Genomic DNA, 72089 nt, shown 5'->3' with positions numbered 1-72089 from the left:
TCATTCTAGATGGATGCATGCGTGTGTGTGTGTGTGCATTACATCAAATGTGACTCAATAAACAATAGAGATTGCATATTTGTAAATAGACAAAGTCTTCAATCAAAAGTCTTCAATTCTTCAATACTTTAAGCTTCTAAACATGTCTTTGACTTCCAAGCTTCAATCTTCTTTGAAAGTGATTTTTTAACACTTGTATATGCTCCCCTCACTTGATGCTATGCTTTGACTCTAAAACACTTAGAACGTAATCATTAGTCCAAGTCTTATTTGTTATCATCAAAACATCATCATAGAGATGACTTGGAGGAAGTAGATTGTAGGACCATTTTCCTAACACACATGTGTATCAACTATTGTAGGTTGGGTTTAAAATTATATTTGAGACATAACAACTGATATGGATAATACGATGAGTTTACCAGTTGAAGTCTGTAGTGAAGATAACATTGTTCATTATAAGCCTTGAAAGGGGATGACATTCAGTACCGAGGTTGAGGCATATAATTTTTACAACCGATATGGAGGAATGGTTGATTTTAGTATTAGGAGAGATTATGCACATTGGTGTAAGACTGATAAGATTATCATAATACAGAGGAGATTTGTGTGTAATAAACAGGGACATAAGAAGAAGGACAAGAGAGATGCTAACAAGACTACACTTCGATCAGAAACCAGAATCGATTGTGATGCAAGAATGGGGATTTCTAGGTTGGGTAATGGATTGTATGAAGTTTGTGATTTTTTTGATGATCACAACCATACACTTCATACACCAGAAACTACTTATTTGATACGCTTTCAGCTTAAAATCATAAATGTAGATGCCCATCAAATAGATTTGACTGACAATTCTGGTATAAGGCCCAAGGCTACTTTTGATTTGATGGGTATGCATGCAGGGGGAAGAGAAAACATTGGTTACACCAATGTTGATCTTAAAAATTATCTTCGAACCAAGCGTCAGCGTGACTTGGAATATGGTGAAGCTAGTAGTATGTTAGCATATTTTGAAAACCAAACAAGGTTCAATCCATCTTTCACATATTCTTTGCAGTTGGATAACAGAGAGTAGATAGCTAATATTTTTTTGGCAGATCCAAGGATGATAATTGATTATTCAATTTTTGGTGATGTTGTTATCTTTGACACTACATTTTGCACAAACAAAGAGAACAGGACGTTTGGTGTTTTTGCGGGATTCAAGCATCACAGGGGTGTAACCATATTTGGAGCTGCACTTCTATATGATGAGACGGCTGATTTTTTCAAAAGGTTATTTGAGACATTTTTGGAGGCTCATGGAAAGAAGAATCTCATTACCATTTTTACTGATCAGGATGCTGCAATGGCAAAGACAATAGCTGAGGCTTTACCTGAGACATGGCATGGATTGTGTACTTAACACATAATGCAAAATGGGATAAAACATCATGGTAATTTGATGAAGAATGGATCATCTTTTCTTAGGGATTTGAATACATGCATCTTTTATTATCAAAATATAGAGGAATTTGAGATTGCTTAGAAAAAATTGCGTGATGATTACAAAGTAGAAAATACTACATGGTTGGATCGAATTTATGACATTAAAGAGAAATGGATACGTTGTTATATGCAATAAACTTTCACATTAGGTGTGAGGAGCACACAGCTATGTGAAACCATTAATAGTGATTTGAAAGAGTATTTGAGATCTAGTTTGAATCTTGTGCGATTTTTTAAGCATTTTGAACGAATTATGGAAGATAAACGTGCCAATGAATTAAATGATGAGTTTGATGCAAGAAACACACTTCCTAATCTTGGTTGTTCCAAGAGCTTTATATTGAGACAAGCAACAAAAATTTACACTACTGCTATATTTAAACATTTTCTAGAGGAATATGAATGGATAGCTGCTTATGTCATAAAATCCTGTAAGGGGAATGATGTCTTTTGTGAGTATGTGATTAGATTGGTTAACGAGGAAATGAACTTTTTGGACGAGGAATATGTGGTCTTGTATAAGGCATCTGAGCAGTTGATAGAATGTAGTTGTAGAAAATTTGAGACATTTGGCATCCTATGTTGTCATGCCTTGAAAATCATTAAGGTGCTAGATTTGAAGTTTATTCCTGAAAATATATTTTAAGAAGATAGACAATGACAACAAGAAACATTGTGGTGGAGGATAGTAAGGGTAAATAAGTTGTAGAAGGTGTTACTTTGGATTGCACACAGCGTTTTAGGCTTCTTGTCCTTGCATTTCTTAAGCTTGCAACATAGCAGCTAACTCAGAGGCTGGTTTTGAGATTGCCCAAAGAAGTAACCTTGTGCTGGATAAAGAACGTGTAGCACTGGAGGTTGATGGTCCAAATACAGAAGCTTCATATCATTGCTTTGATGTCAACACTGAATTGGTGCTCAAAAAGAAAGAAAATAAAAAAGGTGGTGGGAGCAAGAGGCAAAAGGGCTGGGAAGAAAATATGGACAAGCAGACCAAGAGAAGTAGTAAAGCTTCGAAAAGCCAAAAATCAAATGAAGTAGAAATCCCTCAAGTATTGGAGTTACCATCTCAACATATGGAGAATACTCAATCTTTTCAAGATATATCTACGTGTGATGTTCGTGATGGATCTCAAGTAAATGACACTCCTCAATCTTTCACGGCACTTTTACAAATATATAAATCAAAACCTTTCATTATCAAGAATATGAGATAATACTACTGTATTTAATAATGTCTTGATTTCATTGTTCCAATGTGCAAAGATTTGGTTCTTCACAAGGTTCAACAGTACCACATGGACTTCATCCATCTCAGCAGCTACCAAGAGGTGAATATGTAAAAAGCTTCATTTAAGCTTTCATTTTTTATTTTGATTTTTCTATATAAGATTTAATCATTTGTTGTATTGATTGATACAGAATGAAACTTTTGGTGAGGATGATACACAGGAAAGTCGAGACAAAGTATTGGACAACTTGGATCTAGTGTTGGACAACAGAGCATCTTTTTTCTTTTTCCCTCGTTGTGAAGATGAAATTGGAAGTCTTGTAATATGGTTGGTTGGCTATTTATTGTATGGAATCTCTCCACTGTAGCATCACCTTTATTGGTTTCGCTTTCCTGAGTTTGTTTTGAAATTCATTCTATCAAAATTTGATGAAGAAGAAGAGACAATTGCAAAACATTTCCACAGGTAGGTTGATGAAACTTGGGATACCTAGACTCTGCTTAAATGACACAGATCCATGCCAAACTTCACACAACATGGATTTGAGTATGGGATGTCAGATTCTCATTCATGTTTGTGATCTGAGTTTTTGCGGATTAGATACACACCCATTATTTGGTGATGGGAGAACATAAATTATGAACTGAGGTTATCCAAAAAAATAATAAGGTTAAAAGTCAAGACTTGAAGTGATGCAATGCTCAACCAGTTACTCTCATGTACCCTTGTCACTGCATAAAATGTAGATTTTATTATCACATATGAACCCAGATAACAACAGGAAAAAGGATGGATGAAATACTGATCTCACTGTGGCTGTTAAATCAATAAATTTAATTTAATTTTCAACCCCCCTCCAAAATAAAATAAGAACTTTAAGGGGTCTCCACGGCCCAGTATCCAATATGCAGCATTTCAGTGGGTAGGACAATAAGGTGGCCTTACACTTAACAGTCGTTGTTGAGAAACTAACAAAACCCAGATACAGAAGTGCACAATAAGAAGCAATTGATGGCCCATAAAATTTCCATGGGTGAAACAACTATAGAAAACCAAAGCTCCATGGTTTGGGATAGCCATGAACAATCTAAATTCATAGACTGCATAAATCAATTTATAGATATCCTATTGGTACCTAAAGTCATGAAACATAGAATATGTTATCCGTTGTGAGTTGAAGGTCAATCATCTCTTCTTCTGGAGATTTGAAGGTCGTTTTATCCCACACATTCTTAAGACCATTATAACACACACCCCAAATGCTTCAGAGTTTCATATTCAATGGTTGGACCTGGTGTACCAAGAAGGAATTGGACCACTCTTCTAAACATGCTGAGCAAAACCCCCAAGTTCAAAATTTCTATACAAGTCTTACCTTTCATAGGCTCAAAAAAAGAATTTGGGCACAATGTCATCGAGTTCCTAGATGTTAGATTGGAACTAAGCCACTCACAAAAAATAAAAAATAGGAATTCAACGATCTAATACTGTACACACCATAGTTCAAGCCATTTGAAAAAATATCATCTAAATAGCATATTCCTGGAATCATGTCTAAAATAAAAAATTAATGTTAAAATCCATTGGTTTTTGTAGATGATATAGCAATTGCACAAGTAAAGATCTGACAGATGGTGCATCCAGAAGAAACCAACATGAGCCAATAAAACTCATTCATTCAGAAATGTCTTTAACCTGTATACATTACATTACATGCCAATGAAAACAACAAAAGTAAGTTGAAAACTATAGCAGCTTGACTTCAAAAAAAGATACACTTCCTGTTTCAAACTTCCATGTTGGACAACATTTTTATCTAGGAAAAAAAGATAAATAATACAAACAGATACAACAATACGCCATATGGTAACAATATTTCTAATATCAAACACTACATAGTGTTGAGAATCGTCTCTATGTGCTTGAAATCGAACAGGGTCACGAACAGGATCGCGAACATAATCACGAACAGTAGTGGATGACGAAGACTCATCGGGCTTGTGGTAGCTCACTCACATGAAGGAATTTGGATGATCCTCATTTGCAGGACACTTGTAAAACCAGCGACCATAATTTTTCTTAGTATATGCTTTCTTCAAGACCATCTCACCTTGTCCACATGAACACATAGGTCTTGAAGTGTTCATTGTCGTGCAAAATTAATAAATTTTCAGTAGAGAATTTAAAGGCATTTTGCTTACGATTACCAACGTTTGAAACAATTACTTGACACCCCCCAAACTTGACGGTGTTAGTCTGCTGTTAGAGTTTAAATGGAAATGTCTATTTTACCCTTATAACCTATTCAATAGAAAATAATAAAATTCAAATTACCTATTTACCCTTCTTCTTCTTCTTCTTCCTACTGCAACCACACCTCCTACTGCAACCCACCCCTTCATCATTGAAACATTTGCTACTGCTATGGTGATTTGCAAATGTCGAAGAAAAATGAAGCCTTTAATTGGACCGTAAGAGATTTGATTTACAGATTAAATCGATGGGGGAAGTGGGAGAAACAAATGGAAACAGGAATTAGAAATTGTGTAACAGAAATTAGAAATTAGAGGAGATTTAATATAACTTGCAATACAACCATTTGTTGGTCTTCAGATTTGGATCGAAGACAGACTAGGGAAGGAATAACATACAATAAATTCAGATTAATCTAAAGGTTAGCTGTTCCAGAATCAAAGATTGAAGAATAAAATTTATTGTTGTCTAGAACATCTATCGTAGACACTTAGTTGGGCTAGAAAACTCAAGAAAAGGGCTGGATTTTGAAGCACAAAAATAGTAAGTTAATCAAGCATCCGCTTTGGCTCAGGGAGAGATGAAGGCGGTAGACTAGATCCCAAAACTCAGGTATTAAAATAATATCTCTTGTTGCAATGGAGTTTGGTCCAGATCTGATTGTGGATTAAATCCTCATTGTAGAAAATGATTCAGGAGGAGGGTTCCTACGGCTTAGGTCACATATGGATGGGTTTCCTTCGCCCCGAATCTCAACCTCAATGGACTACTCACAGTAACTTTTTAATCAAAAGGAACCATGATTATACAATTCACCCACAATAATAAACTAAAAGGAAATAAATATCAAATCCTTCATATTAGATAATCAAACTAAAAAAGGGGGAAGCAATTCCATCAGATTAGCCTCACATTAGACTATTAGAACCCTATGATTCAAGTCGAACAAGGATAAGTGACAACGAAAGGGTTTTGTCTGGGATCTAAAACTAAGTGACTGGTCCTATTTTGTTTTAGGTGGGAAATAATAGTTAGACAAAACTGTGGTGGAGGCATCCATCCAAATAGCCCTTCCCTCTCCCTCACAAATAATTCTTTTGTTTGGTGGAATTGAATGAGAATAATATGGCGCATTTACTCATCAATCTTCACTAGCTATCAAAATGCTGTATTTTATATTCATCATCACAACTAAAAGTTTGTTCACATCGGACAAACTGTGTATCAATGGGCTTGAGCAATTAAATTCCTCTCTATATATATTAAAAAGATTTGGATCTGCACCTTATAGGGCCTTATTAAAGGGGCCATAACAATTGATATCTTAAATAAAAATTTATGGTACATATGGAGAGAGAGCTTCCTTATTGTCTCTCACAAAAGCATTCCCATTAAGTGTGTTCACGGGCTAGAGCTCGGCTTTCACAAGATTACCTTTTGACAATGAAAGTACAACCATCTGCCTAAAGCACAAAGAAACAAATAATGCTAGCAAGCAAATCAACTGCTCCATGGGGATTTGAAAGTTTATCACCAAGCTTTAACAGATCCGTCATTGTTAGGGCGATAAATCATCAAATAGGCATCATATAATCCGGTTCTTGTTATTCCGCTAAAAACCCAGGGCGATAAACACAGAGCAAAGAGAGATAACAGAGAGATAGAGAGATCGAAGAGAGGCTTACATTGTTGTCTCAATGCAGAGCGACTTAGATGCAAGAGGAGGAAGACGATGGAGTGAGTTCGCGCCAAATTGTAGAAGACCCTAACATCGACTTAGATCTTCGACCTTCGCTAGACGGTGCAAGAGGAGGCAGACGATGGAGTGAGTTCGCACCAAACGGTAGAAGACCCTAACATCGACTTAGATCTTCGACCTTCGCCAGACGGTGCAAGAGGAGGAAGACAATGGAGTGGGTTCGAAGGAGGAAGAAGACGATGTTAGGGTTTTGATTTTGAAAATGGGAAGATGAATGGATAGTGAATCATTTTAGTTTTGTTTAGTTTAGATCGATCAGTCCAGTTTGGCAAAAACGGTTTTGATCCGGGTGGGTTTGGTTTTACACAGTTAAACCACTTAACTCTTGGATTTCAAAACAATTTAAAATCAACCATTGGTTTGAGCACTTTACAGATGTCACGCTCTTGTTACTGAGCAAGACCAATATGGATTCATTATGTCAACGTTGTGGTGTGGAAGAAGTGACCCAGTACATGCCCTCCTAAATTGTTCTTTTGCAAAAATTGTTTGGTTCGGAAGCTCTCTATCCCACAGGGTGCACTCAAGCGATAATTCTAGAATTCATTCTTGGACCAAAGGTTGGGACGCTTTTCAACCACCTTGGGAAGAAACAAAACAAATAATGCCCCGGTTTTCTCGCTTGGTACCTTTGGAGGGCTAAAATGACCTTGTTTTTTCTCAAAGGACTTGGACTCCTGGTGACGTGATTATGGTTGCTCAAAGGGCTCATGATGGCAGCAGTAGGGTGGTTCAACCTAGTTTTTCTACGTCGTCCGTTGAAGTTAGGAGAGTGTGGATAGCCCCCTCTGATTCATTTTTATAAATTAAGGCACCGTTTGATAACGTGTTGTTTCTATTGTTTTTGTGCCAATAATGTTCCCAACACATAAATGACACAGAAAAAGCGTTTAATAAACCTGTTTTGTTTCAGGTGTTTCTGTTACCATAAATTAGAATTTATAACAGTTTATGCCTAAAAATTTGTTATTGTAATAACAACAATTTATTGTTGTTACCACTTTGTGGTTTAAAGGACAGAGAGATTTGTTAATTTTGGGTTTTGAAAGCTTTGAAAATAGTGAAGAGGTGAGGGTGAATTGGATCCAGATCCTCTACGGCCTGGCTATAGCAGCCATCGGACCCCTCCAAATTCTCTTCCATATCTCAGTCGGTGTACTCATCTAGGCACTCACATGGATCCCTTTCTTAAAGTTGATTGCATTGAATATGATAAGCCGAATTTACCAAGAAACAACCATCTCTTCACTGTCCCCCAAATCATACAATCCTCCTGAGGGAAGAGAGCAAGGGAAATATGAAGAATGGCATGTGCTTCGGTGTGATGAAATAAGCTACGAACTAACTCCACATGCCAATGGCACTCGTCATCATCGATTAATTCAGAGACTAGAGCAATCCCATTTATATATAGGACTATGAGAAAAGCTTAATACAAAAACCCGACGAAGAGGGAATCCAGTTACCCTCCCATATGTTGATATGTGCTTGGAAGAAATAATAACCGCAAGCGTACGGATCAATCGTAGCTACGGGTCGAACTCAAGGAGATGTACGCCACTCTATTTTACTCACTTAAAAGTAATGCAAAGTGAACCAAATTAATTAAATTATTGAATTAAACTAACGGCAATTAAACTAACGGATCCTAACTCACAAGTATCTACGGCCTAACACACATCCATCTAACCCATTATGCATCTAACGCGAATTGACGAAATTGGAGGAATTAAATTGCCACAACCACACAATCAAAAACTAAAAATCAAAGAAATAGAACTAACTAATTGAAGCTTGAACCAGATTGAAGTTGATATCACACTTGAAATGGCGCTACAAAATCTGAAAAATAAACAAAAGTAATTAAATTAAAATCCTACCACAATGCATGATGATAATAGGGAATAAAAAAAATAAAAGTCCTAAAAGCATTATTGAATTAGAGAGATAGAGAATGAGAATGAAAATAAAACTAATGGAGAATGAAAATTCCTAATAGAATGGAGGGATTAATGGAGATGAAAATACTACTAAAATAAAGGGAAATTTATGAAACACCCCCTGAAAATGGGTCGAAACTCGGATCACCCCTTGAAATTTGAAAATACTCAGATCACCCCCTGGAATAGAGCCCAATACTCAGATTCAACCCTACCGTTAGTGGTCCATCGTTAAATGATGAAGTCGGCCATTTAAATAATTTTTAAAACCCTAAACTACCCTTGTGCAATGTAAAGTTACAATATTACCCTTGCTGAGAAAACCCCCCTAAAGTCTAATGTTATCTTCTTCGTTCTTCACTCTTTTCCCAAAAAACCTGCAACTCCAAAAGTGAACTTCGCCAGACTGAAGAAAGACAAGGAATTTGTTCATTTTCTCTCCTCAAACCTCTTTTGAACCATCTGGAAGTTCAATGAACCTTCGTATAAGGAACTTCATTTGAATTTCGTTCCCAATCGAACAGAGAAGAAGCGAAGGAGAAACGGAGGTTTCGATTCAATCTCACAAGCAAAACTTGTTCATTGTTCTGTCAATTTTCCCTATCGGATCGGCGACTGCATCTTCGCAGATTGAAAGTTCGTCTTCCTGTAGAAGTTTGTTTAATTTATAGTTTTTGAAACCGGATTATTGTTTGCGGTCAATAATCTCTCTAAAATCTTATAAAGTTTTAGGTTCTTAGACCATGAAACTGTAGATTTGGAGCTCTTGTGTGAAGCTTGAGAATCTGCAAGTTTTGTGTTAGTGCGTAAGGATTTAAGATTTTAGGGAGAAATTTCATAGTCTAGGCGTTTCCCTAATATGTTTTGGGTAAATTATTCGGTTTATGTTAGGTTAAGTTTCATGAAAATTTACTGAGACAGACCATTAGGTATACCGTTTCTGTCAATGTCTTCACATTAAAATGAACAAAAAAGGAAACGGTGTACGCCGGATCCAAATTCGGTATACCGTTTTAAAAAAAGGGTAAATGTGTCTTTTCACTTTTTTATTTGACTTAGACTAACACTAGACTAACACCGTTAGTCATCAGGGGGTGATCCGAGTTTCGATGCATTTTTAGGGGGTGTTTCGTAAATTTCCCAATAAAACTACTAGAAGAAGAAAGAGGTAAAGAATAAGAAGAAGAAATTAGAAACTAGAAAAAATTAAGAGGTTAACGAGAAGAAGAACATAAAAATAAAAATAAGAAATTGATACTTCCTTCTACTAAAGTTGAATTGCATGAACTAATTAGGCTTTGCATAAATGTAGTTGAAGAAGCTTGAACTCTTAAATAATCCTACCATGGCTTCCTCTTCCAAGTCTTCTAAATCTTCTCACTAGAATTTAGAAGCCTAGACTAGAAAGCTTGAAACTAAACTAGAATTATTACAACCATATTAAAGACATAAAATTAAAGCATGAATCAAAAGCATTACAACCATGGAATTGAAAGCATAAAATCAAACTAGAACTTAGAAAGCCAAAAACTAGAAGAAAAAAAGAAGAAATTTCACTAATGAATTGAACTAAAAATTACACTAAAAACTGAATTAAAATTGAACTAGAAATTAACTAAAAATTAACTAGTTATAACCCAAAGGACAAGGGGTATTTATAGGGGGAAGAGGAGAAGAGGGAAGAGAGAAGAGAAATGAGAAATATTCCCTAAGAGAAGAGATATTCTCTTCTCTTCTCCTTCCTTCTTTACATTACTTGAATCCCAAGAAAAAAGAGAAAAATAGAAACTAAGAGAGATAAAAATCCTAGTTACATAAATCTTCTATTTTTCAAAAAGTAACTTTCTAATTCTAAACTTGTGCTTCCTTTTCTTTGTAGGTATCTTCTCCAAGCAATGAGATCAAGGCATTTTTGGCTTTTCAACTTTTCATGGATGAAAGAATATTTTTCAAAAGAAATCTATCCATAGTAAAATTCCAAAAGTGCCCTTGAAAAGTTGGAGGAGAGAGAGAGAGTAATGACTAGGCTTCTACTCAACAAATAAAATACCCATTCTATCCTTCAAAAAATGTGGAGCATGGGGTGCTTATATAGGCCTCACTATTGCATTTCTTACGAAAAATCACCCAAAATAGACCCAAATTTTGTCCAATTTGGAGTTCAGGAGCCCAAGATATCTCAAGTTGAAGTTGGACTGCTCCAGAGCCTTCCAAATGGAATCTTTAGGCTAACAGGAAAGATAACTTCTGATAATTGTGTTAAAGCCCCTTGAATCCAAACTTCTGCTTTACTTTGTCCCCAAATAATTTTTAATAATTATAAATAAACCCCTATCATAAAAATTGAAACAGTGGCATGCCATTTTTGCACGTCGTTACGGAAATGGCCGTAACTTCTTCGTTTCAACTTGAAATCAGGTGCCGTTTGAACCGTTGCGAAGCTGACTCGATGGGCTATGCATCTATATTATTAACACCTCAAAATTATGCTAAGGGGTCCACTATAATCATGTTCAAATTTGACTTATTGGGGTGATTCTTTCAGTGCTCAATCCAAACTTGATTTTCTCGACTCCTGGGCGCTTCCGGCTACTGCCAAACACCACTAAATAACTTAAAAATGTTTCCTTAGCATCATTTGCTCCATTTTCATAAGAATTCATCTAAAACCTGAAAACACAAACAAAAACCTCGAGTAGCTCAGTTCTAAGTATAAAAATACATGCTCTATGGCCCTAAGATTTCACACATGAATGTGCTCATCAATATGATTCCCCTTTCCCACCTTCCATAATAAACCAACCTTGAGGACCTTTCTTCCTTCCAAGATGCTACACCATGCCCATATGGTTGGGGACTTAAATACGCTATAAAAAAAATATATGTTCGGAAAGTAAACAAACTTCATGAAAGTTGCCCAAGTCGACTAAGGATCTTGAAAAAGTCACCAGGCCACATTGGCGAGCATAACCCAATTGCGTAAATGACATTCCCTAAAACCAAGACCACATTATGTGTCCTTGGACCAACAGAGCTTTCTTCCAAGACAACCTATGGATTTTATTTGGATTATCCTTATCTCCTCAGAAAAAGTGAGTCGCCTCCTTGTGAGGATAACGGGTTTCAAGGTGGGAAACCAAACCTCAAGGTCTCATTGATAAGAAGTCATCACCTAGATTAGGGTCTAGGACCCTTAATAGTAACAAATAAAAATAACTCCATCCGAACTGATCCAATCCAAAGGTTGGGGTCCGTGTTAGGTTGCAGTCCAGGGAAGGCGTTAGGCACTCCAGTCCACCTGGTAAAAATCGATTTTTTACCTTAAATTGGATTTTTTTTTTTTTGGATGAGCCTAAATTGAAATAAACAAATATACTAGGTAATCACACACAAAAATCATAAAGAGGCACAAATGGCATACCTAGATCCAACTTTGCTCTGCAAGGTTAGTATACTGGAACGTAAAACATACATGATATAATTTGGGGGAAGAAATCCTGGACTACACACGCTGAGGATATTTGAACACACATGTTGGAAATTACAGGCTTTCTATTCATAGCATTAAAGCATAAAAAAAAAAAAAGAACATCATAAAGCATAAAGATGTGAAAATCATGGGAAACGTGAACATAGATGTAAGCATTTTAATCATGATAAATAGCATACATTAAATAAGAAGTAATGAAGACAAATAAATTGAAATTCGTGCATAGAAAATTATGATGAAAATACATATTGGTGCTAATTTAGCCTAAAAAGGGTGAAAAATATGAAAAAGAGAGGGGGAATGGGTCAACTACCCTAAGTAAAAAAATGATGAAAACATGTAAAAGAGACTGAAACATACTAAAAATAATCAAAACAAAAGGTTAAAAAAAATGTGTCAAAAGGCGATGAAAGCTCTAGTAATGAAAACAGGGGAAAATGATGTTGAAATCTATCCTAGCTTCAATGAATATCAAGGAGAAATAATAAACCAATCCTAAAAGAACTAAAAAGGGGTGGGGGATACCTTTGACCTACTGGGAATTAGATTGTTGGCTAGAGTTCATGAGAAAGATAAATCAGAAAATCATGTAGCTCCACACAACACCGCTGTCCCACTGAGGGTAGCCATGATGTGCGCTCACCAGAAAAATGATATAAAATCACAGAAAAATCAGAAAAATATGAAATAAAGATTGAAAGAAAGAGGACTTACCTGCATACAACTTTTGTGAAGGAGGGAAGATCGTTTGAGTGGCCTAGACTCATGTTAGAGAAGCTTAAAGTCAGAACCGCCACAACAACACAACAACTTAAGCTCCAAAATATGCTCTAATATGCATGTCTTTGTTAAGAACTTATCCAAATTCTATAATAAAAACTTGTCGGAATTCCCTAGAACATGTAAGGGATCACCTATTTATAGTGTCAAGGTTCCAAAACCGTGCAAGGCAGGATTCTCAACTTCCACTTGAAGGGAATCTTCTTACCATAAGAAGAATGGTCAATTTTGGCTTTGGATGGAAGAGAATCACTTTTATCAACAAAAGGAAGGTTTCTAGGGTCTCATGGGATGTCTTTCAAGTCCTAAAAGGTGTCTAGGGGGTACTAAGGTCGTGGGATTGGAAACAAAATCAAATTCCGAGTTGGAATTCACCAAACCCTGGATTCTTGCCAAAACGGCATGGGATGAATAAATATGGCATAGGGTGAAGGGAAAACGATGCTGTTTATGGGAAAATGGCAACAACTGGTGTCATTTTCGAGCATGATGATCAACCTGGTCCAAATGCAACACCGGGGGAGGGTTTTTAGTCGATTTTAAGCCTATTTCAACTATGGTTACGGTCTACTGGGTTAGTCTAGGTTTATCTAAGTGCGTCAAAACCATTTATCATTATTTTTGAAAATCGTTTTACACTATAGAGTATAACGAGGGAATTTCATACTTTAGGTAGATTCCAAGCTCATCATCGTCTAAAGCCACTCAAGGTGAAAAAATGGGATGTCTACTCTCCTTACTCACACAATTATGAAAAATACTGGCAACTTGAAGTAGGCATATGTATAGTTAATCATAGATAAAGTAACAAACTTTAGGAAAACTTCCTTACCTGCTTGAGAAAGATACTCTTGCACTGTTACATCTACGCTAGCTTGGAGCCTTTTAGAAGTTCTATCACTCAGGTTTTGGATAAGGTTAGACTTTGTCACACCAAATTCTGCAGGCAAACCCAAGTATTTCTGAGGTCCCTCCGCATATGGCACTTTCAGAACTCTAGATAACTACCATTTGAAACAAGATGGTGTATTAGGGCTAAAGCACATAGAGGGTTTCTTGAGGTTAATAGCTTGGCCATTAGCTCTACAATAAATGTGAATCCAGTCATTTACATAGCCTATCTCTTATAGACGAATTTCAAAGAATAACAGACAGTCGTTTACAAAGAGAAAATGAGTAATAGGTGGAACTCTAGTCTTCACCATGATACCATGGATGAGATTTTCTAAGCTTACCTGGGCTAAGAGGCTACTAGCCTTTTACCTTGGACAACAAAACAACAATGATGGTTTGACTTTTGGTATTTGATTTTTCTTGGTTTTTTTTAATGCAACCAATTTCTTTACTAATATTTTATACTCATTAGCATGATTCTTACTCATTGTTCAATTGTGATTCTTCTTCAGCCAAACACAAAAAAAAAGCCAAGAGCTAAGGAGAGCATAAGTCCCCTTTCTTCCTACAAGTTCCTGTTTTATTTCTTATCTCTTAAAGCCCCATCTTGTCTTCACCTTTCCATACCTACTTCCAACCACCGGTTTTAAGTGACTGTGCAACACAAAGTGTACGTGCCAAGTGCGTGGCCAGGCTGGGACTTTGCTGTTAGCTTAGTCTTCCTCCTCCATGTGTTGTATCTTGCTCCTTCTCTACCGCTTCTGTCGCTCTTTTCTTTCTTTGTTGTTTTCAGATTGTTCGCGCGTCTGGTGCACTGGTTCGGTTCCCGCGATGTTTCTCTGGGGATTTGGCTTTTTGCTTCTGGACCAAGATCTTCCTCTTGCTGGGTTTGCTTGATTAGTGCTCTTCCATTCTCGGTGGAGTGCTGGTCTTGCTGGTTCCTTTTTATTTTACAGTTTTTCTGCTGCTACCTCAGCTTGGTGATATTTGGCTTTTCCCTGGTCTTGCGATTTGTTTGATTAGGTTTTTTGAGGATCTTGGCTGTTTTCTATTCTGTGTTATACGAGTGTTGCTTCGGTTACTTCGTATCAATGCCCTCATGTCTTCTCCTTTTCTTCGGAGAGCTCAGTTGGTAGGGAATCGCCGGCAGTACCGGGGCAGGCGTGTCTTTGGATACAGGCACAGAGGTTCTTTTAACCCATCCCCTACCCAGTTTGCCCCTCATGTCCGTGGTGCCCAGCTTTTCATCCAAGATCTTCTTCACTCCCACAGTAGGATCAGGGAAGAACCAATTTCTTTCAAGTAATGGCAACCCAGTGCTTTTCGGCTTCTCTATTGGATTCCCTCAACCATCCAATATTATCCTAAAGGAGCACTTCTCGGCTATGTGGCATCCCTTGGGCCTTATTTCCTTCACTTCTGTTGATGAACTCCGGTTCATGGTGGAGCTTTCTTCTTTGGCTGCTCGAGACAACCTGATTTCTCTAAGCCCCTGGTGGTGTGACAGTAATTTGGTCCATTTTATTCCACATAATTTTGATGAGGATACTTTTGCTGCTGAAAGGGATTATGTCCTGATTTGGGCACATGTCAGCCCGGTTCCTGCAGATGCTTTTTCATACAATGCTATTAAACAAGCCGTTTCTTGTGTCGGCAAGGTGATTGACTTATATTTGAAATCTGATCTGACACTTCCACTCACAGTGGCCAGAGGCTACTTATAAAGTGACGACGTCCTTTATGCATGCAATCGAAAATAAGAACTTGTCGTGGCATTTTGATCCCTGTTGATATTAAGTATGAAGCTTTTAAGATATGTGGACGTTGTAGCCGGATTTGTCATGATATCAGCTCTTGTCCCACAATATTTGGGCCTTCGAGTTCCTCTACTACTGATCCCTCTGTGGGGTTGTTTGATCTAACTCTCACCGAACCATTACATGTGAATTTTTCTGGTTTATTGGAGGATCATTTAGTACATGAAAGGCAGATTGACATTGTACTTTTGACCAATTCTGGCTCCTCCCCTGATTCGGTGGTCCCTAAGCCTGTGCAAACTGGCCCAGTGGTTTCTGATGGGAATGCCTCTATGGACTGGGAGGATATGGACAGCCTTATATTTTCACACATGGGCCTCAATACTATTACCGTTAGGGCTGCAAGTTTGGCCCTGTCAGCCCTAACCCGCCCTGAGCCCGAACAGGGCTTGGGCTAAGATTTCTGGCCCTAAGGGCGGGTTAGGGTCAGAAATTCCTGGCCTTGAGTCAGGGTCGGGTCGGGTGAGGGTTGAGACCTCGGGCTCAGTCCAACCTTGATTTTGACCTTGATTTTTTACCTTGATTTTGGCACTGAAGAAATATCTTTATTTATTAAAAAATAGAAGCTATTATTAATAAAAACAAGTGCTTAGCGCACTTGACAGTTTGTGTTGTGAAAAAACCAATTGCTAACAAAAGTTCTTGGGTTCAAGCCTCCTCTCTCACATCTTCTCTAGACTTGTTATTTTAATTTAATTATATCATGGCCAGGGCCATTAGGCCAAGCCCGACTCAATCAAGGCCAATCAGGGTGGGCTTGGGCTGGGCTTGGCCCGTCAGGGTCAGAGTTAGGGTCAAGGTATTTAGGCCCTGAGTCAGGGTCAGGGCGGGCTTGGGCCCAGCTAAGGGGACTCAGGGTTGGGCTAGGGTTTTAAAAAGCCCGGCCCAACCCAACCCTGTTACAGCCCTAATTATCCTTTCACTTAGCTGTACAGACTTATCCTTCCACCTATACATACTTATCTTGTATCATGTACAGCTATATCCTTCCATCTTTACATTCATATCTTGTATATCCAGTTCCCTTTTATAAAGGGATCAATTACCTTAGATTAGGGAGAGAATTTCTCCATTTATACGTGTATATATATACCTTCACTCATAATGAAAAGATACAAAGTGTATTCACCACAATATTCTCCTATTTACATGGTATCAGCACCTGCTAGTGATGGCACTTCTCTTCCAGTCATCGGTTCAGCCAATGCTGCTGCTTCTCATCGTTCTTCTGATCAGCGCAACCGATCTAAAGACCGATGCGCATACTGTCACATTCTTGGCCACACCAAGGAGGCCTGCTACAAGCTCAATGGATACCCTCCTAATTACCGCGCTGCGCGACTTTCTCAGCCTCGTGACACTCCCACCACCGCTGCTGCCAGTTCCTCCTCGGCTTCTCCTTTTACCAATGAGCAGTGTCAACAGCTCTTGCGTCTCCTCAACGAGGTAAAGGTCCAGCCCGCCGCCAACCTCGCAGGTACGTCTCTCTGTCTTAATTCTGTAGCTACTACTCCTTCTTTGTGGGTCCTCGACAGTGGCGCTACTGATCATGTCACCCATTTTTCTGAACTCTTACATGATCCTCATTCTCTACCTTCATCTTTCATTGGCATTCCTGATGGGAGTTCGGTTCCCATCACCAAATTTGGAACGGTGACCCTTACACCTCATATTATCCTTCATAACACTTTATATGCACCTTCTTTTAAGCACAATCTCATTTCTGTCACACGCCTCACCACCCAATTGAATTGTGTTTTAACTTTTTTTTCCTCTTATTGTCTCATCCCGTACCGCTTGACGTTGAAGGAGATTGGGCGGGGCCATGAACGCAATGGTCTCTATTACCTCGGCATTGGGTCCTCACCGCAGTCCCTTGCCACGTCTTCCACCACCTTTGAGTTATGGCACCGACGCCTTGGTCATTCTTCTTTTGATTCAATAAAAACTTTACAAAAGTTTTTATTGTTTCCTTCTTCTCCCACCCCCGTATGTGATGTTTGTCCCCTTGCTAAACAACATCGCTTGCCTTTCCCTTCAAGTACAATCTCTATAGTTGCTTCTTTTGATTTAATTCACTGCGATATTTGGGGTCCTTATTCCCCCACTTTTACTGGTGCACAATATTTTCTCACAATAGTTGATGAATTTTCAAGATGTACTTGGACGTTTCTCATGAAGTTTAAATCTGAAACCTATCAAGTTTTATGTCATTTTTTTGCTCATGTTTCTAAACAATATGATAGGTCCATTAAATCTATTCGGACAGACAATGGTTCAGAATTTTTTTCGCTCCCGATGCAAAGTTTTTTTAAGGATCATGGCATTTATCACCAACATAGTAACGTTGCCACCACAACAAAATGGTGTGGTTGAACGTAAGCATCGCCACCTATTAAATGTGGCTCGGGCGCTTCGATTTCATGCTCACCTTCCCAAGGCATTTTGGGGGGATTGTCTTCTTACATCCACCTACTTGATCAACCGTCTCCCCACCCCGCTCCTCCACGGTCTTACACCTTATCAAGTTCTTCTCGGCCGTCCTCCGACCTATGACCACATTAGGGTCTTTGGTTGTCTCTGTTTCGCTTCCACTGGTCACCTCCACCATGACAAGTTTGGTCCCCGGGCGACCCGTTGTATCTTTGTTGGCTACCCACAAGGCCAAAAGGGATATCGTTTATTTGACCTTTCTAGTAAAAAATTATTTTCCAGTAGAGATGTCGTGTTCCACGAACACATTTTTCCTTACAAGACTCATCAACCTTCCACCGACCCAGCCACACCATCTATTGTTTTACCTCTCCCTTTACCTGATCATTCGCTGGATCACTTTGCTCCTGCTGTCCCACTAGCCCCTATACCACTAACTGATCCTCACCCAACACTTACAGTTTCTGACCCTCCTCTTGACCAGCTTGCTGCACCTGTCGTGCCTACTCGACACTCCACGCGGTCTCGTCAGCCTCCCACCAAATTAAAGGACTACTATTGTGATATTGTGAGTTCAGGCTCCACCGCTGCTTCTTCAAGTGCGTCTGCATCCTTAGGTTCACTTTACCCTTAATCCAATTATATCTCTTATAATCGTTTTAGCCCTTCGCATTGTGCTTTTCTATGTTCTATCTCACATGATCAGGAACCCACGAGTTTCACTGAGGCTACCAAACACACCCACTGGAAAGACGCCATGGCTGCTGAAATTAAGGCTCTAGAGCTTAACCAAACTCGGACTATTACTAACCTGCCTCCTGGCCAGGTTCCTATTGGCTGTAAATGGGTTTACAAAATCAAGCGCAATTCTGATGGCACCATTGAGCGATACAAGGCCCGACTTGTTGCCAAGGGCTTCACCCAAATTGAAGGGGTCGACTACACTAAGACATTTGCGCCTGTTGCTAAACTTGTCACTATCCGCTGTCTTATTGCCGTTGCCGCCATCCGTGGCTGGACGTTGACTCAAATGGATGTTCACAATGCATTTCTTCACGGTGACTTGACTGAAGAAGTTTACATGCGCATCCCCCCCGATTTTGCCAAACAGGGGGAGCGCAAGGTCTGTCGTCTTCATAAATCCCTTTACGGTCTCAAGCAGGCTTCCCATAATTGGTTTGCCAAGCTGTCGTCTGCCCTACTCGCTGTCGATTTCTCCCAATCCAAGGCAGATTATTCCCTTTTTACGGCAAGCACCCCCAATTCCTTTACAGCTGTATTGGTGTACGTTGATGATCTAATTATCACAGGTGGCAACCCCACCTCAATTACCGTTCTCAAGCAGTATCTCAATTCTACCTTTCAGATGAAGGATTTGGGACCCTTGAAATATTTCCTTGGCATTGAAGTCACTCGATCCAAACCAAGCATCCATCTTTGTCAACAAAAGTATGCCCTTGACATCATCGCTGATGTTGGTTTTCTTGGTGGTCGACCTTCTGATTCACCCATGGATAACACCGTGAAGCTCACACCTGATGCTGGGGCAATTCTCCCCGACCCGTCCATCTACAGGCGCCTAGTGGGTCGTTTGTTATACCTCACCATCACATGCCCTGATATCACATTCTCTGTGAATGTATTAAGCCAATTCATGAGTCAGCCAAGGGAACCTCACTGGCATGCCGCTCTTCGGGTAGTACGATATCTCAAGTCATGCCCTGGTTCTGGTATTTTACTCTCTTCTACCAGCCCGCTACATTTATAAGTTTATTGTAACTCCGATTGGGCTGCATGTTCCACCACACGACGTTCTATCACTAGATATTGTGCCATCCTTGGCCACGACCCCATCTCTTGGAAGTCCAAGAAGCAACACACTGTGTCTCGCTCATCCGCTGAGGCTAAATATCGTGCAATGGCCTCAGCCGCTTGTGAGATCACGTGGCTCCAACTCCTGTTTATAGATCTACGCATCCCTTCCCACCCGGCCACCTTATATTGTGATAATTAGGCGGCACTTCACATCGCTTCTAATCCCGTCTTTCATGAACGGACAAAGCACATTGAGATAGATTGTCATCTCATCAGGGAAAAAATTCAATCCGGTAGTATCAAGACGGCATATGTCTCCTCCAAACACCAGCTCGCAGATGTCCTCAACAAGCCTTTGGGCATCACCGATTACACCCACATGCTTCGCAAGTTGGTCCGTGATCTCCACTCTCCAACTTGAGGGGGAGTATTACCGTTTCACTTAGTTGTACAAACCTATCCTTCCACATGTACATCCTTATCTTGTATCATGTACAGCTATATCCTTCCATCTTTACATTCATATCTTGTATATCCACTTCCCTTTTATAAAGGGATCAATTACCTTAGATTAGGGAGAGAATTTCTCCATCTATACGTGTATATATATACCTTCACTGATAATGAAAAGATACAGAGTGTATTCACTACAATATTCTCCTATTTACAAATACTGGTTGCTTCGAAGACATCATCTCTGATCCGAACCTGAACCCTTTTGTGTCTCACCCTGTGGCTCCCCCTGAGCCTTTAACCACTATCTCACCTACGAAATCCAATGATGACTCTTTCATCAATGCCCTCCTGACTGATCCCAAGCTTGGTTCTCTCTCTGCTAATGTACTGCTCAAAGTAAGAGATAACCTTGATAGTTTTGAATATGGGGGTTCGGCCTCTCTACACCTAGCTCCTCTACCCTTGGACCTTGACCCTCACTTTAGAATCCCTTCCAACCCTGTGCCTGGTATCCCTCCATCCCCACCAGCTGAGTTCTCTGCTGATACTCATCTGAGTCAGATGTTGCAAAAAAGCGAAAACTTTCCCTTCCTCCCATTTCTTCTTCCATCTCTTCTGATATTGCCTCTGTTAAGATGATCCTGGATCATTACCTGGCATCCACTTCTAATCCTTCTTCCTTTTTTCAGTTCTTTCTTGCTTGGTTTGAGGAAGCTTCTTCTCGTCCTAATTTTGGATCTTCTGGCTTCTCTGACGTCAACTTCTCACCTAGCTTGGCAACTGGCACTGCTCGGGGAGCTCGGTCACTGAATCTAATACATTTCTTTTCTGTCTTTGTTGATTTCTTTAATTATTCGTGTGTTCTCTTTATTTGCTTATCTGTACTTCTATTTGTATCTGGGAACTTAATCAACAAGCTTTGAAAAGATCTTTCTCCCCTCGTCGGTATAGAGCCAACTTGATAACCTTACGAGAAACAGTTTTTGGTGTTTTTTCGTTCTGAGAAACGGAAAAACACCTAAACTCAGAACGGAAAAATACCTAAAAATCGCTTGATAATGAAGTGTTTTTTGTGACTGTTTTTGGAAACATAAATCAAAATTTATGCTCTCTGAAAGACTTTTGACAGAACATGTTGGACATGTTCTGTCGTTTCTTGGCTGAAAATGGGAAAAGTGTGCCCGATAAAAACTCCTATATTCGTTCACTATGCTCTTTTATAAAATTGGAAAAGTGTGCTAAACATATTCTTTTGTTAAATTTTTTTTTTAAAAAAAAATGGTTTTGCTTGTTTCCAAGAACAGGTTTACCAAGCGGGTCAAAAACGGTTTCTCAGCACAGAAAATGAAAAAACTATTTTGCTGTTTCTCAACACATAACTAGAACAGAAACTCCCGTAAGGTTATCAAGCGGGCACTATAGATTATGTATGTCTTTTTTTTCTTGCTTTTGTTATATAATCATGTTTATTCTATCTAGCTTGGAATATTAGAGGGTTAAACAATAAATTTACTCACAAATGTCTTCCGCTTCATGTCAAAAAACATTCTCTTGACATTATTTTCCTTTGTGAAACTAAGTGTGTTGATCAGTCTAAAAATTGCGTAACCCAGTTATTGCCCTCTTATACTTCTTGCTGCCATATTAATAGCTCAGGAACCAAAGGTAGAGAAGGGGGTTTATGGGTTCTTATCAAATCTCATGTGCATTTTCTTGATGTTAGGTCTTCTACACATTTTATTGCCTTGAAAACCTTAGATGGACATGCCACGGTTTTCTGGGTGGTTAGCATTTATGCTCCTCCGCATGTCAGGGCCCGTGAGTGCTTCTGGAAGGATTTGCATTTATTCCTAAAGCAGCTGGACAACATGATTTGTATTATTGGAGATTTCAATGAAATTCTCCACCCTGAGGAAAAGTTTGGAGGATCCCTTTTTAAACCCTCTCCTGCCACCCTTAACCTTTTCGCAATCATTAATGATCTCTCACTAGAGGATATCAAATTTAAGGGTTCACGCTTCACTTGGACCAATAATAAAAAACCACCTCGTCTGATCAAGGAATGTCTGGATCATGCTATGGCTTGCCATCTTGGTTGTCGGTGTTCCATAAGGCCACCATTACTAAGCTTTCACCTATTGGCTCTGACCATAATCCTATCTTTCTATCCACTGAAGGAGACCGCCCATCATACAAAAAACTGTTTCACTTTCAAGATGCCTGGACCCACCACCCTGACTTTACAAATTTCTTCAAATCCATCTGGCCAGATAATACTTGTGAACTCATCAACACAAAACTTACAACCTTATCCAACACCCTCCGTATCTGGAATAGAGAGGTGTTTGGCCATGTTTCAAATCTGAAATTTTCTATTGCAGACTCGTTCTTACATCTATCTGAAAACCGTTGGCCCGATCAACCGTTGCTGAAGCACACTTCTAATCAACTTCAATGGCTTTTCCAGGCTGAGGAAGTTTTTTGGTTGCAGAAATCAAGACAAATCTATATTAGAGACGGGGACAGGAATACTAGATTTTGTCATTCGGTTTCCAAGTACAATTTGCGCTCACGCAGAATTGAAATGCTGATTGATGAGCAAGGGAATCATGTGGAGGACCCTAAGAAGATGGCTCACATGTTTGCTGATCACCTTAGTGCCATTTTCACTTCTTCTGATCCGTTGGAGGCTAACTTTATTGAATGCCTTTTTCCTTCTGTGCTGCAGGAGCAGGATTGTACCAGCTTAACTTCATTACCCTCCCTGAAAGATATAAAAAATGTGCTTTTTTCTTTTGGTCCTTTTAAAGCTCCTGGCCCTGACGGTTTCCACTTTCCAGGCTGTCTTCTTTCACAAATTCTGGGATTTGGTCCAACAAGATTTAGTTTCTCTTGTTTCAAATTTTTTCCTTAATGCCTACATCCCTCGTGGAACCAATCACACCCTTATCTGTTTGATACCTAAAACCCCATCCGCTACTAGGTGATTTTAGGCCCATTAGTTTATGCAATGTCACCTACAAACTCCTTTCAAAATTGATTGCAAACAGACTCAAGCCTTTCTTAGCTTCCATCATATCCCCATTCCAGGCAGCGTTTCTGCCTAGGCGCCAGATCTCTGATAACATTATCATTGCTCATGAGATTTTGCAGTTTTTTAAACATACTAGAAGTAAATTGGGCTATGTGGCGATTAAGCTCGATATGTCTAAAGCCTATGATAAACTCGAATGGGGTCTCATTACTTCTCTCTTCGATTTTTTGGGGTTTAGTACTCATTGGAAGAGACTCATTACCACCCTCGTTTCTACTTCTTCTTTTTCTATTAAATTGGATGGCAATCCTTGTGATTTCTTTCATGCTTCTAGAGGCCTCCGACAGGGCTGCCCTCTCAGTCCGTATATGTTCATTATTGCTATGGAGGCTTTGTCTCATCTCTTTGCTGTTTATAGAGACCTGAATCTTTTTCATGGTGTCAAGATTTCTCCTTCTGCCCCGGAAATTACTCACCTTTTATTTGCCGATGACATCTTTGTTTTTTGTCGGGCTTCTTCTGAAGACTTAACTACTGTTAAGGCCATTCTTGATTTGTTCTTTGACATTTCTGGACAAGAAATTAACTATTCCAAAAGTGGTTTACATTTCAGCAGAAATGTGCCTGCTTCAACAAGGAAGACCCTTTCTGATTTAATCGGTATTAAGGAAATGGTTAAGGATTCTATATATCTGGGTACTAATTTTTTTCCTTGCAGGTCTAAGGTTAAGGAATTCAGTAGCATTGTGACCAGGATGCAGAAGAAGCTTTCCAGTTGGAAATCAAATTTATTATCCTATGCAGGTCGTAGGGTTTTAATTCAATCAGTTCTTGCTTCTACCCCAACTTATCTCATGAATTGTTTCCTGCTTCCTAGTCAAATTTGCAGGACTATTGATTCTATTTGTCTCAAGTTCTGGCTGGGACACAAGCATAACAGAAGGAATTCTACCCTTATAGCTTGGGATAAAATGTGTCATCAGAAATCCCATGGTGGTCTTGGGTTTCATAAAGCTAAAGTCCACAACAAGGCGCTCTTATTAAAGCTTGGTTGGAGGGTGGTCACTCAACCACACTGCCTTTGGGCAAGGATTCTTAAAGTCAAATACTTCCCTAAGACCTCCTTTTTCGACTCTACCACTAGATCCAAAAAAGGTTCACCAATCTGGAACAGTATTGCTCATATGATTCCTAATATTGAAATATGGTAATCAGGAAATTAGGGAATGGTAGACACACCTTCTTTTGGACTGATAAGTGGAACCCGTCTTTCCCCTCATGTTTAGCTAATTATGCTCTGTTTGGTCTCTCGACCCTTGATAAAAGGACCACTACATCCTAGATCGATGTGGAGGAGGGTGATTCCCCTACTCATCCCCGGTCCTTGCTTCCTTCTAACATGCACCTTGTGATTTTAATTTTATGTTAAATAATTCTGATGACAGATGGTGGTGCATTTTGAACAAAAATGACAACTTTAGTACTAAGTCTGCTGCTAATTTTCTAATCTATTCTCCTACTGCTACAAATAATTTTTGTTCCTCATGGTGGAATTTCTTTTGGAAACTCAAGATTCATCCCAAATTTAAGATTTTCTTCTGGCGTGTGATATATGCAGGACTTCTGGTCAAGGCTATAGTTTTCAAATGGACACAGATCGATTCCTCTTGTGCTTTCTGTGGAAATTGTATCGAATCTTACTGGCATCTCTTCCTATCTTGCGATTGGGTCAAACACATCTGGGTGGCTGGCCCTCTGGGCTTACGTACTGATTCTTTGGTTTATGATTCCTTGAGTGATTTCTGTTTCAAGTTCTTTTACTCTAGACAGCTAGATAAAGTCTCAATCACCTGGTTCTTTAGGGTGTTCATCATTACTTGCTACTTTATTTGGTTTGCTCGAAACAAAGTTTTATTTGGTTCTGAAAAACCAAATGCCATTTGGGTCTTACAATAAGTTTCACGCTGGATATCAGATTTAAATTTACAACCCCTTCCCTCTTTGCCCAATGATGTACATAAGGAATCACAATCTAATCACAGTTTGGTTTCTTGGACACCTATTCCTAAATATAAATATCCTATTTTATTGTGTGCAGGAATCCAGAGACTGGTAGGCTGAGCGTATATTTTTTTGATGGATGGAAGGTTTTTGTGTTTTGCTCCAAGAAATATTTTGGCGTCTAAGGTTTGGGATCCGGAATTGTACAGCATCAAGACGGGTCTAGACCATGCAACTAGCTTAGGATTGCAAATCAAAGAGATTTGGTGCTCAAACCAACTGATCACCAATGCTCTTCCATCCCCTACTAACTCTCATTGGCCATGGTTATATATTAAGGATCTTATGCATATAAGTAATAGAACTTTAGACATGACCTTTTCTACTTGTAAACATCACTTATTCTTAGAAGTGGCACGCAACCTTGCGACCTATGCGCAAGACAATCAGGTTGTATTGTTGCATTAACTCAAGTTGCTTTCTTTTTCATCAAAAAAAATAAAAAAATTGTGATTCTTCATTTTTCTATATTTTTATATTGGAAAATTTTCTTTCACTCCCTTAAACTTATCCTATGTTTACTCAAGTTCCCCTACTCCAACTTTCACATCTGATTCCCCCAAAAAGCAAACTTCAATATATTCTTCTCCCCTATTATTTTAAAATGCCCAAACTATCCCTCCAATTGATTGAATCGTCCTGTTTCTTTAATATTTTTTCAATTCCAAAACTCAAATTGTTCTTTAAAATGAAAAAAAAAAAAGTGGGACCCACGTTTATCTTCTTGTTCTTCTTCTAATAGCTAACCAGTGAACCATCCTCCATTTGCAACCCACTCGCCTCTCTCCTCCATCTTAGTCCCCAGCGCCCCACCCCTTGGTTCCTTGTCTTCCCTGGTCAACTCCATCCCTGCTCTTGCCCTCGTCTTGCAACATTTCCACTCCAACCAAAAACGTAATTTGGAAACTGATAATTCTCCATGTTAGCTTCCAAATTATATAGAAAGAATCACCACTGCTATTGCCGGCCACCACCACCGCTGACACCTACACCCTTGCCCAGTTGCCCACCTCCCCCACCACCTGATACACCTAAAGACTGATGCACTGGGATGGACCTGCACCGGTGACTCCTCCTTCTCCATCGGTAATCTCTCAAACATAGCATTGGTGAACGATGGCACCATCAACACGTACAACTGGCTCTGACGCAACCAACGGAAAACTCTCAAACACTGCATTGGTGAAACAATCGAGATTGCATTCTTGAATTTGGCTATTCAAAGCAGTAGAACACTACTCTACTAAAGGACAATACTGGTTTCCTGGAAATCAATATATGGATAAGGAAAATTATTTGTGTTTTTTGTCTACTTTGTCAAGCGTTGAGTTCACAGAAATGGCCGCGAGGATTGGGCAAAAAAAGGCAAAAAGTTTGAACACCGAGTTGGCATTCATTGCGTTGACAAATAAGCTTGATCATGGTGGATGGAGGATACTCATAATGGGTGGGCCTTTTTTCCTCGTCTATGCAGAAATTATATTGCCCAGTTGGAGACGCAATTCAGACTTGAGAGCTTACCTTGTGAGGTTCTTTTCTTCTCAAAATTCCCAAGATTCTTATACCCTCCTATTACTCTTTGGGGAACCATGTGTCCCTACTTGTAATGATCGATTATAAAACAGAGGCATATATCGTTTGGTCTTTCGATTTCTCTTACCATTCTAACATAGTCGAGTAGAGGGGATGGCTCACTATTAGAAGAAGAAGATAAACATGGGTCCCCCATTTTTTTTTTTTTTTTTTTATAATTTGTATAAAAATTTCGATTTTGGAATTAAATAAAAAAAGGTCAATTATAGAGACACTCCCTCAACTATGGCTTGTTTTCATGTACATCCCCTCATCTTTAAAATCTTCTGAGTCGGTCCACCAAGTTAACTCACCGTTATCTAACTAACAGAAAACATAAAATTACTAAAATATCCTCTATACGACTATACCTTAAGACATTAAAATTGAAAAAGACCAAACTACCCTAAATCCTCCCACCCTTCCAGTTACCCTATTTCCCAAATCTATCACGAAACCTCCTCACAACTATTTTCTCCTCGACCCCCATCTTCATCTCCGATCGCCGTCTACCTTGCATCCGGTCGCCACTGCTACTCTTCAGATAACCTCTCTCTCTCTCTTGATTGTGGATTCCCCATTTCACTTGGCTGCTCTTCGCTTCAAGTGCTACTACATCATCTCAGCTTCTTGAATCGCAGCTTGCACCAACCACTATTCCTTGAGAATCCCAAATAAAAGCCCCAATCGCTGCCATCTCCTTACTTAAAATGGCCACTTTGAGGCTTTTTCTATTTAGAACTCTGAAATAGTTGGGAAACCAGGTTTTGAGATGTTAAAATGCTACCAACTGTGTTGAAAGTTCATCTTCTGTGTTGAAAAGTTAAAATACTACCAAAGCAACTTGATTTTTTTTTAAAAAAAAAAAAAATGAAATGTGATGAAACTTTTTGTGGAGTGAGTGGCACCAAATGCAAACATCTGGTCAATTTAGGGGGTTTCATTTGATCAGTAGCCCCTGGATTAGCAATAGTCCGAAAATCATATTGATGGTTAAAAATGTCTCTGAGGTTCATTCGATAACATAACAGAGGAGTTTTAGGATCATATGATCAACATCCAAGTGGTAGCCCTCCAACAGATAAGCCAAATGTACAACTTCAGCTTCAACCATCAAAATACTTACCCCTTCACTACTCCATTTTAAATTGTAATCATCTGAAAAGGGGTATAACAGTAATCATCAGATTTCATTCTCTTTTGTTAAGAGGAGTGGGAGATGGGAGCGGTACAAGGGAGTGATGGGGATGGTGAAGTAAATTAATAGAGCTGGGGTGGGGTGGGGTGGTATAGGGGAGTGATGGGGTGAGGAAGATAGTAGAAATGGGGGGTGGGGGCAGTACAGGAGAGATGTACTCAACCCTATGGCAGAGTAGGGGAAAAAAAGAGGCATGATTTGTATTTCGTATTTACCCTTAAAGGGTATTTTCATCTTTAAACTTTTAATTTGGGCATTTTGGTCCTAAAAAATTGATTGGGTGAGTATTAACGTTTAAAACTAAACGGCAGTTAGTTTGATGGATTAATTTACTTACTTTCAATAGATGATGGGGTGTGTTTGAAAGGTTTTAATGATGAGAGGGTGTATATGACAAATAGTTGAGGGGGTGTCCCTATATTTTCCCCAATAAAAAAATAAAAAGAAATGGGGTGATTGAATCATGGGAGGGGTAGCTTGGGCATTTTCAAATAATGGGGAAAAAGAAGAGGTTGGAGTTTGCTTTTGAAAGTTGGAGTAGGGGAGTTCGAGTAAATGCAAGGTAAGTTTAGGGGAGTGAAAGAAAAACTTCCTTTATATATGTTTCATTTTTATTTGGCTAAAAGTTTCATGCACGGTCGTGCATGAAAGGAATCTTTTACATTGGATTTTTATAACCATCAGATTAAAGTGTTCTAATCTGAACCGTCCAAAAATAAAATAATTGTAGATAACTCCTATACGGTTATCTTTCAATACCTTTTCAAATACTTATTTTATATTATACTTATCATTAATGATGATTAAAAAAAGGGCATTAGAACGGTTAGAGAAAAAAAAGGGAAAACGAAACAAGAAGTTGTTCCGTTCTCTGCAACTCATTTTTTTCAAGTTCTGTACTTTTGGCCTGCAACTTTCGTTCTGTACAACTCTTCTTCCAAACACCGGTTTATTTCATCTCGATCTCAACTCTCAATCGACCACACGAAAGGGACTTGGATCCATTGCTTAGGGGCTTTCTCACGGTACAGGTCACCTATCGTTTTCCACTGCCTATTGATCTTTGATATATCTGAATCGTAGAAAATCACTCCCTTCTTCATAGAAAAGAGAAGCAGGAAACTTGAAAAAAAAAAAAAAAAAAGAGATCTATGTGAGGCTTATTGACCTCCCACATACCAATCCAATATCCAGAAGGTAAAACCCCTCTCTGCTTCTTCCTATTTGTCAAAAAAAAAAAAAAAAAAAGACCCCTTTTGTTTGCTTCCGATCTGGTTCTCTGTTTGTTTTTTGTGCAATGTTAAAACTAAGTTGTGTAATGTTAATGGAAGTCTTCAGATCTGGTTGTTTGGTAGTTTTAAGCTTATATCGAGTCTTGTTTTCCTTATCTCCAATCCTTTCTCCTGATTGCAGCTGATTTGGAAAATCTAAGGCCATGTTATTGTTTTTTTGTTAGTCTTAGCCATGTTATTGTATGTTGTGTAGCTCTGTTCTGTTTATTCATACTTACATGTGGCAGCAAGAACCTGCAAATGCCCAGGTATCACTACTAATTGGGTCCCCACACTGAGAACCCAACGTGATCAGTTTAATAGAATGGCAGACAAGGTTTCTCCATCTTTGTTATAAATTTTGAGTTTAATCATCTCAAGCCTAAATTAAGCTGAGGTGAAATTGCCAAGGTCAGAATAGCAGCTGGTGTTTCTCCATCTTTGTTATCTTTGTTATAAATTTTGAGTTTGACCTTGTCTGCCAATAATATCCAAAGGAAAGTCTTCAAACAAGTTGTGAATAAGCTTAAAATCATGGGAACCTGCAGATATGATGAGAACGTGCATTGGGTTTTAATTTTTTTGTCAAACTTTTTTTATCAGATAGAGTCATGGATGGTGGCAGGAAATCTTGTGCACCATGTGGATTCTAGTGATATTATTGTTTCTGTGGAGAGCTGTGTACATGGCTCTCTCTAAATGAAAGAGTGAACTTCGCCTCAGCTGCTATTTCTGACCTTGGCATCCATCAATACACACTATACACCTTAATTCATTATGGATTTGGTCATTGGCACATGATAGAGCTAAGACTGGACTATCAACTACCAATATTTTCGACTTACCATGTTTATAGAAAGGTGTGGATTAGATATCTTTTTTTTCTCCCTTGGGTAATTAAGATAGTTTTGGTTTTCAGATTTCAATTTAATACATCATTATTAAACTCTGTTTTCAGAATCCAATCTGAACACCTTTTTTTTCCTAGAATCCTTCTTCGAGTATGAATTCTGAATTTCTCAGGTGTGTGAGTAAAAGTTTGTGAGGGTGATTATGGGCAGCATGGGGTGGGGTTGAGTGCTCAAGTGTAGGGGCACCAAGTTGTGGGGGTGTGTGAATAAATTAGTGTAAGTTTGTGAGGGTGTGTATGGACGGCATGGGGTGAAGAAAAAAGTGTTTGGGTGTGTGGGCAGCAAGGGGTGGGCGTGAGTGCTCAAGTGTAGGGGCAGCAAGATACTATTGAAATAGAAGAGCTGCTGCTTTGCAGAAAAGCCATTGTTGCCTTGTGATGTAAGGATGTATGTAGGTTGGATTTATTAGTTCCTTTTGTATCATACCAAATTTTATCCAAAGGAAAGTTTTCAAACAAGTTGTGAATAAGCTTAAAATCATGGGATTCTGTAGATATGATGAGAACGTGCATTGGGTTTTAATGGACAACTTGATTAGTTGTGAATAAGTTTTCATACTGTTGTTGTTATTTACAATTTATTTTATGTTGTTTGATAGTCTCCTAAAACCCAGCCATACTGCTGTTGCTATTTACAATTTATTTTAGACAAATTTAATTATCCATGTTAGATGACCACTTTCATTGGAAAAAGAGAATCTACAACAGCTTAAAGGGGTAGTAGCTATGGACAATGGATGGCTCAACAAAGTTAGGGAGCTTAGCTGAGTTGTCTTAGAATATGAGCTTAGTGGGGAATTAGGAGTATCTGGGTATTCATAAAAGTTGTAGATAAGCATGGCTTTAGTGGCTCCACTGATAAAGTACTACTTGATGGGACTTTAGCTCAAATTGGTAGAGCACTTGGAACATGAGTATGTTCCAAGAGGATGGTGGTTCGAATCCACCAGGGCCTTCATTATTCAATTGTTCATAGTATAGTCAGTTATGCTACTAATCTACACAAAAACCCAATTTTAATGACATCTTTAAAATACACTGTTTCGGAGAAATTTCGCTGAAATTTCAGTATGTCACCCATTTTGGTCTTGACCAAAATACTGAAATGAAACGAGATCTTGAACTTTGGGTGCATCTGCTGATCTGCATGAGGAGCAGCAGATATTTGCTCTTTCCAAAAGCCTTAATTTGCTCTAGTGGGAGAAATCTCTTCAATTGCATTATTTACTGCAACCAAGTACAGCCGTACAAATTCTTTGATGCCCTTTTGGAGCGTTTCTACACTTTGGCTTCAAGACATTGCGTTCTTTCATATGTGCAAAATTTTTGAATCATGATAATCATGTCATGCTTCCAATCAAAGAAATTTAAATATGAAACTGCTTGGAATGACTGTATTAAAATGTAAAGGAAAAGGGGAGTAACTCCCTTGTTTTTTTGTGACATTTTACTCTACTTTTCAACATGACATATGAATTTGGATGCAAGAAGTGATAGATCATCTCCAATGGTAACAAAGGACACCCCTCATATTGCCTAGGGTTGTCCATGACAGTCATGTCATACTGTGTCAATATATCTGATAATGCACTTTCAACATCTGTAATGCCATCATTTCCATACACATCCTCTGCTTAGACCAGATATCGCCATTACCAAAAAAAAGGAAACACAAACAAAAACTGTATTAAGCGATTAGACATTAGAGTAAATATGAAGATATTTTGGGTGTTAATATTGACTACCATATTTTACCTTGTTCCATGTAAGGAATGGTATTGACTATTGATGTATCCATATTGAAAGATAAGCTTAGAGATGCCTGCATTTCCAACAATCGGTTGTATACAATATTAAATGGTTTCGACTTTTGACCTTACAAAACAATAATCAAGCATCAAATAGTCCCACTTCCTAGAACATAGGCTTCGAGTGTCACAATAGAATATAATAACCCACAATTCAATTACAGACTCCAACCAAAAGAAGACAAATTTCAGAAAATTCAGGGAAGAAATAACAAAGAAGGGAGTGATTTTCTACGATTAAATGTACAAGATATTACGATTAAATTCCATATTAGACATAGACAAGACTTTTCATGGACAACTTGATCAGTTGGTTAAGTTTCTGAGAAACCTTTGTATATTGTATGGGGACTGAGGAGAGTTTTAAGTTAAAGCTATGAAGCTTCTGAACACTTCGAAGAAGTTTTGAAGGGTCTGGTGGTTTGGATTAGGTTGGATGGACACACCAACTTTTGTCATTTGGGGGCTGATATGGCAATTTTGACTTTAGATATATAAGGAATGCTTTGGATTGGCCACGTGCCAAATTTCAGTCCATGTATTGCCTCACTCTCCATGAACCATATTGGTAGTCCATACACCCTCTTTGTAGTCCTAGATTTTTTGAATGCTTTGTTTTGCCAGTGTCAATTCTATTGGACTGAAACTTGAATGTGAACAGGGGGCTTGAGGTCAACCTGTTCACAACTTACCATGTGGCAGAACTAAATACCCATCCATAGATTCCACATGGGTGTGCTGTCCATAAAACCTGCTCTCCATAAAAACTGGTCTAATACACAAGAAGTTTTCCTTCCCCTGGAGAAGATAACATCTCCTCTCTACTAGTAATATGACCTTGTGATTGGACTCATTTGTCATCATTAACTCCCACCCCGTACTGTACATAATCAAAAATACCCTTTCCCATGCTAATCAAAGGGTTCAGATCTCCTTGATGAGGAAATTCTCTTTACCATGAATGAAGGGAAATTGGGTCAGCGTAAATATATGCCTCTACCCTTGGTGCCAGATAGGCTGGCCATTGCCTTGGCTTGCCTTAGTACCAGGCAGTAATGGTTAGATTGCTCTTAACTTATTTGATGAAATGGATTAGAGAGTAGAAGCTGGATGTCATGGGAAGACAGGAGAACTATTGGAGACTTTTTGCCCTTCTATACTTTATATTGCGATATTTTGGAAGGAGAATAGTAAAGTTCCATTTGGGGAAAATGGCACATTTAGCTTTAAGCCTTTAACCAGAGACTGGTTTACCCATCTCTGCTGGATATTGGGCGGCATTCTCAACTAAACTTGTCGATCTCTTTTGTATTAGGCAATGGTTGAACTCCAAGGGCTGATGGGTGAGGTTTGGGAAAGAGAATGGTCATTGGTGGGCATAAGAGTCATTTTAAGTGGAAATTATATCTCACGTAATCACTTAACAGCCCTTACCTAACGGACTGTTAATTTTGTGTTTTTTTATAAATCGAGGGAGTGTACAAGGTGGAGATTGGAAACCTACAGAAAACCAGAATTGATATTCAGCATAACACAAGGTGAATCCAATTATGACCAACATATGTTCACCATGCCTTTGACATAGGATAAGCATGAATACCAAGACAAAAAATAATTTGCAGAAAATTAAGATTCAACCCTCACCCCTGGAAATGGTTTCAAGATATTACACAAAACCAAAATTGATATTCAACATCACACAAGGCGTATCCAACATATGTTCATCATGCTTTTGACATAGGATAAGCATGAATACCAAGACAAAAAATAATCAAGATTAAAAAGATGGTAAGTTCTAAAACAATTCCAGCATTCATTCTTTGAGAGAAAGGAAAGAGTATACTATTAATATTAAAAAGAGTTAGGAGAGATACATAGGATTGTATTCTTAGAAATAGAGATCATGAAGAATCTCTTGCAACACACTTGGTGAGTTATTCAATTAAATCACTGATGTCAAAAAACTGCTCTTTACATTATACAGCAGCAGTCATAAAATTGCAGCTTGTTTTTCTTGTTTCTCTCTATATAAAACAGGGGCGATTGTTCTCTGGCTGGAAGCGCAGGCTGTGTCCAGACATATGGGGGGTCATTTTGCCATTCAGGGGGGCGAGGCGGTTATTTCGCCCACCCCCATGTGTTTGGGTGAATCCTGCACCCCTGGCACAGAGAATATTTGGCCATAAAACAGAAATGAATATCCCAAAATAGGTGCTCAATTTGATCCAGGTGCCATCAAGTTTCCCATGGAACTCTTGATTTCCTCTTAATGTAATGAATTACAGTCTTAGAATCTGGGTAGATCGCGACTTTCTGTATCCCCCTCCCCCCCCCCCCCCCCTTTCCTTTCGGCTGTCTCTATTAGACCCCTTCTTATACCTTCAAGCTACAATTAAATAACAGATTTTGATGGTTTAGCACCTCCTGCCAAATCGAAAATAGGCCTCTTGTCTATATCGAGCCCTGTTTGATCTCTTCAAACCATCTGTATTGAGATCAATCCACCCATTAGGGGGGGCCTCTCATTTCACCCATTTAGTGTTCACTGTTCACGGAAGAAGCAAAAAAACTCCCAGGACCCCTCAAGATGAAAAAATCTAACAGGGGGCGAACAATTTGCAGAAAATTAAGATTTAACCCCTACCCCTGGAATGCAATTCAAGATTATTAGATGACAATCAAATGCAGAGAAATATTGATCTCCTACAAACTTATAAATGAATCTAATGAACTAAGGATTATTCAAATTGGTCAAGATCTGATATTCGTTCTTGGCCAGTTGACCAGACGATTCTGTGGATGAGAAGAACCATTCAGAATGAAGAACACCACCAAAAAAAGAAACGTGGGAGTGATTGGAGTTCAATAAGCCTCACAAAGATCTCTCTTTTTTTTTTTTTCAAGTTTCCTGCTACTCTTTTCTATGAAGAAGGGAGTGATTTTCTACGATTCAGATATATCAAAGATCAATAGGCAGTGGAAAATGATAGGTTACCTGTACCGTGAGAAAGCCCCTAAGCAATGGATCCAAGTACCTTTCGTGTGGTCGATTGAGAGTTGAGATCGAGATGAAATAAACCGATGTTTGGAAGAAGAGTTGCAGAGAACGAAGTTGCAGGCCAAAAGTACAGAACTTGAAAAAAATGAGTTGCAGAGAACGGAACAACTTCTTTTTTCTAATTCCCTTTTTTTTCTCTAACCGTTCTAATTCCCTTTTTTTTAATCATCATTAATGATAAGTATAGAACAAGTATTTGAAAAGGTATTGAAAGATAACCGTATAGGAGTTATCTACAATTATTTTATTCTTGGACGGTTCAGATTAGAACACTTTAATCTGATGGTTATAAAAATCCAGTGTAAAAGATTCCTTTCATGCACGACCGTGCATGAAAACCGCCCCCTTTTTATTTTTATTAATTTATACATATTTATTTTGGGTTAATTAAAAAAATGTGAACCCACCCTGAATCAATAGGTTGGACTTAGTCACGAAGTTAAGACGGGTTGGTTAAGTAAACCTAGTTTTCCAATAATGATTAACACAATTGCCCCCCACGCCATTAAGATTCTCAGCAGTGTAGGCATTTGGTGGTGATCTGTAGTGCAGCCATGAGAGCTCAACATGTGGAAGAAGCTTCATCCAACGGTGCAAGCTCGAGGCAAGGCATTTTTTTTCTTATTTTCTTTCTTCTTGAGCTCAGCACTGTTGGATGTCAACTTTTCCACGTGTTGAGTTCTCAGACCCGCATCGTAGTGCATTGCCAGATTTAGGGCACTGCAAAGGATTTTTTTGGGTCCCCCCCTTGTTGATGTGGAGAGAGGGAAAAAAACTTTGTTCGAAAACATGACTCCTGCGCCTAGACACGAGATGGGTGCAAAATGATCACCCCACCCCCATGAAAGGTGGAAATCCTGTTCCTATTGATGCTTCTGCGTGGACTCCCATTGGTCCCTACCCCCTTCCATTTTTTATGGAGAGTTAAGGAAAAAAGGATTCTCTCTTAAAGAACAGTTCTTGTTATAAGGCACAAGATGACGCAAAATGATCACCCCACCCCCATGAAAGGTGGAAACCCTGTTCCCATTGGCCCCCACGCTCCCGGACAGAAACTCTTTCGGGGGAATTAATTGCCGCAGATAGCAGGTTTTTATTTGAGTTCCGCACAGACCCGAACAGAACCGAAGTCCCACCACAAAGTCTGCGACTTCAAAGACTTCGAAAGTCGCTCGAAACACTGTTAAGGTAAAATCCATAACCCCTCGATTTCAAGGGATCATTAGATCTTAAAATTCCTTATACTCTGAAAGTTCAGATACTTCACTCGTTTTCTCTCTCTGTCTTTTCTCTGCTTTCTGCAGGAATGGCCAGAAATCTGGGGTTTCTGGTTGTGATTCTGTTTCTCTCACTATCCCTATGCGAAGCCGCGATCTTTCGACCTACAACGGATAGTCATCGGTCAGCTGCTTTAGAGCTTTTCACAGCGGTCGATGGATCTCACAGAAGGTTGGATAAATCCTAACTAAACCTCCTATTTTTCTGTTGTATGATTATGTGATTGTTCATTTTTTGATTCGGTTTTTGATGTAAAGCGATCTTCTTTTGATACATTTTGTTGTAATTGGAATGTCAATAAATGATAACTTGAAAATTGATTTGATACAGTTAATTCTGAGAATGCTCTATGTGAAAGCAAATGATGTTTCCTTTGTTTAGGATCTGGTGGGGAATTTAGTATTATGGTTGGTTCTATACGTCTAATATTGTGAAAATGTCATTTCATATTACTGCTGTTAAAATTTCATTTATCTTTAATTCAGAGGAATCACTCTGAGAATGTGATGTGTTTTAGTACGGTTGAATGTCTTATTCTTTAACTGAGTATGGATGCTGTATGTGAAAAACAACTGATGCTGTACTTTGTTTAGGATCTGATGGAGAATGTTGTCGTATGGTTGGTTTCATACATTTTGTATTGTAAATAATGTTAGCATTATCTTTAATTCAGAGGAAGCTCCCTGAGAATGTGATGTGTTTTAGTGCGGTTGAGTGGTTTCTTATCTGATTTATTATGGGTGTGTGGCTTGTGATAGGTTTCTTTCTTCCTGTTTTTTGTGGAGGTGAGGGGGGGGGGGGGAGATTTCATGATACCTGTCTTCCTGTTGGCTTGATGTCATTATATGGAACTTATTTGAATCTAATGAGAAGTAATTGTTCAATAGCTGACTTAATCTTACTGTTGACCAGCTTGGAAGAGGCATATGAAGCACTAAGAACATTTCAGGTTCTTGGCATAAAAATGGCTGCTGATACAAATAAAGAAACATGCTCAATTGTTGTAGAAAAACTTGGGCAATCATCTTCAAGTCCAAAGGATATGTTTTATGCCTTAAGAGTTAATAGTATCTTGCAGTGCAATATTAATGTGGATAATTTTGAGGTATTCTTCTAACTGATGGCATGAGGTTGTATAGAAACTTTCTTGTGAGCTTTATCCATTTTTTGTTCAATCTTTATAGAGATGGCTGTATGTATGATAGATATTGCTATCTGTTTATATCCAAGGTTATGGCTTCAAAACTTCAAGCAGTTGTGAAGGATGCAAATTCGTTAGTTGACCTTTATTATTCAATTGGAAGCTTGGCTCTTATTAAGGTGATTTCTACTTTGGTTATCAACTTATATGTTCCTGGTGTGGCAGCAGATTGTACTATTGTTTCTGTTCCCTTTGTAAAGTTTTCTTTAGGGTGAACAAGTCAATTTGAAGATCATATCAGTTGCACGGTTTTTGCTTACTTATGTCTTCTTGTTAGTATGATTTTTTTTTCTCTTCAAAATTGGTGCTATTTCTATTTTGTGCTTAGAAGTAACTTATCCTTCTTATTAACCTCATTGGCCTGGTCACAATGTTTCATTTGAAGAAAATTGAAGCTTTTGGTCTATTTTCTTATCTCTACTTCGTTGCAGGCTGAGGACTCTGGAAGCAATGTACATCTTGGGGATGCAGATGGAATTTTTCATTCTATTAAGGTTTCAACACCCTATATAGTTTAATTTTTACTGTCCTATTGCTCTTGGACAACCGTTTTCTGTCTTCCATTTACAGTGACTAGACCTGTCATGCCAATGATAAAATTTTATTTATCTGTTGTTGACAGGCCCTCAGCCAGAGTGATGGAAGATGGCGATATAGCTCTAGTGGTGCTGAGTCTAGTACTTATGCTGCTGGTATAGTTTTGGATGCATTGTGATTTTATTTTAATGTTTTGATTAAATATTGGATTTGAATGTCTATTATGTTCTATTCTGTTTTTGTATTTTTGTATTTATTTATTTATTTATTTTTTGTGAAAGCTGAGTTAAATTTTTGATAAATTTCGTTTCTAAGTTTTTCAATTTAGGTTCCTCACTCTCTGATGTCTTATTTTTTTCTGTAGGGTTAGCACTTGAAGCACTTGCTGGAGTTGTCTTGCTAGCTTCGTCTGAAGTTGATCAATCCATGGTGAGGGTGTTTTCTGCAAAAATCGACTTTAAAAAGTTTATTAGTTATATAGAACTGATGCGAGTCTCTATCTATATTACTGGATTGATTGGCATATGAATAGTGGTATCAGACACATGCATCATCTTCTTCTGTATTTTCTTGATTGTTACACGAAACCAAGCAACCTTATAAGGGATGGTACATTATGACCCTCCCCAGACCCCGGAGTGGCAGGAACCACGTGCACTTGGTACTCCCTTTTTTAAAGGCACCAGAAACTGGTGGCAGATTTGGATATAGAGATTTATTGTGCATAGTTGTGGTTTAAGATCATAACAGTTGCAGAAACATTCAGGCATGCTGTTGACAGTATTATAAACTTGTACAACCATAATTTCCAATGCCAAATCGAGTTGTAGAATCCCAATGAGCTGGTGTTGAATTGGATCAGGATTTGAATCATCAATTGTTGGATTTAAAATGATTCCCCAAAGAGGCAAAAAATGCAAAAAATTGTAGGAAAATCTGAAATAAAGAAAGAACTAATGATCCATATAATTTAATGTATTTCGGCTAAGTGAAAACCATTTGAGTGTTGTTTGGAAGCTCATACAACAAAACCGATATTGTACAAGAGTCATTATATTCTTAGATAAACATGATGCAGTATCTAGGCACCGGTAGCAATGGCAGGAGAAGAGGAATAGCTTGCAGTTTCAAGAATTTCAGAATTCGTAGTTTCTCTGGAAATCCTAGTCTCACTGGGAATCCTATTCCTAGACTATTGTAAAGTTCTATTTGAGTATCAGTTTATTTTCCTATTTCGATTATGTTTATGTGTCCTAGTTCAGGCTGGATTTGGAATCTACAAGTGCATGTTATGATTTGACTTTCTTTCATTATGTCAAGTCCTAGTTGGTGTATGACTCCAAACACAGCTGGAAATTTTCTAGTCAGTTTTGGAGTTGTTTTAAGTCTTTTGTAGGTCAATTAAGTAGCCAGTTTGATTATTAGTTGGTTTATGCTACTTCTAGTCTTGTTATCAGACCTCCCCTGTACTATATCCTAAATAAGCAACAACCTCCCACTATAGTGAAGAAGTATCCCCATTTGGCTTGATTCCTGGTCTGGTTTTAGATACTATGAGTCTGATATTTGACTTAAGATTCAGAACATGTAATCAGACTGTGGAGCACCACTGAGATTGAAATCTCAGTAGTTTTGATTAGTGCAACTTCACATGAGAGTGTTCTGGTCAAATTTCAGGTATTTACTTGCAGACAATAACATAACTTGTAGTAGGATTTTAAAACTGAAGGCAGCTGGATTTATAGAATCGGAGATTATGGAATCTCGGATTGAAAGAACAACTCAAAATTGAAATGAACAGCAGAATCGTTCAATCTAGAAGCTAGGTTTGCAGAGAACGTAAACAAGAACTATCAGTATCATATTCTAGTAATTAAACTCAACCTTGACCTTATTGTATGCTGTTGTTGAATGTAAAAGGTCACTGAGGATCTACCCTAAAAACTGAGGAATCCACCTTGGCTTGTTGGTGGGGGTTAGGTAGGAAAAACTGTAAACCCTCCCGGATAGGATCCCAGGTCATAAACCCCACTCAGATAGAACCCGGAAATTGAATGAAAACTCAAACCTCTCAGAATAACACCAAACTATGGGAAACAATAGTAATAGGAAGGATAAGAACGCCTTAAAAGATGGGAATGATCCGATGAGTGGTTTGGTTGTAGTTTAGGAAACAGTCATCTCACGGGCGGAGATCCCAGAAATAGTGAAATTGAAATTAAATCCAATACAACCAGTGGATTGGCCTGAAACTTGGATGAGACCTCAATCTCAGCAGTTTAATTCAAAGCCCTAAAGTATGTTAGAAATCAGATGGTTGAATTATAACTAACTTGAAAACCCCCAAATCTGAACAGAAATCAGGAGGCCCCAAACTGTGGTCAAGTAGGGTTCTAGGGTGAGGCTACATTGTCCTAAAGTTGCATGTGAAACAGGGCTGGGGATAGGGTTTTATAAGATGAACAATGTTGGCTGAAAGGGACTAGAAAACAGGGGATGTGGTTGAACCAATAGAACTGACATTAAACTCAGAATTATAATCACCTGATAATGGAAGATTAGCAGTAGATGACAGACCAATAACCCTCTGAATTTTAGCAATCAAAACAGCCACAACAGTTGGATATTGATCACAGCTCAGACACAAGCTTCAATCTGGTGGCAAACAGAGTATGGGGGAAGAAAATTTGAAGAAGTTGACCTATCTCAGGGCTGGTAATCCCCCCAATCGTTCACTCACAGATCCTTAGGGCTCAATGCTCTCAAATCATCAATTAATGAAATCGTGAATGGCTTTAGCAGCCTTACAATGTTTATATAGAGTGAAATATAAATTCCTATTCCAACTACGAAAACTGAAAGCAAACTCCTAATATGAATAGGAGTACTAAAAGCTATTACAACTTTGCTGAAATAAAAAACAACTAACAACTAACTATTCCTACTTGAACTAGGAGTGAAAATAAGCTACTACTAAGCCTAATCCCGTATGCCTACTTTCTACCCACATTTTAGGCCCCCATTACAAAGAAAACACATAGAACCAATGGCCCAATGCATACGTAACCCAACCCAAGGCTTATTTCCACTAAAATAAGCCCTCCTGGTGACTTATCTGCATCACTTGTACAGGAAAGCACATGAGATAAACAAATCAGAAATTTTATTGCTCTAGTACTGAAATTTGTGGCCTCTAAAGGGCATTGTACAAGCTTTTTTATAGAACTAATATACGTAGAAACCAATTTGGAATGGGAAAGTGACTAAACCAGTTACAACCTCTTAATTAGAAATCAAATCTCTAATACAAGCAGGGTTCTGGTCTTTAAACGTAAACTGGAAATTAACTAAACCTAGCCTAATTGTAATAGGGAACTGAACATAAATGAGCAAGGTGCTCCCAAAGAGCCCACAGCTTGGCCTTTTTAGCCATTCTCTTCCCTTTATGCTTCCCTTGTGAGGAAGTAGGAGAGGGTCCTGCTACTTTGATACCAACGGATGTGGATTGGTACTTAGAAATTTCTAGCTTTCCACCGTATTCTGTGTTGGTAAAGCACAAAAATACTTTTTAGTACCGACTAGTTCCGGGTTCGAATCCTGGCTTGGTCTTCACCGTCGAGAAACGAAAGAAGACTTCCATCTCCAAGCTTAGCTCAGACGTAGCTCGCTCACTCGCTTGCTTCTTTTTGGGTGTGAAGCAGTGTCAAATCAAAATACCCAACATGTATAGCTCTCCCTGAAAAGGAGGTGATCCAGCCGTACCTTCCAGTACAGCTACTTTGTTACGACTTCACTCCAGTCACTAGTGCTGCCTTTGGCATCCCCCTCCTTGCGTTTTAGTTTCGAGAAAGATATCGATCAATTTCGATTCTTTTCTGATCGGTATCTTTGTAACAATTTCTGTTCTGGGGTTTACATATACACATAATTGTTGGAGCTCCCAAGCGATTTATTAAGACTAAATTCCATTTTAGTTGGCCTCCTCGACCCAACTCCGCACATCTCCAAACCCTTTTTCTGGCTGAGAAAGACCTGAGCCTTCCGGTTTATTGCTGGATTCCCCATTGCTTGAAAGAAAAGTATAGATAACGACAGTATGTATTTATACTTCAATCCTTGGCAAGGAAATAGGTCTAACTCCTTACTCCTAAGCCTAAGCATTGGCAAAAGCAAAGAATCTTATTCTAAGCTCATTACTGACTGAAGAAGCTCTTGCATGACCATTTTAACTACGAATCTGCTAATTGTACATATGGCCTGCCCTCATATTACAATGTGCTATTAGTGTGGTACTGTGAAGCTTCCGATGTTATATATGATCTAAAGTGTGCTTGTTCTTGACAGATCGGTACAGTGAAAAATGACATAGTAAAGCTTTTTGACAGTCTTGAGAGATACGGTATGTGTTCTTTCCCTTACCCCTGGCCCCTGGGTATCTTTTTGTTTTCCTGCATTATTTTGGTCTGTCTGCTTATTGCTACTTTTCCATCTATTTGATATTTGATGCGATGTACTTTTATCGTCAATTCTATGGGTACAAAATAATGTTTCAATTCAATGTCTCAAGATTGTTAAAATTGATAGAACATTCGTAATGTTTCTAAAGATTAAAAAAAATTACAAAGGCTGTAAATGAGTGTAAATTGGGGACCTATATCTCTGATATAGGATAGGCATTCGACCCCTTAATCCGACAAGAGATAGGCCACAATCTCAAATAGTAAGTGCAACTTATAATGTATTTTAAAGAAACCAAGCTACTTTTTCTAAGTTGAGATCATAGTTGTCATGGCGTCGCCATATCGGCGCCATGGCGTCATATTGCTAGAGAAGTGGGCATATCGACCACCGATATGGATGATGTAAGAATATCGACCGATATGGCCTCCATGTCGTCGCCATGGCGCCGCCATGGATGCCCTACCACGACATATGGTCATATCGGGCGACATGGTTGTTTCAAATTATAAAACTTAATTATTTAACAATAAATTTTTTTAACCATTTTTTATTTTAATGCTTTTTCCTTAACATAAAAAAAATTAAAAAAACATCAAACAGAAAACACTAATACACTATTGACTAATACACAATCACATATTCAGATCAGCAAATTTTTTATTTATTTAGATGGGTTGTTTATTAGCTTTATTCACTCAATATAAATTACGTTCTTGTAATTGTTTTTTTTGTTTTGTTACTTTTGTAGTCACTTTCATATGAATCATATCTCAACTCTCATGATTTTTCAACTTTATTATCGGCAAGACTATTGCTATCAATTATTTGATAATCTATGATTTCATATACACTAATGGATATTACACTTTCATGAATTAAACCATAGTAGATTAGTAGTACACTTTCATGTTAATTTTTGATGTTATAGGGTATATATTATAACATACTAAATGACATTCAAAATAGAGAAAATAAAAAATAAAACATGGTCGATATGATCGCCATGGCAATGCCATCGCGGGCAACATGTCAATATATCGACATGACACCCCTCCATCGACTTGGATCGCCGTGACGACGTGACAACTATGGTTGAGATCTGACCCTCTATCAGAACCTTGAGGACGTGTTTGGTTGCGTAAACCAAGTGGTGATTGCGTTGATATTGGTGAGGAATCCATTGGTGGTGCACCAGTTGACCCGTTGTCCTGACAGATTAACTGTTTGGTTACCCCGAGTCTGTTAACTGAATCTTCCTGAAAAACTGTTTGGTTACTCTAAGTCTGTCAATTGGATTCAACTTGAATCTGTATGAAAAACTGTTTGGTTTCCCAGAGTCTGTCAATTGGATTCAGCTTCAATCTGTATGAAAAACTTTTTGGTTCAAGTAGATCATGTCAACACATTGGCTACTATATGACTAGAATATGAAACATTTATGAAGAAATTTGCATGCAAGTAATGTTTAAACTTGAATTAAAATGGCAGTTAATAGAGTTCCTATCCAATAACTGTCCTTGTCATCCATTACAATAATAAGATATAATTAGTTCATATATACTATAAGAAATGGTCACAATCTTCTGTAGTTAAAGGAGTTTGGCCTTGGTGGATTCGAACCACCGTCCCCTTGGAACATGCTCATGTTCTAAGTGCTCTACCAATTTGAGCTAAAGACCCATCAAGTAGACAAGAATAACCAGTTTTTTCCCACATTCAATTAGTATAAAAAACCTTAGTTTGTAGATCATATTAGTTTTCACTCCTTACAGCTGCAAAAGACAAATGCTAATCTTAATTGAATGATCATTGCTGAAAAACAAACCTTTGACTAATCAATAAACATGATAATAGTGAATGCCTGCACTGTATGCAACTCACAAAATTATTAAAATCCTAATGATAAAAAGGTTCTCATCCAGTGTTCTGAGAGCTTCAGGTAGGCTCAATGAAACATCATGTTGGGAGAGAAGGTTTTCCAATTATATTAAGTAGTTGTCCACTAAAAACAAGGAAAACTATCAACATCCTCTGCTTTTTAAATTTTTATGTCTTCAGACTTCAAACCTAACAATCATACCATTATCTAGTCTTCTACAAACAGCAAAATATCTTTAGTTTCTCAAGAAAATTAAACATATTCTCGGTGCTAGATTGTGACTGGAATGGAACCATTAAATGTTGGGTTTTTCGTAGCATCTGAGTGCACAAATATTCACCTCACAGCCATCATTGGAAAGGGAATATGTAAGATCATTAAGTGAAAGCCTACATTGATCCCATTCAGTCTTCTTGTTGAAAAGCTTTACACCAACCTCTGCACATCCTTTCCAAGGGCTTTTCATAAAAGTCAGAATCTTGATGATGTTTGCATAATGAAGCAGCAACATTCTAAAAAAGAAGCAACTCTTTTAAGTCTTCAACATGAGTATTGTAAGTAGGTCAGTAGCTAAAACATGAATATGGAACAGAACCTTGTATTTAGAATCATGGCAACTATACAGTAGCCCCATGGTAAGAAGAAGATAAGCTTCTAAAAAGCGTGAATTCAAGTAGGGGACAGTAACAAATGCAGTAAGTTCATTGGGGCAATCAAGTTAGTCATCAAGAAGGAGGTCATATGCCACTTGGCATATCTTTACAGTTGGGTTATTCTACAGTACATAATGAGAAACAATAAAGACGTACATGAGGGAACATGTATAAGACAGTCACATATTGATTTATCCTAGAAAGATCACTCAAAAATTATAAACTAAAATGATCCAAATATCACCCAGAAGCAAATAATTACATTTTCTAACACTCTACCTCTCCATTACCTAACAAGTTCCCTATACTTATGCAATCCAAACTCCATTTTGAACTATAGAGAGGAACAAACTTACACATTTCTCCACAAAGAAAAGGTAAATTTTGAAGGTTTTGAGAAGATGCAGTAGCTCTGAAGTTATACCCAAGAAGCCTTAGAAACAAAGACCCAACAAAATTGCTTGGAGAACAACACATTCTTCTCCCAACCTACAAAGTTAGTCCCTTAACTAACATTCCCTTGCAAATCAAATATGGTTTTACACACCCAAAACCAAGAAATTGGGAAGACAAGCCTTCTACCCTCTTATAAATACCTAATTTGTAGTGAAGTGATCCAAAGAATCAAAAACAATAAGCTTAACCACTTCTCTTTGTCTCTCTACCCTTCCTTCCTAGTCCCTCTAGATTTGGCCCACAACTTGGTGTTTTATCCAATTTAGGCCTCCTATTCTATCTTATCTGCAACTCTCTCTCTCTCTCTCCACCTGGTACTATTCCATTTTCAAACTCACCTTACCAGCTAGAAAACCAAGCTCACCACTCTACTATTTTCCTTTCATCATCAACCTTCCTATTCATTACCAACGTGCTCTTAAGAAAACCATTTTAAGCCTAACCAAGAACTGAATGCAAAGAAAGTATGGAGCTATTCTCTATCCTGTCTCTCCAAATTTCTCTCACATTCTTTTCTTACTAGGAAGGAAAAAAAAAAAAAGGAACTCACTGTAAGGTGGCAGAGGATGAAATAAGTAAGTTAATTTGCTGATCTTGGTACTGTAGAGAGGGGAATTTGAAAAAGAGGGGGTGGAATTATTTGTAGCAGTATCAGAACATGAGTCTGGCGCACTGCATGGGAGCATTGGAGTAAAAATTATACTTCTTGGCTGCATTAGGTAGAGCAGAGAGAATCAGAGACAGATTATGCAGTTGGCAAGTGTCGAACTTGAGAATTTCTTCCCAAGAATACCTCAAGCATTGCTACCTTATTAAAAAAGATCTCATGGATTGCACAGCTAACTCATTAGAGATTGGATAAAATCTTCATCATAGATTGCACATATCAGATGTACCATTAGAAGAAGGAAAAAAAAATTGACAACAATCAGAACAGAACACGTACAATCCAATTTTTTTTTTAATGAAAAAAACCCTAACCTGCAATTTGCAATAACCCACAAGAATGGTCGGCGACTTTGCAATAACCCATTAGCAATGGCTTTCATTTGCCGTTTGGGTAGCTCAGCAACGCTTCCGAAAGCAACATAAACCACAGAAGAATTTGGCTTTGAGTTCAACCATTCGATATAATCCTTTGAGCCCTTAAATAGATCTGCTCCAAAGGGTTTATCAGATGGGTCTTTGCCATCTAAGTATGCCGAAGGAATTAAAGGCCCAATAGCGACCAAATTAAGCTTTTCAATAGCTTTTAATCCTTGGGGTTCCAAGGCATCAAAGGTGTTCACAAGAACTGGCTTGGGTTCTTGTTCCAAGGTCTCAAACTGTTGTTTGAATGTCTTGAGGGCGAAAGCATAAGGGTTTGATGGGAGGAAGAAGGAAGGAAGATCTCGACAGGTGAGAGATGGAAGCGTGGGGAGCTCAATAGAATAAGAGGGATCACTTCTGTTGGCAATTAGATCACTATAGCCATTGAAATAGTAGTAGTAGATGTCAAGCAAAGTTGCTGGTTGAATCCATAGAAGAGCCGAAGGGACATGTAGCTTGCGTGCAATCTTCATCATAAATTGCACATATCAGATGTACCAGTAGAAGAAGGAAAAAAAAAATTGAGAACAATCAGAACCAATCACGTACAATTCAAATTTAAAAAAAAAAAAAAAAAAAACTCTTAACCTACAATTTCCACCCCTAGGTTTACAAAACCGAAGATAGAGAAGGCGAGAGAGAGAGAGATGGAGATAGATAATGAGAGAGACAGAGAGCGTAAAGAGAGTGAGAGAGATAGAGAGAGAGAGTGATCTTACCTTCGCAGGAGATGAACCAGTCGAAGGTTGGAGAGGTCTTCCCTTCGCAGGAGACGAACCAATCGAGGGTTGAGAGGTCTTCCCTTCGAAGGAGACGAACAAGTCGAGGGTTGGAGAAGTCTTCCCTTCGCAGGAGTCGAACCAGTCGAGGGTTGAGAGGTAGTGCCCGATAATTTGTTGAATCATTGTAGATTCACAAACAAAAAAGGTATTTATAGTAGGGTTAGATTTTCGTGAATCAGATATGTATAGGTGGACCCAAAATAGATGCACATTTACATAGAAAAAGTGGAATCACCCAGATTTATGAATCGGAATCCGTTCGCCAACAATTTGAACCAAACAGTTTTTTAAATTAAGATTCATGTATCCATTGATACACCACCAGTTGGTTCACCGAATCAAACATGTCCTGAGAGAGTTGGGTCAAAATATACTGAAATCACTTGAAAAGATTGTATGAGGAGACGGATATCAACAAACCTGTACGTTAGTGAATGTGCAGCACTCTCGATAGATAAAACTCAGCCCAGTCTTTATTTGGATTTCAATAGCAGTAAACTAGCTAATATAAAAAAAAAATCATGGAAAAAAGAGAAAAATAAAAATATAGATCAAAAAATTCTGAGATTTGGGATTAGGAAGTAGCCTTGTGGCAATGTAACAACACCTAGTTCCATAGCAAGGCAACAACCCTAACTAGGGTTTTAGCATGCCACATCAAGTCCCAAAACAGGGGTATGAGATGCCTAAACATGTCCTTTCTTAAATATGACTCCTAATTAATTTGGTTTTTGCCCCCAGACTGATATAATTATAGTCCTCCGAATATTTGTTTTGAGCTGCCAAAAACATAGTTGTCACGGCGGTTAGGCGACCCAAGGCGGTGGAGAGGGCCAAAGTTTAAGGCGACACCAACTAGGCGAACAAGGCGTCCAAGGCGACTGCCTAGGCGACCATGAATTTGGCTTGTCATTGACATTTTTGTCATATAGGTAAATTTGGTCTGAAATGGGCATATTTGGCCCTTCTGAGGATTAGGTTTGATGTGGGAAAGACGTGAACATGAGACCTCCCACATTCCTGAACTTTTACCAATAGGAAAACTGCATCTCAAATTCCTCTTTGTTATTTAAAAATATTCATTAATTGTTTGAAGATACAAGTGAAACTCAATTCCTTCATGTTCAGACCATTTGTTTGAATCAAGGGATGAATTGAATGAGTCAGCTTTGCCAGGCTTTCTGTAAGCATATTTAGTTGCTATTATTTACTCATAAGACTCCATTCACTTACTTTAGATGATGGTGCCTTCTACTTTGATGAGAAACTTGAGCATCAAGGCCCTCTTTCGGCCACTGCATCGGTAGTACGTGGCATAACAGCATTTGCAGCCGTTACATCTGGAAGCCTGAATGTGAGTTAATGCATTAGATGTTGCATTAGCTTTTTTTCTTGTAGATCCCAATTTTTCCCCTTTTGTTCTGTTCTTACACTTTTGTTTTGAATATTTCAGCTTCCAGGTGATAAAATCGTGGGTTTGGCCAACTTTTTCCTTGGAATTGGAGTTCCTGGCACTGCCAAAGACTTATTTGACCAGATAGATTCGTTGGCTTGCTTAGAGAACAATAGGCAAGTAATAATTGTGATGCTCTCTTCTTTCATTGACCTTCAATGATCCACATAGTTTATGCCTTGTTTCCTTGACCATTTAAATAGATCATTCTAATTTTTCCAATTGCTTTTTCTTTGCTTGATAATTTAGCATGTTTATGACACTAAAATTAGTGGCAAAAACAGAAAAAAAAATAAAAATAAAATAAGAAATGAACACTTTCAGATAATGACATAGGAATTGCTCTGATAGGTGATAACTTGAGGGAAAGTTGCTTGAGATGGTTTGGAGATTTATAATGAAAGCCATTGAATACACTGTTAAGGATTAATATCGTACAATTGGAGGAGCTAGAGTAAAAAAAGGGCTAGACTGGCAATTACCTGGGCAGAAGTGCTGGGAATAGTTTGGATGGCTTTGGGTTAACAAACAATATGTCTTTGAAATAGAATAGAATGGAAAAACAGTATTTATGTTGCCAATCCCATGTAGTTGTGACTTGTGATAGGCTTAGATGCAGTTGAGTTGTTATCGTTAAAAGAGTTGTTCTATTTGAATATTCATGGGTGTGATATATGGGTTTTCTTGGTTTCTATTCATGCTTAGTCTCCTGAGTAATAACTTAGCGGAATATTAAAAGTTTGGAGTACAGTCTGCTGTTTAAGTGAAACTGTCTGAACATTTGAGCATTAATTGTTTTTGTTGGTATTTTTCTGTTTTTATATGAAACCATTTTCAATTTTATTTCTTTTGTTACAGGTTTTTCATTCCACTGATTTTTTCACTCCCAGCTTCTGTGCATTCCTTGACTACGAAAGACCTACTAAAGGTGGGTCATCTGGTTTCATTTTTTCCATTGTCTTGGTGTTGATAGTATATGGTTTTTTTACTTGTTCCTCTTTTTCTCAAAATTGTTCTGGTGATCAAGTGTGACTTCTTCCATTAATTAATAATGCATTATAGTTATTTTATTATTACTTTGTTAAGTCGAGGCATAAAGCTGTCAGCATGCTTTGGATTCGAATCAGATAATGAGGAAACTTGATTATCTGATCTGTTACCCAGATTCGTACTCCCCATTGACAAATTGATGACCATATGTGTGGATATGGATTCAGCCATGGATGCTTGACAGATTCCCTGCAGGGTGGGGAATAGGCAGCAGCAAAAGAATAGTCATTAGTAAAAATAGTTTTCAAAATAAGTTGAAAGTGACTTATCATTGTGCCATTTTCAAAAGATGTGATTGTTCTAAAAAAAAAAAGAAGTAATTTTCCATGTGAAATGACAAGATTACCCCTGCATTAAATAACTGTTTGGAATAAAACAATGGAAAAAAAGTGAGGTTACAACTTCTTAGTTCACCTACTTGGTGAAAATAGATGCACATATATATATATATATATATATATATGTCTCTCCTTTTTCCAAAGGTGTTAGAAACCACTATTTTGGAATTACATTGTAATGTATTTTTTGAATATGTACATTAACTATAATAAGCCATGGTCCATGTTTTCAGGTCTAAAGAAATGAAATTGAAAAGCAAAAAAATTCTACTTGCAAGATTGTTTTTATCATAGTTGTCACGGCGGTGGAGAGGGAAAAAATCAAGGTGACACCAAGTAGGCTACTAAGGCGTCCAAGGTGCCCGCCTAGGAAACCAAGGCGACCAAAGCGCCTGGATGCCTAGGCGACGCCTTGACAACTATGCCCAAATATAAAATAAGTAATATATCTAAAACAGGTAAACTTATACAGAACAGGCCGGCTTGATAAGCTTATCAAGGTGGCCCAAATGTCTGCCACATGGCAGATCGGATGGGACTTGAACAACTTCTGTGATGCACTAGTGGCTAGACTTCTTTTTATAAGCTAGAAAATACGTTTTTGTGTCCTATCAAGAGGTCTTGTCAGTCATGAGGTCAAGTCCATCTTTGATCTTTGGTGTAGAGGATCTCTTTAATGGTGCTTGTAAATTGAAGGCCTTGGAGTTCCATCTTGTTGTGTATGAGCCTGTACCTCCAATTTGTAGTGTTATATATATACTCTAGGTGAGCTGCATAAATTTGTTTGCTAGTTACCACTCTGATTGAACCATGTGGTGGTTGATCCATGATGTCCTTTAGATGGTGCAGACTTTGGATTGGCCATTTCAAGTTTCATAATCCTCCTCAACTGCCTGGTCCAGTGACTCTCTTTTCTTTTTGACTTCAAGATTTTGAATTCTTTCATTCAGAAATGACCAACCAGTAGTCCTTTATTTTCCTTTGTGAGTGGTGCTTTTGGGTGATACTTCTGGGTATCAACTTGAATTAGCATTAATATAAGGCTTAACTTGAATGGAACAATTAGAGGGATGAATAGAAGTGATGCAGTTGAAGAACCTGACTGGATAAACATTATCTAGTTTGGAAGCCCAAGCCAAGGAGAACCATGATGTAGATATCTACAGCTGAAAGAGCATGAAGAAGAGAAGGGACCAAGACAGAATTTCCCAAAAAATAAAATTAAAAATACTGTTCATGTGAACAGTACCATGAGTTATTGTTCACGTAAACACTAAACAGTACCGTGAGTTACTGTTCACATGAACAGTGATTTGGGGGCACATGGACAGCTTTCATGGAGTACAAAATATGGACAACTTTGTTCATTAGTTTCTATTCTCTTACATTGTTATTGAGTCAATAGCTAGAGTTTCTATTTCAGTCCTTTGTTCCTTCTAGTTAGATTTTGTTTCTATTTTCGTCTGGTTTCTATTTTGTAATCCTCCCAATAGCCAAAAGGAGAATTACGATTTATAATCATGATTATTGTTTTGTTAATGGCTGTAAGAGACAGGTTACAGGTACGGTGAGAGGCCGTGGATGAGAGACCCGGGAGAGAGTGAGAGAGAGGCTCAATCCAAACTATCCTTTTTTTTTTTTTTTTTAATCTTTTATTCCAATCAATTTTAGTGAGAGTTCTGCCCTGAAAGTTGCTGATCTACTGAAGACCATTCGAAAGATTGAATCAGCCGCTGGAATTGATGTTCGATTGTTACATGAAGGCCTGAGAATATCAGTACATCGATCCTACTGTAGTGTTGGTTCTTAGTTGAACTGATTTCTACATTAAATCAGGCCTGAATTGGGCCATCGGTTTCCAGCAAGGGTAGTTTAGTCATTTAGGAGTAATTGGGGGCTAGTAGTGTAATTAAAGCTAATTTAAATTGGTGCTTTGGGTGGGGTCTATAGGACTTTATTTCTGGTGTTAGTATTTAAGACAACATAGGAGATTACATTGGTTGTAGTATTGGTTGAGTTCAATTGAATTTTTAATTGTTTTTGTAATAGGGACTCCAAAATATGAGTCAAAATTGGTTTTGTTAGCACAGTAGATATGAATGTAAGCACCCTTCATGGTGAAGTGATTTGAATGATGTTTTACCAAAAAAAAAAATGTGAAGTGATTTGAATGAAAAGAAATTGAATTTTTCTAGTTGCTGCTGTGTGACCACTGGTTGAATAGTTTTCTTCTTTCTTCTGTCTGATGATTCTGACCTGAGTCCTCTTCTCATGTGAGATCTTCCATCTCCCTCCTCACTTTTGCTTTTCTTCCTCTCCTCTATTGTTGTTCTTTATTTTTTCCCCTCCTTTTCCCTGGTTTTAGTCCTGGGTAGAACCCCTGTTTTTGCTTCAAGTTTCAGTTTCATATATTCAAACATATATCCTTTATCATAGCTCTGACTTCTGTCGGTTTTGGTAGTTAAGTGTCTGTTGACAATAACTTTTAAATTTCTGAAACTGCATTCCAGTTTTCTGAGTCTTAGATTACTGAATTGAGTTTGATACTCTGTTTCTGTTTTTTTTTTCAACAGTAGAGGTCAATCATAACTTCCCTGTTTGTATTGGCATATTATTTTTTGGGTTAGTACTATTCCAATGACCTGTGCAACTCCAACAATTAGTTCGCAGTCTAGTTTAATTGGTATATACCAAATTACAGCCCTTCCACCCCCCCGCCCCCTCCTCGCTCTTTGTCCTAACTTGCTTCCATCTCTTCTAATTTCTGAAATCAGTAAACCATTTACTCTTAAAGTACAAGGTCCAGGTAGCATTTTGTAATTGCCAAAATTACTGAATTTTTTTTTTTTTTTCAAATTGCATTAAATTTCTGAATTTTGTGCAGATTGCTGCTTTTACTTAAAAAAAAAAATCAACTTGGATCTTGATCTACTTTGTGGTTTCCAGTTCTTGTGAACTTCTAGAATCCATACTAGAACTCAAAACCACACCAAGAAGCTATTCCAAAAGGCTTGAATTGTCTAGATGTTTTGTAATGCTGTAATATTTGATCTTCTCACTGATAAGTCTACCTATCTGAATATCTGAATCATTCTGGCACCTTGCTTGACCGAACTGATTCCTCTGTATGGCTCTGGCTTTGTGGATGTTCTTGTATCTTTCCACCCTAGATTTGGTACCATGATTTTCTTGTTCTTTCATTTAGAGTTTTCGAAAAGTGGAATAGTTCGGTATTCTATGTACATTCGTTGCCTCATAGTTTAGGCTTACCTTTCTTTATTCAGTTTCATTTGTTGATCATTGACTCTCACTTTAGCTGACTTGCGTTGCTGTTCTTTATTTCCATTGACTTCCAGTTATGTTACATCTGAACATGCTTATGGTTGTACTTGCCAGGTTAGAGTGAACACTGTTCTAGGATCCAATTCACCTCCGTTAACAGTGAAACTTGTGAAAGCTTTCAGTTCTGGTTCAAAAGATACTCCCATAATTGAGAATAAGGTGCTGCACTGCCTTTACCTTTTGTTTCTCTTTAGTGCATGTGGTTTCCGTGTGGCTGTGTGCTTGTACTAGTATGGTCGTATTAGACTTCTGTATGATGCAGGAACTCAAATTTGACCCAGAAAGCTCAATTCATTCCTTGGATGTCCTGCCAAAGACTGTTGATATTGGGAAGTATATATTCGTGTTTGAGGTAATTATTATTACTTTTACCTCATGTTGATCTTTCCATAATCCTGGATCTGACAACCTAGTTGTTATAGGTTGTGCTTCATGATCCTGAGCACAAGAAAATTTATGCTACTGGAGGCCAGTCTCAAGTGACGGTGTTTTTCACTGGAGTCATCAACATTAACAAAGCAGAAATTATGGTGCTGGATAGTGACCTTGGAAGTATTGAGACCAAACAAAAGTAAATTCTTCATCTTTCTGTAATACTCTTACTCCTTGTTTTCTGTTTGACATGTTTCATAGAATCATGTGCTTCAATTAATTGTGTTTCGGCTGTATGTGACGAAATTGTTTTATATACCTGTTGCCCATAGATGTGTTAACAACGGTCTAATGACTCCAATGAGTGATAACAAGCACGGTAGCCATCATATGATTTTATTAGATGGAAAACTAACTATTTCATATGCAAATACCATTTCCTGTATAATATTTGTATTTTTGTTTGGCAAAGAAAGAATTGATTTGCCTCATGAACGGTATCATAGTTGTCATGGCATCAAGGCGATTCTGCCAGTCGGTCTGGTTTGGGCACCTGGACACCAACTTAAAAACCAACTATTTATTTTTCCCACCTTTTCTTCTAATTATTCTTCTTCTATCCTTCCCCTCCTTTTCCCCCTTGGTCTGGTCTGGGTACCTTGACACGTAAGGTGACCAGTGGCCTAGGGCATCCCAGGTTGCCTTGTGGCCTAGGCAAGGCCTTGACAACTATGAATAGAAGTACTCAGCGAGGCCTTGACAGCTATGAACAACATTGCCCAAAAAAAATATTTGGCAGGCATTGCATGGTGAACTTGATTAGAAGAATAATGATATTCTACTATAAAAAAAAAGAATAATGATATTTTAGGTGAAATCCAAGACTCTATTGAAGAAGAGTTGACAAGTATGAGCCCACTTAACCCCAACTTATTGCTTTTATTCGATGCTGTCTTGGTGCATTAAGGATGGAGTCTCACTCAGTAAAAAGTCGGATTTGACTTAATTCGGGAATTAATAATTTATGTTTGGAAAAATTTAGAACAAAAAATTTAGTTCAATGTCCTTGAATTTTTAGTAAAATTTTGAAAAGATTTCAAAAATTGGGTCTGTTTTCTTTACTTTATTAAATTTTCAAATATTACGATTTTTTCAAACTCAGTAGAAATATTCTCAATTGGGGTCTGAATCTTTCAGGTCAAATTATTCAATTCCTGACTTATTTGCAAACTATAAAAAAATGTGAAATTTTCAGGAATTTTCGAACCTGTTTGGATTCAGTCTGAATTTTGCCCAAACCGAATTATTTCCCAAATTATTCGTGAATTTGTTAACTATGCATTGGAGTGGGTCCGTAATATGGGATACCTTTTGTGCATTATTGAATTCCAATTTACACTATTATTCTTTATTCACCTCGAACCACATAGATCATGGCTCTGGTCAATTTGGGAGAGAAATAGAGATGCAATTGAAATACAGGGTACATAAAAAACTGTGAAAAACTGAAACTGTAATTGGTTTGTGAAACAAAGGAACTAGTGCTGGTGTGACTTGATGATTTTTTTAGCGAAGAACTGAAACCTAAACCTAGTGCTTCATTTGTTTTATTCAGACTGGATTTATCAGGGGAAACCAGTGTGTCACTGTCAGCAAACCATCTGCAGAAGTTGCGGTTGTCCTTTCAGTTGACGACTCCTCTTGGCCACGTTTTTAAGCCACATCAGGTTTGTGGTCTGTTTTTTGGTTGCTCAAGAATGATGCTTCCTCATGCTGACTTTTTTGAGAAATTTATTTGCCTGCAGGTGTTCCTTCAGTTGAGACATGAAACCAAAGTTGAGCATATCTTTGTGGTGGGGAATTCTGGAAAACAGTTTGAGATAGTACTAGTTAAGTTTCTTCCATCACTCCTGATGACTAGGTTTTGGCACTTCAACTTTTTGCTCACTTGTTTAAGTGAGACACATCCTGAATCCTTTAAGCATCCAACTAGCATTTTACATTTGCATGAAAACTTGGTTGATTAAGTGGTTGGCTACTCTTATAAATCTCAGCATCATAGTCTTTTCTCAAAAAACATTAAAAATACTTTATTACATTATATGAGAAGATCCTAAGAAATTTTCTAACTTACAGAAGGCATTTGTAAATGATGTCAAAAGAAATTGTAAATAAATTAGAAATGATCATGTATTTTTGCTAATGGCCCTCAGAAGATAATAGTGCAAAAAATATCGTTATGGTCATAGTGGTCAAGGCGACTAGACTACCCACGGTGTTGGAGGGGTGCCGAGGCGACAAGGTGCCCGCTTAGGTGTGCAGTATATGACTATATGTAATATAACATCGATAAATTTATATAATTGTGCTTATATCCAACATAGAATCCTTATATAATTATGCTAGTAATGACTTAATATGAGAAAACCAACATATATTAAACATATTATAGGATTTTATATCACTATATTCATTAAAAAATAAACTTAAATTAGTGTCAACAAGGCGTGCTATTGCCTTGGACCCTATAAACAGCCTGGACCACCTAGGCGATGCCTTGACAATTATGGTTACGGTAGGTATTCTTTTGAGTTTCTTTTGAAACTCATGGTGGCTGTTGGTGTGCCCCAGTTTTTTTGGTTAGGCATGGGCAAAACTCATGGTGCCTTACCCCTGCCTCTCTGCGAAGCAGGGGTAAGGCTGCATACATTAGGATCCTCCCCAGACCTTGCAATGGCGGGAGCCTCGTGCACTGGGTTCACCATGGGCAAAACTCAGTTGAATGAATCATCCATTTGACTACATCTTACCCATTGGGTCTTTGTTTGAAAAATATACATGTGTGTGGTTATTCATACACTACTTTGGCTTGTAGGATTTCCTCAGTTTAGTCGAGAAGTTCTACTATCTCTCTGGAAGATATGACATTCAACTTACTGTTGGTGATGCTGCCATGGTACTCTCTCTCTCTGTTTGTTTCAGTGGTCTATTATCTTTTTAAGAAAATGATGTGACAACCTGCAGTGAAGAAATTTGGAGTCCAGGAAATGGAAGTGTAAAAAAAGGAAATTATTTTTAGTGGATAACTAAGCGTCGATGTTTGTAATTTTGCAGGAAAACTCATTCTTGAAGGATTTGGGCAATATTGAGTTAGATCTACCAGAGCCACCAGAAAAGGCAACACGCCCTCCTCCACAATCTGTTGATCCCTACTCAAGATATGGATCCAAACAGGAAATAACCCATATCTTCAGGGTACCAGAGAAACTTCCGCCCAAGGAGCTTGCTCTTGTCTTCTCGGGTCTTACGCTTCTACCATTCATTGGTTTCTTAATTGGGGTGCGTTTCTACTTTACATCTTAGATGTGGTTTCACTCGAGGCCCTCTTAGATCTTCACTAATAATTTTCCTTTGCTTCTTGAATTGGAAGCTGAATTGAAATTGGATTAATGAATCTGAGTCTTCAGGTTGTCAATTTATCTAACATTATGTACTTTTTTATCCTTACCATTATTTTTCATAGTTTCTTGAATAATATCATTAATTGTTTGTATCATGAGGGTTGGTTCATCAATTTTAATAGTTTTATTGCAGTGTGGTCAGTAGTGGTGTAGTTGTGGTATTCATGAAATCTGGTTAAACAATTCATCTCGTTGGCAATGTCTTTCAGTACTGATGAAGTCCTTGTAGGCGCTATGGTGCATTATCTTCATTTTTACTAGGAGATTACTTTACTTGTCTTCCTGATTGTCTTATTACACCGGTCATATCTATTAACAAGCTTTGGTTGTCTTTTGCAGTTATTATGTTTCAGAGTGAACTTAAAGAACTTCCCTACTTCAGCCGTACCGGCTACATTTGCTGCCCTCTTCCATGTTGGCATTGCATCTGTTCTTTTGCTTTACCTGCTTTTCTGGTTGAAGGTTGGTCATTTTGTTGATAATTTATCATCTCATAATCCCATATTATATCGTTCTTCCTTATTCGATGCATGTATTTATTGTGAGTCTATTAGGTGTGAATGCATAATATTTATATTATTGTTGGTGCCTGCAGTTGGATTTGTTCACGACACTGAAGGCCCTTGGGTTCTTGGGAGCTTTTCTGTTATTTGTCGGACACAGGGCATTATCTCACCATGCCTCAGCATCGGCAAAGCTGAAATCCTCCTAGTGAGGGAGTTCACTCTTAAGATCACTTTTGATTCAATTTTGTATTATTAGGAACTGATGAGATGATTTATCTTTAAAGATTATTTTGGTAGAAGTAAAGAGGCTTCACAACAAAGATACAATTTGTTTATCAGGAGGCTTCTTTGTCTCTCTCTCGCTTCACATAGTTGTTTATCAGGATGTTTTTTTCCTTCCTCATCTCTCTGTATCAGGTACTCTGCTGCACATTACTTAATATTTTAGATCAATTTAAAGCTATACAACAAAAAGAAGTTGGTTCAGCTTACCCACAACAAAATAACAAAAGCTTCGATTGTTTTGACATAAAAATGAATGGAAGTAGGGAGACATTTTTTACTTCCCCTGCATTATTTTAGAGATTATCAACATAAAATGGTTGGTCTCCTGTTGTAAAACTTTAAAATATTTGTTTTAACTTCTTATGAAGCAAATTTTTGTAGTTAGATTTCTAAAAGAAGACATGCAATTAGACATCTTACATTTTTTAAAACTTTGGAGAATTGATTTTGGGTGTAATACACCTGAGATGCCCAATCTTTGTTAAAAGGATTTCTGAGGTACCCATTTTTCAGAAGTGACGTTTGGGGTACTTTGTTGGTTGGTCTTATTCTAAGATGAAAATATTTTCAAATTTACCCTTACCCTACTCCCACCTGTTCTTCATCGCACCTTCGCCTCCACTTCTTCATCGCACCTTCGCCTCCACTTCTGGCGCTTCCCTGATGGCACAACCTCGTACACCTTCCCTATTCAGACCCTCCCTTTCCCGCATCTCTTCTAACTCACTCAAGAAGTTAACCAAATTGCATGTGCATATCTTGTTCTGCCTTTTCTTTCTGTGAGTTTCTATAGTAAATTACCTTCGATTTGAATCTTCTAGAAAATCTGCAAATTGATCAGCCATTCTGCAGCCCTTAGTCCCTTTCCCTTCAATTTATTTTTTTCTTATGTTTGTATGAATGCCATTAGTTGGTTCTAATTTAATGGTGGTGCTGTTCTCTGTGCCGTAGAGAAGCCTATGCCGGCACATGGAGTGGGGCGCAATGATCACTTTGCCCTCTTACACAGGCTGTCCATGTGCCTGGGCACAGGCTGCGTTGTGGCACAGAGAACATTCTCCCCTAATTTAATATGGTTACCGAGTGAGTTAGAAGAGATGTTGGAAGGGGAGGGCGTGAATAGGGGGAAGGAGGTGTACGGGGCTTCCTTGTCTTGGCTTACAAATCTCTCAGAAGTCCAATAGAGTGTGCAAAATGGTCCGATTGATCCAAATGGAGGGTAGAGCATTTCGATTTTCTTCTTCACCCAAAACCCTGATTTCACTGTTTCGAAGATCTCATCCGCAAATGGAGCAACAACCCTTGTGCACCGAAATTCAATACGAATCTGAACCCTCCCAAACAGCCTGTAACGGAATTCAATTCGTATACGGTGGAAGATCGGCCGGGGGAGCAATGGATTAGACTGAGAGGGAAGTATGGTAACAAGGAAGATATTAAGATTGAGGTTACGATGTTTGACGGAAGTGTATCTGTTCCTGGTCAGGTAGAGGATGCACAGCGCCACTTCAGTTTGATTGTTGATGTCTCGAAGGGAGAGGGTTGAGATGTTTTGGAGTTCGTGTGCTCACCATGGCTGGATTCCATGGAGATTCAGAAAATTTTCATGCTTAGGCGTGGTGGAATGTCGGCGAGGCCTTATGTTGGACCTGATTTTAAGGATTTGGACGATGAGCTTCAGAATGCATATCAGGATTCAGGAATTCCTTGAGGATAGGGGGGTAAATGATGAGCTTGCTGTTTTCTTGCACGAGTGTATGGTTAACAAAGATAAAACGAGTTTATGCAATGATTGGCAAATGCCATATCTTATATTGAGAAATAGTGAGACTTGATGGCTGGTAATGCCAAATCTGTTATTGAGGAACAGTGAGATTTGTTTATCAATACTCCTCTTTTATCCACCTTTTGCTCCCTTGCCTTCCCATTTTAGATATTATTATCCTTTGAAGGAGGTTTACTGTAGGGCTGCAACAGGGTCGAGTTGGACCGGGCTTTTCAAAACCCCAGTCCAACCTTGACTCCCCTTAATTGGGCCCAGGTCCGACTCGATCCTGACTCAGGGTCTGGAAATCCAACCTTGACCCGCCCTCAAAGTTGGGTTGGGCTCACCTTGATTGGTCCTAATCATGGGGTGGGGGAAGGTAGAGATGCATGGACTGGACTGAGTTGGATAGAGTCTGGGAGAAAATTATCAATTTTACATAAAAAAATACTATAATAAAATATATTATCACTTATTATCTTCATATATAATATATTATATAACAAAATATGTGTGACATTTAAAGTTTATAATATATATATAGTATGTCAATATATATATTATATTATAACTTAAATCAGGGTTGGGCTGGGCCGGGCCAGGCCGGGCTCAACCCGAGGCCTCAACCCTAACCCGATTAACCCTAACTCAGGGCCAACAATTTCCATCCCTGACCCACCCTTAAGGTCAGGTATCTCAGCCCAGGCCCTGTTCGAACTCACAGGGCTGGTTCGAGTCGATAGAGCCAAACTTGCACCGCTAGTTAACTATTATGCTTTATAAAAAAAAAGGAAAAATGAAGGAGGTGTAAAGTGGTGGTGCGGTCAGGGAAACGACAAAAGTGGAGGCAAAGGTGGGATGAAGGGAGGGAGCAGAATAAAGGTAAATTTGGAAATATATTTATTTTAGAATAAGACTAATCGACAAAGCGCCTCAAACATTTCTTTTGAAAAAATGAGTACCTCATAAGTACTTTTAATAAAGATTGGACACCTGAGGTGTATTTTTTAATAAATGAAGTCACAATGACAAAGGGGGATATAACAGTGAAGAAAATGTAGAGGATGCTTGGGATGGAAAGCGAGTGAGAAAGGAGGATTAGTTTGGCGAACAAAATTTAGTGGCCATATGATTAAAAAGTAATAACACCTAGTTCCATAGCATGTAACAAAGAAACCTAACTAGGGTTTTTGCATGCTAAATAGGGAAAATTATTTCCTCCAGTTCCCTGCCTGGTCTAGTTTTCCAGTTCCTCTAATAGGGGCCAGGTGGTGGATCAAGGTATCTAATAGTTGCTAAAAACATTCTGTTATTCCAGTTATTCATGCTTATCGTGAGATAATTTGGCTGTCAGTAATCAATCTAATGTTTTTTGTTCGGACTTCAGAAATTTCCCAGCTTCTGTTAAGCAGGCGATTGGAGATGACTATTCTGAGATTCCTTTTGTTAGAGTTACACAAATCTTATGTATAGTTGCAGTATAAAGCCTTTCTGGTTTCCTATTTTTTCTTTTGTTTGGGAGGGTTTTTTTATTTTTTCTTTGTTGTGTATGTATGGCCTTGATATAAGGTCTTGGATTAGGAGTAAGGCGGATGGGACTCAATTTGTGGACAGGTAGAATCCAAGATTCCTTGCTCACATATAAAATTCCAGTCAAACTAGAGTTTACACTTAATAAGTGAAAAAGTAAAGCTTTGGAAAATTCAGGGCTATGGATGAGTGCACAAGAGTAGTACTGCAGGCATACATGGACATACATAGGGATACATGCCACTACAGAGAGGTATTTGATTGAATTAGGCTCTGAAACTTGACACGTGGTTAATCCACTATGTATTATCTATCTAACGGTTAAAATTACCACATCATGATTCCATGAGAGAGAAAATCAGATCAAATATGAAAACAAATGAGGCATCCAAGACAGGTAAAAACCATGCATCTTCTAGGTTAATTTCTACAAGGCATTTCATTAGAATCTTGGAGACAGTTTCCTTTAAGAAAGATATTACAAAAAGAAGAGAAATCAGCTCTACACAAAACAATTATAAAATATGACCCTTACTTTGGTTCCCCTTTATCGTCTGGTCCCTAGGAAGAAAGAGCAAAAGGTGATCTTCGGTTGTATATATATATACCAAAGTAGCACTCTGAAGTCATTCTTTTCTCTAAACCTTATTTTGTTTCAATAGTTCCTTCTCACCACAAGCAAATCACCTTGCCAAGATGTCAATGAGAAACAAAGTTATTGCAGCTAGCAATTTGGTGGGTGTTCTCCTTTCAATCCCTATCATCGGTGCCGGAATCTGGCTCGCGAGCGAATCGGAAAATGCTTGTGTTAAGATACTTCAATGGCCAGTTATCATTTTGGGCATAGCAATCTTGGTTGTGGCACTAGCAGGCCTTGTGGGAGCATTCTGGCGCATTCCATGGCTTCTCATCTTCTACCTTATTGCCATGCTTATTCTTATAATACTACTAGCTTGTCTAGTAGTATTCATCTATAAGGTCACCACAAAGGGCTCAGGTCACCCTGTTCCTAGTAGAGCTTATCTAGAGTATCATTTAGATGACTACTCTGTGTGGCTGCGAAGAAGAGTGCAGAGTTCTTACAAGTGGGATAGGATTCGGAATTGTCTTAGCTCCACAGCTATGTGTTCAGAATTGAATCAGACTTACCATTCTGCTCAGGATTTCTTCAATGCAAGTATTAGCCCCTTACAGGTATCTTACATTTACATTTTATCTTTCCTTAATATTGTTAAGGTTTTGGTGGAGAAAAGCGTGGCCTGTGTCCAGACACCGGGGGCGGGGGGGGGGGGGATGACCGCCCTGTTGATGCTTCCACACACACTCTCATTGGCCTTGTGGGCATAGGGGCGACGCTTCCCCCCTATAGAGAACTCTTCCCCTATTGTTAATGTCTCTATTTTTTTTGGTAATCTCCCATTGAGGGCCTATAAGCCACTAGGGGTTGGCATCCCAACTCAAGGAAGGGGTGTCAAATGATAGCCTGCACTAGTAGGTCTGACCAGTAAAAGCCCGACACCGAGACTAGCCAATTTATGGTCATGGTTGGTAACAATATTTGGTTCTATCCCGATGGGCGCTCGACTGAAACCGACCGTTTATAGCATGTAATTAGCCAGTTTAAGCCCATTTTAGCCTTATTAACCAATTAGTGCGTTTAAAGCCCGATTAGCCTGATTATGGACTAATAACCGATCGATCCAATAAAAACATGTTCATGTCCTGGCCTACGTGATCGGATCACTAAATAGTTGGTAATGATGTAGAGCCTTAAATTGGTGAAAACTGATTAGACCTGACTGGTTGACACCCCCTAGCTAGGATCTGGATTGTCTACTACTGCCTACCCGTGCTACAGACGGCTCACACAGACAGGGAGCAATGACCACCCTACCCCACCCGGGCAGGGCGCTCAGGCAGTGGGTAGGGCGGTCATTGTGCTCCTATCTGTGTGAGGAAGCACAACTGCAGCACAGGCAAGCAGCAACAGAGGATCCAAATTGCCTTAGCCATGGCTACATGCAAAAAACAGGTAATGACAACCCTACTGTAGGAAGAATCTCACAAAGTTAATTTTGTAGAGAAACTAAGTATTCTTCAACCCAAAGATATCCCTTTAGATGTGTTGATGAATTAATCCTAGAATGACCATATCAAAGTAGGGTTTCCATGTACAAGATTAATCATGAAAACCCTACGAATTAAGTAACATATACACTATTTCTTCACCATGTATCCGGTGATTGATGATCAATTACATCTCTAGTTGATCTTCAACCTTAATTTCTCTAACTAAACCTAACTATTCTCAACTTTCATGTTCCTTTAGTCTGGATGCTGCAAGCCACCGACACAATGCGGTTACACGTACGTAAATCCGACGTATTGGATTAGTCCGATAAATACGGCCGCCGACATAGATTGCTTGAAATGGAGCAATGATAAGACACAGCTTTGTTATGCTTGCAACTCATGCAAGGCTGGTTTACTAGCTAATCTTAAGAAGGAATGGAGGAGAGTAGATAATGTTATTCTAGTTATCACTCTCATTGCCCTTATTTGTGTCTACTTGGTGGGTTGTTGTGCTTTATTCATTAGAAATACTAAAACAGAAGAATTGTTTCGTAGATACAGGCAAGGTTACACTTAGTCATGTGGCTCTCAAGTTCTCAAATACACTCTTTAAGGCAATGTACTCTTTATTTATTTTTTTAGGGTTTGTATTCTTTGCCTTCTTTTATAAGCTAAACAGAAAGAGGAGTGGAGCTCATGACATGGAATAAAGGTCAAAGGATCAACATGTATGTTGACGTGATTCATAGGTAACCACAGAAAGTTAATTGCTTAATATTGGAGAAGAAGTCATGGAGAGATCTCTCTCACCACCTCACGTGAATAACCCTTTTTAGAACTTTAGAATTGGAATCAAGTAAAGTAAAAGTATATGTTCTTGTGTGGGCCATGGGTATTACTAGGATTCGGACTTTAATAATTGGCAACCTAATGTGAGGGATCACTTAAATATGTCATGGCCAAGAGATCACTATTTGGTACTTGTAGCCGTTGCACTAGTGTGTACAGGGCATCAATACGAATGATATTTTTTATTTTAAGAAAGATTGGACAGTAATTTCACGTGTTCTTGTGTTTGAGCGCATGAGCCACCCACTAAGCAACTTTTTTTTCCCCCATATGTTATATTTGGAACTTTTTAGTCAAAAGTGTCTAAGTGTCCTATATTGTGAATTACTTTACATGAGTGCATAGGAATACACATGACGATTCACCCACACATCGATTTGAAGGGTGATTCCTTTGATTGCTATTGACCTGCTCTTGACCCATTGTTATAAGTTCTTGATCCAATTGTGTTTTAATAAGATATTCGATGGCTTTGTCGAGGTGCGCATGACGTACATCAATTTTAATTGACACCAAGTTATCCCCTTCAATTCGCTGCCCCTCTAATTCCTTCAATTCCTCACATAGGGGCAGAAATGACCACCCTACCCCTACCTAAAAACACTGTCTAAGGTGGGATCCACTCCCCCTATTAGAGGAATTGGAAGTACTAGCGAACTGGAGGTGATAACTGATAAGCATTTTTTTTTTTTTTTGATAAGAGGAGGTGATAATTATTCCAAGCCATAATGCATTTAGTGAAGTGTATAAACACTTTAAGCCATAAGGGTAAGTTTACACAACGTCTAATGATAAGTAAGTTAATTACCACTTGCTGCTACATATTGGAAGGCCAATATCACAGAATTTTTCTCCTCTCAAGTTCCCTGGCCGGTCAGGTTCGTAGGTTCCTCTCATAGGGAGGTCAGAAATGACGACCTCACCCCACCCGGTCAGTGTGTTTGGGCAGGGGGTGAGGTCGTCATTTTCAGCCCCCTATGAGAGGAACCTACGAACCTGACCGGGCAGGGAACCTGAGAGGAGTTAAGTCCTATCACAATAGTGACTTAATCATCCAAAGAACCATTATAAATACAAACATCGTGTACACAACGAAACATAAGAGCGAGTTTAGATATACCTATAAAAATAAGTTTTTTCACATTTAAACACAAGTGATGTATCACCAAAATTAATATAAGGGAAGTAGTTTTCTGTCCACTCCCATGTGTCTATCTCTCTCCTCAAAACAAGGGGGCAGATGTGTCTTTTCAAATGGGGAGGTGTTGCATGTGCAAACCTCCGGTACTTGGTTCGCCCGCGGATGAGCCTGCAAAAACCAAGCAATGAGCACAAGAGGGCCGGTGTGGCTCCGGCCTAGGACTCTCCGATGCCCAAGTCAGGTCTCCAATGCAACAGCATAACTGCTACTCAAAAAGTCAGTTGAGCAATGGTGCTCCATACCTAGGTATTTATAGAGTGAGGAGGAGATGAGGCGGTTGGAAGAGTCCTAGTATGGTAGGAGTCCTTCTTTCGGAAGGTTCTCTTGCGTGGAGCGGAGTGGAGAGTTATTTCCGGGGTCGGACTCTTATTAAGGTAAGAGTCCATGTAGAATGCGATTCCGTGTTGCGTTGGGATCGTAGCTCGATCCTTATCCCGTGATTCTCGGGATGCGCTGACGTGGCCCGGAGGTCCCCGATGGGGTGCTATGGCAGCTTCAGTGGAGGAGGGCTCGGCCTTGGAGGTCGGCCCGAGAGGTTGGTCTCGGCCGCAAGCTCGGCCAGGAGTCTATGGCTGACCTGTATGAGCTCGGCCCCAGCCACCAGCTAGCTCGCTTGAGTTTGGCTTTGTCAGGTGACTTATCGGAGATGGGGTCGGCCCGCTCTCCTGCTTGGTTCTCGGACTGAGGTCGGGTCGGCCATGTGGCAGCCTCTGATAGGAGGGGTGTTTTATGCCTCATCACAGGCCCCCCCACTCATCAGGGGTCGGCTCGGCACTGATGAGTGAAATTTCCTGGTCTGCTTGTCTGGAAGATTTTTGTGGTCGAGCCGAGCTTATTTTTTGCCGCGGATTTGACGTTACACGTTCTGACGGTTGGGTGTCAGTGCCATGTTAGCAAAGTCATTATGGCAGGCTCGGGAATTCAAAACGTCCTTTGATCTGGGCCATTGAATTATGCTGAGCTCTGGTTGGCCGTTAGATCAGTAAAACCCAAGGATTATAAATAGGCGACTCCTAACTATTCATTCCTCACTGCTCTAAGTTATTGACTTCTCGGCAAGCTTGGATTCTTTAGCTCGATAGCGCTCGGTGTTTACTTGTTCGTGATCAGCTCGGCCTTTGCTTCGTTCGCGCTCAGCTCTTCTTCAACCAGTAAGTCTTCTCCGCCCAGTATGTCAGTTGGTAGTAGTCCCATGGGCGAACTCTTTGCCAGGGCGGCAGAGGGCGCGAGTCCGAGCCGAGAGCTCCCCGCTCGTTCTCCCACCATAGACCTGTTGGGCTCGACCTCGGATGAGCCCGATGTGGTGGAGCTTCGTCAGGCCGAGGTGGCCGAGCCTCCGTTACTCTTGGAGTTTGACTACGTGGCCCATCCTATCGTCGCAGACCGAGCCAAGAACTCTGGGTCGTCCTCATCCGATGAGGAATCAAGTGAGGGAGATTCGTCCGAGGTGGGGGTTGGCTCGGTCAGCTCGTCTGCTGACGCCCCTGAGCCTGAGGAAGGTAGTGTCGGCACCGTTCCGAGCACAATCACGGAGGCCGACCTCGACTATCTGAGGATGACCTATGCCATCCCCAAGGACATTCAGCTCCGAGTTCCTAACCCCGGGGAGATGGCCTGCTTCATCAGGCCCGGCGAGGTGGCTTTGTACGAGATGCCCTTCAAGTATGCGTTCAGGCTCCCCGTTCTCGGCCTGGTGGATCAGATCTTGGACCACTTTCACCTGTCTCCTGGTCAGCTAGTGCCGAACTCTTGGCTGGCCGTGTACAGCTTCTACGCCCTATTCTACGAGATGGGCCGAGGTGCGAGCGTGGCGCTTTTCTCTCGGCTCTTCTTCTTGAAGAAGTCTCCCGAGAAGGGGTGGTACTATTTCTACCGCCGATCGGGGAAGAGTGCGGCTCTGGGCAGCCACAAATTTCTGGTCGACACGCCGACCTTCAATAAGTATTGGAAGCCTCGTTTTTTCTTCGCTTCCATTCCCAACAGCCCTCTCCGATTCGAGTGGAAGGAGATGAACTTGAACTACGTCAATAGGGTACTACCTGTTGCGTGTGAAAACCTCCGGTACTTGGTTCGCCCGTGAATGAACCTACAAAAACCAAGCAATGAGCGCAAGAGGGCCGGTGTGGCTCCGGCCTAGGACTCTCCGATGCTCAAGTCAGGTCTTCAACGCGACAGCGTAACTGCGTAATAAAAAGCCAGCTGTGGAATAGAGCTCCATACCTGGGTATTTATAGAGTAAGGAGGAGATGAGACGGTTGGGAGAGTCCTAGTATGGTAGGAGTCCTTCTTTCGGAAGGTTCTCTCGCGTAGAGCGGAGTGGAGAGTTATTTTCGGGGTCGGACTCTTATTAAGGTAAGAGTCCATGTAGAGTGTGATTCTGTGTTGTGCTGGGATCGTGGCTCGGTCCTTATCCCGTGATTCTCGGGATGTGCTGACGTGGCCCAGAGATCCCCGGTGGGGTGCTATGGGAGCCTCAATGGAGGAGGGCTCGGCCTACGAGGTCGGCCCGTGGGGTCGGCCATGGAGGTCGGCCCGAGAGGAGGTTGGTCTCGGCCATGAGGTCTACTAGGAGTCCCTGGCTGACCCGTATAATCTCGGCCTCAGTCACCGGCCAGCTCGCTCAAACCAGGCTTTGTCAGGTGACTTATCGGATATGGGGTCGGCCCAATTTCCTGCTCGGCCCAACTCGGTTCTCGGATTGAGGTCGGGTCGGCCACGTGGCAGCCTCTGATAGGTGGGGTGTTTTATGCCTCATCACAGGCCCCCCACTCATCAGGTGTCGGCTCGACGCTGATGAGTGAAATTTCCTGGGCGCTTGTCGGGAAGATTCTTGCGGTTGGGCCGAGATTATTTATTGCTGTGGATTTCACGTTGCACGATCTGACGGTTGGGTGTCCGTGCCACATCAGCAGAGTCATTATGGCGGGCTCGGGAATTCGAAACGTCCTTTGATCTGGGCAGTTGGATCATGCTGAGCTCTGGTCGGCCGTTGGATCAGTGAAACCCAAGGATTATAAATAGGCGACTCCTAACTATTCATTCTTCACTACTCTAAGTTATTGACTTCTCGGCCAGTTTGGAACCGTCAACTCGATAGATCTCGTCGTTTGTCTGCTCGTGATCGACTCGGCTGAAGCTTCGTTCGTGATCGACTCGGCCGTCGTTTCGTTCCCGCTCAACTCTTCTTCAACCAGTAAGTCTTCTCCGCCCAATATGTCAGTTGGTAGTAGTCCTATGGGCGAACTGCTCGCCAGGGCGGCAGAGGGCGCAAGTCCGAGCCGAGAACTCCCCGTCCGCTCTCCCACCATAGACCTGTTGGGCTCGACCTCAGACGAGCCCGATGTGGTGGAGCTTCGTCAGGCCGAGGTGGCCAAGCCCCCGTTACCCATGGAGTTCGACCACGCGGCCCAATCCATAGCCGCAGACCGGGCCGAGAACTCCGGGTCGTCCTCATCCGATGAGGAATCAAGTGAGGGAGATTCGTCCGAGATGGGGGTTGGCTCGGTAAGCTCGTCTACCGACGCCCCTGAGCCCGAGGAAGGCAGTGTCGGCACCGTTCCGAGCACAATCACGGAGGCCGACCTCGACTATCTGAGGACGACCTACGCCATCCCCGAGGACATTCAGCTCCGAGTTCCTAATCCCGGGGAGATGGCCTGCTTCATCAGGCCCGGCGAGGTGGCTCTGTACGAGACGCCCTTCAAGTATGCGTTTCGGCTCCCCGTTCTCAGCCTGGTGGACCAGATCCTGGACCACTTCCACCTGTCTCCTGGTCAGCTGGTGCCGAACTCCTGGCTGGCCGTCTATGGTTTCTACGCCCTGTTCTGCGAGATGGGCCGAGGTGCTAGCGTGGCGCTTTTTTCTCGGCTCTTCTTCCTGAAGAAGTCTCCCGAGAAGGGGTGGTATTATTTCTGCCGCCGATCAGGGAAGAGCGCGGCTCTAGGCGGTCACAAGTTTCTGGTCAGCACGCCGACCTTCAACAAGTACTGGAAGCCCCGCTTTTTCTTCGCTTCCATTCCCAACAGCCCTCTCCGAACCGAGTGGAAGGAGATGAACCTGAACTATGTAAATATGGTACTACCCCTGACCGAGAACGAGATGACCTCGCTCGACCTGATCCCCCAGCGTCCGCCCTTCGATGTTCTCCGGCTTCAGGACGAGGGGTTTCTTCAGAGTTGGCATATGACCCCTGGTAGGAACCCTTACCGAGCTTATCTCAGTTATCCGAGCCGACCCCTTAACTTAGTTTTCTTTTCCTTTTTTGACTTGTTTCCCATGTTTTCGGTTTCTCTTGCAGTGGTTGGCCACATTCCTCCAATGGACACAGCTCGGCTGAGGGCCGAGATTATCGCGGATAGGAAGAAGAAGAATGCCGAGAAGAGACCCCGGGGCGAGTCCTCCAAGGCCTCCAAGGGAAAGGGGGTGATGCCGGGACCATCGGACGCGGTGGTCGGTCTGGAGGCCGAGAAGAACACGGGTCAGGCCGGGTCTCCGAGGAAGGGGAAAGGCCGAAAAGGCGAGAGGAGCCCGCCGAGAGACATTAAACGCCAAAAGCTCTCGGTTAACCTGACAAGTGGCGGCCTTCCGCCCATGGCCTCCCCCACCAACATCTCCCGATACGTCCTGGGGAGGGCTTCGGCCAACAACGTCCCTGTGAGGCCGACCTGGCGCCTCTTCCCGGGGGACTCGGCCTTGACGTCGGCCGGTCACGCTGTCTGACCCTGAGCTCCTCTCCACCCTTTTTCAAGACTTCAACATGGTAAGTTTCCTTGTCGGCTCTTGCCTATGATCTGATATGTGTAGTTTATCCTGATTTTTTGTTCTCATGCTTTTTTGTAGGGGTTCGCCAAAGCAGTGGAGACCATGCTCCGCTTCGAGCGGCTCCTGATCGAGAACTATTCCTTGGACGTCCAGTGCAAGAAGGCTTATCAGGACGCCCATGATGCCGTTCAGAGGCGTCGGGAGACCCAAGAGAAGCTCACCGCTGCTGAGGCCGAAGTGGAGAGCTCTCAGGCCGAGGTGGCCAGGCAGAGAGAGAAGGTCCGGGCTCTGCAGGCTCGGCTCGCCGAGGTGAAGGAGAAGGCCAAGGAAGATCTGGCCACGGCTCGGAGCGCGGCGATTAGCGACTATCTCCAATCGGAGGAGTACGCCGATATCTGCCACGAGATCAGGAAGCCTCCCTTCGCCGAAGGTTTTGAAGCAGGCCGAGCTGAGCTTTTGGCCGAGATCAAGGCAGCGTATCCTGATCTCAATCTCTCCCGCTTTGACGATGATGCGACTACTTTTGCAGGGGAGATGGGAGATGAGGAGGGGGCCGAGGTCACCCAAGCTCAGCCCCTGGAGGCACCTGCTTCAGCCGACGTCGTCCCTCTGGGAGCTGGACCTCAAGACCCTGCTGCCGAGCCCAACACCGTGGACGCCTCCGAGGGTGCCTCCAAGTCCCACGCCGAGGAGGCGGAGATGTAAAAATTTTTTTTTTTTTTTTTTTTTTTTTTTTTGTATGTGTGGGGCCGAGCTGCCCCTTTTGTAACCGTGCCGATCAGTCGGCTTTCAATGAATAAAACAACTTATTTTTGTCAAAATTTGTCTAAGTATTTGAACTCGGCGCCCTCAGTATTCTTTTCCTTGCGTATTTTGTTTCGTTTGTGGCCAAGCTGCCGAGTCGTTTCACTAACCAAGCTTAGGAACTCGTCTCTTTTTTATCCATGCCCAACGTTGTCGGCGGTCAATGCGATCTTCGCTTTGGTTGTTAATCCGCCTTTCCTTTCAGTCCGATTGGAGAGGCTATCATATAAGCGGGCGCGTAGCCGAATATCCTTCTTGGCCGAGCATAATGCCTTAGCGTGGTTTAGTACTTCGTTAGGCTCGGCCAAATAGGAATGTCGGCCCTTGAGATGTCAGCCATGTCTATTTGGACAGGTCTTACGACCCGGCTGCCGACCTATGAGGGTCGGTCGTTGATGTCGGCCTGGTCTATGAGGACCGGTCTTATGGCTTCGCTGTCGACCTATGAGGGTCGGTCTTTGATGTCGGCCTGGTCTATGAGGACCGGTCTTATGACTTGGCTGCCGACCTATGAGGGTCGGTCTTTGATGTCGGCCTGGCCTATGAGGACCGGTCTTATGACTTGGCTGCCGACCTATGAGGGTCGGTCTTTGATGTCGGCCTGGTCTATGAGGACCGGTCTTATGACTTGGCTGCCGACCTACGAGGGTCGGTCTTTGATGTCGGCCTGGTCTATGAGGACCGGTCTTAT

The 72089-nt window shown here is 39.9% G+C and overlaps 2 protein-coding genes and 1 pseudogene across 2 annotated transcripts; all 3 read left to right on the top strand.

The window, feature by feature from the left end:
• Nucleotides 1–36334: 36334 nt before the first annotated feature.
• LOC122646505 (dolichyl-diphosphooligosaccharide--protein glycosyltransferase subunit 2-like) lies at nucleotides 36335–58516 on the top strand. Its single transcript, XM_043840077.1, has 20 exons — nucleotides 36335–36460; nucleotides 36577–36721; nucleotides 37463–37655; nucleotides 37781–37870; nucleotides 38183–38245; nucleotides 38374–38443; nucleotides 38653–38717; nucleotides 42633–42687; nucleotides 48847–48962; nucleotides 49062–49177; nucleotides 49920–49989; nucleotides 53846–53950; nucleotides 54054–54143; nucleotides 54214–54362; nucleotides 55779–55890; nucleotides 55969–56052; nucleotides 57039–57119; nucleotides 57278–57502; nucleotides 57964–58086; nucleotides 58220–58516. The coding sequence occupies exons 2-20, from the start codon at nucleotides 36579–36581 to the stop codon at nucleotides 58334–58336; spliced, it is 2067 nt and encodes a 688-aa protein (XP_043696012.1). The 5' UTR covers nucleotides 36335–36460; nucleotides 36577–36578; the 3' UTR covers nucleotides 58337–58516.
• A 1075-nt stretch (nucleotides 58517–59591) lies between these two features.
• LOC122646400 lies at nucleotides 59592–60319 on the top strand (annotated as a pseudogene).
• A 2087-nt stretch (nucleotides 60320–62406) lies between these two features.
• LOC122646399 (protein TORNADO 2-like) lies at nucleotides 62407–64378 on the top strand. Its single transcript, XM_043839948.1, has 2 exons — nucleotides 62407–62904; nucleotides 64040–64378. The coding sequence occupies exons 1-2, from the start codon at nucleotides 62407–62409 to the stop codon at nucleotides 64358–64360; spliced, it is 819 nt and encodes a 272-aa protein (XP_043695883.1). The 3' UTR covers nucleotides 64361–64378.
• Nucleotides 64379–72089: the final 7711 nt, after the last annotated feature.

The sequence above is a fragment of the Telopea speciosissima genome, chromosome 11 (genome assembly GCF_018873765.1).
Source record: "Telopea speciosissima isolate NSW1024214 ecotype Mountain lineage chromosome 11, Tspe_v1, whole genome shotgun sequence".
In the NCBI taxonomy this organism is placed as follows: Eukaryota; Viridiplantae; Streptophyta; class Magnoliopsida; order Proteales; family Proteaceae; genus Telopea; species Telopea speciosissima.
This window is presented reverse-complemented; position numbering and strand designations above follow the sequence as displayed.

Bases quoted from the DNA above. Each gene is read 5' to 3' on its own strand.
- LOC122646399 (XM_043839948.1), top strand. From the start codon at position 62,407: ATGTCAATGAGAAACAAAGTTATTGCAGCTAGCAATTTGGTGGGTGTT. The intron at 62,905-64,039 runs GTATCTTACATT...ATGTTCCTTTAG, and splicing joins CAAGTATTAGCCCCTTACAG to TCTGGATGCTGCAAGCCACC.
- LOC122646505 (XM_043840077.1), top strand. From the start codon at position 36,579: ATGGCCAGAAATCTGGGGTTTCTGGTTGTGATTCTGTTTCTCTCACTA. The intron at 38,718-42,632 runs GTGAGGGTGTTT...TGTTCTTGACAG, and splicing joins CTGAAGTTGATCAATCCATG to ATCGGTACAGTGAAAAATGA. The intron at 49,990-53,845 runs GTGGGTCATCTG...TGTACTTGCCAG, and splicing joins CTACGAAAGACCTACTAAAG to GTTAGAGTGAACACTGTTCT.